Source organism: Nicotiana tabacum, chromosome 12 (genome assembly GCF_000715075.1).
Source record: "Nicotiana tabacum cultivar K326 chromosome 12, ASM71507v2, whole genome shotgun sequence".
NCBI lineage: Eukaryota > Viridiplantae > Streptophyta > Magnoliopsida > Solanales > Solanaceae > Nicotiana > Nicotiana tabacum.
In genome coordinates, this window is record NC_134091.1 from 27781238 (window position 1) to 27853326 (window position 72089).

Sequence of the window (72089 nt, forward strand, 5' to 3'; positions counted from 1 at the left end):
CAGCACCAGAAATTCATAATGATCGTATCTAGTCCGAAAAGCAGTCTTCGGAAAATCCGAATCCCGAATCTTCAACTGGCGATATCCCGACCTCAAGTCGATCTTAAAGAACACCCTAGTACCTTAAAACTGGTCAAATAGATCATCAATACGCAGTAACGGGTACTTGTTCTTAATAATGACTTCGTTCAATTGGCGGTAATGAATACACATTCGCATCGTTCCATCCTTCTTCTTCACAAATAACACCGGTGTACCCCAAGGCGATACACTCGGTCTGACAAACTGTTTGGCTAGTAACTCCTCAAGTTGTTCTTTTAATTCTTTCAATTATTTCGGAGCCATGCGATACGGTGGGATAGATATAGGTTGGGTATCTGGAGCCAAGTCAATATAGAAATCAATATCATGATCTGGTGGCATGCCTGGAAGATGTGAAGGAAATACATCGGAGAACTCTCGAACTACAGGCACTGAATCAATAGTCGGAGTCTCTGCAGTACTATCCCGAACATATGCTAGATAAGCCAAACAAACCTTCTCAACCATGTGTTGAGCCTTCATAAAAGAAATAACCCGATTAGATGCACTAACAGATGAACCCTTCCACTCCAGCCTAGGCAATGCTGGAATAGCCAAGATAACAGTCTTGGCATGGCAATCTAGGATGGCATGATATGGAGATAACCATTCCATGCCCATAATGATTTCAAAGTCGGTCATCTCAAGCAATAGAAGATCTGCTCTAGTTTTATAACCACAGAATGAAATAATGCAAGATCGGTAGATCCGATCCACAACAACAGAATCGCCCATATGAGTGAACACATAAACATGAGTACTCAAGGACTCACGAACACCCAGGAAATGAGCAAATAGAGATGACACATAGGAATATATAGACCCTGGATCAAATAATATGGAGGCATCTTTGCCGCAAATAGAAATAATACCTGCAATCACTGCATTTGAGGCCTCTGCATCTGGTCTGGCCGAAAAAGCATAGAATCGGACTGGAGCACCAACTGGCTGACCTCCACCTCTAGGACGGCCCCTACCCACCTGTCCTCCACCTCTTGGTAGTCGGATGCCTGGTAGAGAAACTGGTGCGGTAATCATAGGCTGCTGACCCTAGTACACTGGTCTACCCCGAAGCCTGGGGCAGAATCTCCACATGTGACTGGGATCCCCGCACTCATAACAACTTTTCGGTGCTATGGGCTGCTGACTAAAAGTTTGACCCTGGTAACCTGAATACCCACTGGAAGAACCCTTAATAGCTAGTGGACGATAAGAACTCTCTGGCATAGCACTGATATAAGGTCGTACTGGAGCACCCCGAGGAGGCGGTGGTGCTGGATATGGGGGCCTACTGGACTTCCCTCTCACGAACTGACCTCTACTCCCAGACGGAGCACCTCTGAACTCTCCAGAATATCTAAACCGCTTATCTCTCATAACTTGCTCTCGGCTCTGTTGACGCACACCCTTAATCATCCGGGCTATCTCCACGACCAACTCATAAGAAGTCCCCATCTCAACCTCTCGGTCCATAGTGGCCTGAATGCCAGTATGTAAACCCGCAACAAACCTCCTCACTCTCTCCGCCTCAGTAGGGTGTATCATAAGTGCATGGCGAGATAACTCAGAGAACATCGCCTCATAATCGGTCACTGACATCTGAACCTGTTGGAGCTGCTCAAACTAAAATCGAGCTCTTCTCTCTGGGAGGGTAGAATATACCTGTCCAGGAAAATACGGGTGAATCTGTCCCAAGTCATGGGAGGAGAATCTGCCGATTTGCCAAAAATATAAAACTTCCACCATTTACAGGCTCTGCCCTCTAGTTGAAAAGTAGCAAAGTCTACCCCATGAGACTCCAATATCCTCATGTTGTGCCGTCTATCCCTGCATTGATCAATGAAGTCCTGGGGATCCTCATGTCGCTCACCCCCAAAGACATGAGAATGTAGTCTAGTCCATCTGTCCAATAGTTTCTGCGGCTCGGCGATCGCAGCTGGTCTGGGCTCAGGTGTAGCCGTTGCCACTGGCTGGGCTCCACCCGTGGGTAGTGCACCCTCGGTCTGATATACAGCAGGGTCCTGGCCATGAACTTGTGCGGTAGGGGTCTGTGCTCCCCCGCCCGCTGGAGATGTGGCTGGGTCTGCCGGAAATAAATCTACCTGAGTCGTAGTGTCCATGAACCGCAGCATATGGCCCATGACCTCCTGGAATCCCTGTGCAAACGTGAAATCCACCGGAGTTGGCTCTGCCACTGGCACCTCACCATGTTCCTTAATAATGGGATCCTCTGCTGGACCCACTGGTGGCATAACTGGAACAATCCTGGGACGTCCTAGTCCCCTACCACGGGTTGGATCCCTCCCCCGGCCTCTGCCTCGGCCTCTAATAACAGGGGGAGTAGTTCTTCCCTGGTCTGGAACCTCATTAGAGCGCGTTCTCACCATTTATGAGAGAATAAGAGAAAGATATTTAGTTCTACATAAATTGCACGATGGAAGATGAAGAAAGGTAGTTTCCTAACACCCTATAGCCTCTCGAAGATAAGTACATATGTCTCCGTACCAATCCGCAAGACTCTATTAGGTCTACTCATAACTTGTGAGACCTACGTGAATCTAGTGCTCTGATACCATGTTTTCACGACCCAATTTCACCTATAGGTCATGATGATGCCCAATACTACATCTAGGCAAGCCAACTAGTGATTTAAACACATATTCAACTCTTTAAAAAAATTAACCGAGTAATTAAACTCTTACAACTTGCAAGAATTAAGACAATAAAAAAAGATCTGGTAAATTAGAAAAAAATACAGGAACGGAATTAAATCCAAAAATTCTACTAGTGTGTGCCAAGACCTGGTGTCACAAGTGTATGAGCATATAGTAGATTACACAAAAATTCCAAATAATGTCTGAAAGAAAAAAGACAGAATAAAATTTCAAGAAGAGGCACTAGTTGTTGCAGAACGACTCAGAGTGGCAGCTCACCACTAAGCCTCTGGATAACGTGAATGCGCGCCGATAGGTCCAACTATATCGCCTGTGTCAGGTCCTACACAAAAAGTACAGCAAGTGTAGCATGAGTACGTGAACAACGTGTACCCAGTAAGTATCAAGCCTAATCTCGAAGAGGTAGTGACGAGAGGTCGACTTTGACACTCACTAAGGGTTAAATATAATAAATAAAATAAGAATAGAAATATTTAAATCAATATGATTTATAGAATTTACAATAATTTTTCTTAACCAGCAGAAATAATTAAATACCTTCAAATATGATAATTCCCCATTTATTTAACTTCACAAGCTGCAATTAAAATATCAAGGTATCGTGTAATTATTATTGTTCTCACCATCTGTGAGAGAATAAGAGAAAGATATCCAGAGTGTCATGTACATTGCCGAGGGACATGCGGCGCGATCCATAGATGCATCTATACTGCTGAGGCGTTCGGCCCGCTCCACAAGAAATGAGTACATTTTCTTATGAACCTACAGAAAGAGGGTGTACAATTTCTTTTAACAATTAATTAATTTATACAAAAATTCAAGTATATGAGATTTCAATCTTTTACTATTTTCCCTAACAATTCATAGTATAGTTCAAATACTTTAATTAAATAAAGGATACAATCAACACACGTAATTCATGATTTGAGTCCTAAACTACAAGGACTTTAGCATAAATAGTAGCTACGCATGGACTCTCGTCACTTCGTGCGTACGTAGCCCCCACAATTAGCAACAATTATTAATTTAAATCACCCATGGGGTAATTTCCCCCTTACAAGGTTAGGCAAGAGGCTTACCTCGACTTGCTCCAATTTAATCTACTAATAGGCCCTTTCCTCGATTATCCAATTCTGAATGGATCGAATCTATCCAAAAATAATTCGATACAGTCACCAAAATTATAGGAATCAATTTCATAAGAAAATACTATATTTTTCAATAAAATTCGAAATTAACTCAAAAATTGTCAGTGGGGCCCACGACTCGGAATCCGGCAAAAAGTATGAAATATGAACGCACATTCAACCATGAGTCTACCCATACCAAAATTACTAAATTCCGATAACAATTCGGCCCTCAAATCCTCAAATTTAATCAAGAGGGTTTTTAAACTTTTCCAACTTAATTCACCAATCGAATGATAAAAATAGTGATGGATTCAAGTAATTTAACCAATATTGAGTTAAGAACACTTACTGCGTTATTTTCTCTGAAAATCTCCCAAGCATCGCCTCAATCCGAGCTCCAAATCGGTAAAAATAGAAAATGGGATAACTTAAACTCTCTGCCTAGTGATTTCTTCAACGCGATCGCGAACCTTCTCACGCGATCGCGTAGCATAAATTTTTATTGCCCATAAATAACCCTACGCGATCGCGGAAAATCCCACGTGATCATGAAGCACTGACTCAGCAAACCTACACGATCATGAACCTTCTCACGCGATCGCGAAGCATTAAGCGCGTGGACCAGCTCCTCCCTCCGTTCCTCTCGCGAACGCGGCCTTAACCACGCATTCGCATAGCACAGCTCGCCCAACCTACGCGATCGCGGACGTTCCTACGCAATCGCATAGAACAAATTTTCATCTGCCCAATTAAGCTTACGCGATCGCGTAGAAGGAAACAGACACCAGATTTCAGCAAACTCCAAATCCAAATATTGATCCGTTAGCCGTTCGAAACTCATCCGAGTCCCTCGGGACCTCAACCAAATACACCAATAAGTCCTAAAACATTATACGAACTTAGTCGAAACCTCAAATCGCATCAAACAACACTAAATCCACGAATCATACTCTAATTCAAGCTTAATGAAACTTAAAATTTCCAACTTCTACATTCGATGCCGAAATCTATCAAATCAAGTCCGATTGATCTCAAATTTTGTACACAAGTCAAAAATGATATAACAGAGCTATGAAAAATTTCGGAACTGGGTTCCGACTCCGATATCATAAAGTCAACTCCCCGGTTAAACTTTCAAACTTAAATTCCTATTTTAGCCATTTCAAGCCTAATTTAACTACGGACTTCTAAACAAAATTCCGAACATGCTCCTATGTTCAAAATCATCATACGGAGCTGTTGGAATCATCAAAATTCTATTCTGGTGTCAATTTCTAAAAATGTTGGCCGAAGTCAAACTTAGCATTTTAAGGCCAACTTAAGGAACCAAGTGTTCCGATTTTAACCCGAACACTTCCAAATCCCGAACCAACTATTCCCGCAAATCATAAATTAATAAAATCACATACAAGGAGTTTTATTTAGGGGAACAGGGTTTTAAAAGTCAAAATGATCAGTTCGGTCATTACATTCTCCACCTCTTAAACAAACGTTCGTCCTCGAACGGGTTTAAAATTGTACCTGGAGTGCTGAATAAGTGTGGATATCTGCTCCGCATGTCTTCCTCGGCCTCCCAAGTTGCTTCCTCGACCGATTGGCCCCTCCACTGGACTTGTACTGCAGAAATTTCTTGGACCTCAACTGGCAAACTTGTTTATCAACAATGGCAACTGGCTCCTCTTCATAACCCAAACTTTTATCTAACTGAACAGTACTGAAGTCTAACACATGTGACAGGTCGGCATGATACTTTCGGAGCATAGATACATGGAAAATCGGATGAACTCCCGATAGACTGGGAGGCAAAGCAAGCTCGTAAGTAACCTCCCCAACTCATCTCAACACCTCAAATGGGCCTATAAACCTTGGGCTCAACTTGCCTTTTTCCCCAGATCTCATGATTTCCTTCATCGGTGAAACCTTCAAGAGGACTTTTTCACCCACCATAAATGATAAATCATGCACTTTCTGATCCGCATAACTTTTCTGTCTGGACTGTTTTGTACGAAGTCGCTCCTTATCGCCTACTCCCTCTTTGCTTCAGATCTATTCTATCCGCTTCAGATCTATTCTCTCCGCTTCAGATCTATTCTTTACGCTTTAAAAAATCCACCATCGTCACCAAAACGGCTGCTACGATGGCTGCCTTGATGGAAAAGGGAGAGATCGAGATTTGAGGGAGAAGAGAGTGGATTGAGAATCTTGCTGATGGAGAGAGAGAAAGAAGAGAGAGAGAGAGAGAGAGAGAGAGATAAATAACATAACTGGCGTATTTCACGCCTCAATGGTAAGGTATAAAATAAATACCTATTTTACTATAATATAGAAAAGGTAGCTATAAGTAATAATATTTTGAAATTGTTTTGGTTTATAAAGAATATGGTGCAATAATTTAAAATAGGAAGTAATATTTCCAAATAAAAATATACAGATGTGATGACCCGATAGGTCACCTTATAATTTAGAATCTAACTCTCCGTTTTGAGGTCTCAAAAACCTCATCTTAGCCTTCATCGATTTGCGTGCACAGTCCGGGTATTGGCCCGGAAGGCTTATATGTTAAAAACTGATAAAAATAAGAATTTTTGCCTAAAAACTTTAGTTGAGTTGACTTCGGTCAATATTTTTGGTAAACGGACCTGGATTTGTATTTTGACGATCCCGATGGTTCTGTATCGAAATATGGGACTTGGGCGTATGCCCGGAATCGAATTCGGAGGTCCCTAGCTTGAGTTATGAATTTTTGATGAAAATTAAAAGTCTGAAAATTTAATTGTTTTAAGAATTGATTGATGTTTGGCATTGTTAGTACCGAGTCCGTATTTTGGTTTCGGAGCCCGATACAGGTTCATTATAATATTTAAGACTTGTCTATAAAATTTGGTGAGAAACGGAATTGGTTTGACGTGATTCGGGCGTCCAGTTTAGAAAATAGAAATTTTAATGCTTTCTTGAAAATTTCATTTGATTTGGTATTCAATTCATAGTTTTAAGTGTTATTTTGTGACTTGATCGTGCGAGCAAGTTCGTATGATGTTTTTAGACTTGTGTGCATGTTTGGTTTGGAGCCCCGAGGTCTCGGGTGAGTTTTGGATAGGCTACGAGATGTTTTAGACTTAGAAAATCTGGTGTGTCTATGCTGTATCTGGTATCTGATGTTGTGCCATGTTGTGAGTGTTAATGCACGAAGGGTGATGTCGCGCCATATTGTGAGTGTTAATGCACGAAGGGTGATGTCGTTCCATATTGTGAGAGTTAATGCACGAAGGGTGATGCCGTGCCGTTTCTATTGATGTTATGGTGAGGTTGAGAGTAAAAACATGAAGGGTGATACCGTGTATTTTTCCTTTACTGTATTCAATGTTCCTGTTGATTCATAGTATATTGGTTGTTCCAGTTATTATTTTGCTGTCGTTCTTTACCTCGTATTTCCCTCAACATGTTTCCCCCTCCTGATATTTCCTATTTAGCTCTTCATTACCGTTATTTATGTATACACTGTTAAATCGTACAGGTTAATTTGTAGGTGCCTTGCCTTAGCCTCGTCACTACTTCATCGAGGTTAGGCTCGACACTTACCAGCACATGGGGTCGGTTGTACTGATACTGCACTCTGCACTTTCTGTGCAGATTTTGGTACCAACTCGGGTTGATCGAGATTTTAGCTGTTGGACCGCTATCCAGAGACTCGAGGTAGATCTGTCTGCATTCAGAGACCTTGAAGTCCCCGTCTATCTTTTCTATTTTACTATTTCTTTCATTCAAACAGTTGTATTTCTTCCAGACTATTACTTGTAATAAATTTTAGAATGCTCCTGAATTGTGACTCCAGATCTGGGTGGTAGTAATTAATGCAGTTTTTTTATTTTCCGCACTCACTATATTTCACCTTAGCTAATTTGCTGTTATTTATTAAATTGAATAAGGTTTGGTTTAATGATTCTCTAACGTTGGCTTACCTAACAAGTGAAATGTTATGCGTTGTAACGATCCGACCAGTCGTTTCGAGAGTTATAGCACCGTTTTCCCCATTTGTACTTCTTTTTGTATTATTCAGCTATATTATGTTATATCGGGTTAGTTGGTTCGGGACCGGAGTAGTGTCAGAGTGAATTGAGACACTTAGTCTCTTAAGTAGAAACTTAAGTTGGAAAAGTCAACCGGATATTGACCTATGTGTAAACGATCTCAGATTTATATTCTGATGGTTCCGTTAGCTCCGTTAGGTGATTTAGGAGTGCGTCCAGAATGTGATTTGGAGGTCCGTGGTAGAATTAGGCTTGAATTGGTGAAATTGAAAATTTGGCGATTTCGGTCAGCAGTGGAAAATTTTTATATCGGGGTCGGAATGAAATTACGGAAGTTGGAGTAGGTTCGTAGTGTCATTTGTGATCTGTGTGCAAAATTTGAGGTCATTCAGATGTGGTCTGGTTGGTTTCGACATCGATTGACGAATTTGGAAATTTAGAAGTTCTCCGGCTTTAATTCGAGGATAATTTGGTGTTTGGATGTTGTTTTGAGTGATTCGAAGGTTCGACTAAGTTTGTATGTTGATATATGACTTGTTGGTATTTTTTCTTGAGGTCCTGAGGGCCTCGGGGTGATTCCAGGTGTTTAACGGATTAGTCGAAGTTGGAAAATGCAGCTGAAGCTGCTGCTACTGCTATTTTCGCACCTGCGGAAGAAAGAGTCGCAGGTGCGCCTGGGGAGTTTGCAGGTGCGGGCAATGCTGGGCTAGGCAGGTTGCGCAGGTGCGAGTTGGAGGTCACATCTGCGACCCCGCAGGTGCGAAACCTGGGGCGCAGATGCGGAAAGGGTAATGTTGGGCAGGCTTCGCAGAAGCGGAGGAAACGCGCAGGTGCGCCTTCGCAGGCACGGGGTTTTGGATCGCAGATGCAGAAGCTGGGCTCCTAAGTGAGTTCCGCACCTGCGATGGATTTTTCTGCAGGTGCGGTGGCGCAAAAGCATGAAATTTTCCGCAGGTGCGAAAAACCTTGGCAGAAACCATAAATAGAACCCTTCGCGAATTTGGTTCATTTCCACCATTTTCAAGTCGGTTTTTGGAGCTTTTGGAGTGATCTTTGAAGGGTGATTCAAGGGCTATCGGTGAGGTAAGTTGCTTGAGCCCTAGTACTCGTATATATGGTGATTTTTCCATTGTGTAATCATGTAATTAGTGAAAATGAGGGGTTAGGGCTTGGGATTTTTGGAGAAGTAATTTAAGGATTTGAAGGACCAAACGATGTCGGATTTTGATGAATTTGGTATGGTTAGACTCGTGAGTGAATGAGCTTTCTAGTTTTATAAATTTTGTTTGATTTCGAGACGTGGGCCCGGGGTTTGGGTTTGAGCCAATTTCGAATTTTGGTCTAATTTTGTAGCTTTTCTTGTGGAATTCATTCCATTAGCGTATATTGATGGTATTGTACTGATTGTGAATAAATTTGGAGCATTTGGAGGCCGAGTCCAGAGTCAAGAGCATTGCGGGGTAGAGATTTGACCGGTTCGAGGTAAGTAACGATTGTAAATCTAGTCCTGAGGGTATGAAACCCCGGATTTCGTATCATTCTACTATTTTGAGGTGACACACATGTTAGGTGACGGGCGTATGGGCGTGCACCATTGGGGATTTGTGACTTGGTCCATCCCGTAGCAACTGTAAAGTTGCATATTTTGTTGAAACTATATGATACTTATATGTTTTAGAAAGAGTTTTTGTAAATTGGGCTGAATGCCATGTTTGGGCCTTGTGCCAGTGCTGTTTGGACCCTTAGGGGCCTTTTCTTACTATCCTATCGTTATTTTCGATTGAAAATCTATACTCAGTCATGGTTATACTTGTTTACTGCATAACTCAGTTTTATGACTCTATTTTGATGCATATAAATGTTGTTTTGGGCCGAATGCCCTGTTTTTACTGAAATGCCCGAGTGTCTTTAGAGGTTTATGACTGAGTGAGGTCGAGGGCCTGATTTGTGAGGATATTTATGGGATCGGGCTGCACACCGCAGCATGTTGCATATTTATGAGATCGGGCTGCACGCAGCAGCATGTTGCATATTTATGGGATCGGGCTACATACCGCAGCATATTTGATATCGGCCGAGGGCCTGAGTGATTTATGCCATGATTTGGCTTGATATAGCGCTTGGGCTGAAGGAGCCCCTCCGGAGTCTGTACACACCCCCAGTGAGCGTAGGTACCTACTGAGTGCGAGCCGAGTGCTGGGTGACTGGGAGGCATGAGTGATTGTGAGGTATGCCCGAGTGGCAAGAGTGATTGTGAGGTATGCCCGAGTGGCAAGAGTGATTGTGAGGTATGCCCGAGTGGCAAGAGTGATTGTGAGGTTTGCCCGAGGGGTTGTTTATGATTTCTTCATTTTTGCTCACCTTTGCATTTTTCCTCTGTTTGAAAAACTGTTGAAAATATCTTTAAATGATTTTTACTGGAGCCAGGTTTAAACGAGATAATTTGATTCAAGCACTGATTTTTAAAGCATGTTGTACTTACTGAATTTTTGTGATATGAACTTGATATGCTTTATTGCTCGTCACTACTGCTTAGTCTTTATTTATTGTTGTTACTTACTGAGTTGGCGTACTCACGTTACTCCCTGCACCTTGTGTGCAGATTCAGGTGTAGCTGGGAACGGTAGCAGTTATTGATTATTCTGGTTGCAGATTTTTCTTGGAGATAGCAAGGTAGCTGTTTGGCGATCGCAGCCCCTGCTCTTCTCCCTCTTATCTTCCTCTAGTTGTATTTAGCTATTTTTCAGGCTGAGTTAGCCTTGATATTGTTAGACAGATTGTAGTAGATTCTCTTGACTAGTGACACCCCGATGTCGGGCCTTTCCTTCCACACTTTTATTTTGATTGGAACTCCTTTACGAAGGTTTTTATGTTAAATAACATTGAAATTATCTTTGAAATGAAAATATCGGTTTGTTTTGGAAATGAGTCGGCTTGCCTAGTTCCACGATAGGCGCCATCATGACAGGGGTTAGTTTTGGTCGTGATAGGCACCATCACGGTCCCGACGGTGGGAATTCCGGGTCGTGAGAAGTTGGTCTCAGTGCACTAGGTTGCCTAGGTCTCACGATTCACGAGCAAGCTTAGTAGAGTCTGGAGGATCGGTACGGAGACGTTTGTGCTTATCTTCCAAAAGCTATGAAGTTTAAGAACGAATTTCACTTTTATTCTCCTCTGTCGTGCGATTTTGTTTTCTCAATACTGATTGAACTCTTCTTCTCTTATTCTCTCACAGATGGCGAGAACACGTACTGCTTCCTCAGCTGAGTAGAAGCCAGAGCCTCCAGTGGCAGCTCCTACGCGGGGCAGAGGTCGAGGCCGAGGTAGGGGCAGGGCTCAGCCCAGAACTCGAGCAGCAGCCCCAGTAGTGGAGCCTCAGATTGAGCTTGACGAGGAGGTTCCAGCCCAGATTGTTCCTGCCAGATCAGCTCAGGTTCCGGAGGGGTTCATTGCCACCCCAGTACTTCAGGACGCTTTGGTCCGTTTGGTGGGCCTTATGGAGAGTGTTGCCCAGACTGGCACATTTCCCATGGCACCAGCCATCTCTCAGACTGGAGGAGGAGCCCAGACTCCCATTACTCCCACTCCGGAGCAGATGGCTCCCCATTATCAGGCTCCAGCAGCTCAGCCAGTCAGAGTAGTTCAGCCGGTTATTGCGGCATAGGCCGGAGATGGGCCAGCTATGTCTTCTAAGGCTTTATGAAGATTGGACAAGTTCACCAAGCTCTTTCCAGTTCACTTCAGCGGTGCTTTTTCAGAGGACTCCCGGGAGTATCTTGACAGTTGTCACGAGGTTCTACGGAACATGGGTATAGTGGAGACCAATAGGGTCGATTTTGCTGCATTTCAGATGACTGGTTCCGCCAAGAAATGGTGGAGAGATTATTTGTTGACCAGACCAGCTGGGTCACCTGCTCTTACTTGGGACCAGTTCTCTCAGCTCTTCCTAGAGAAGTTTCTGCCTATCACATTGAGAGAAGAGCGTCGCCGTCAGTTTGAGCATCTCCAGCAGGGCAGTATGACTGTTACTAGGATGAGACCCGTTTTATGGATTTGGCCCGTCATGCTATTCTTGCTTCCCATCGAGAGAGAGAGAGAGAGAGAGGGGGTGAGGAGGTTTATTGATGGACTTGCTCACCCTATCAGATTGCAGATGGCTAAGACTGGGAGTGACATTTCTTTTCAGGCGGCTGCCAATGTAGCCAGACGAGTCGAGATGGTTCTTGCTCAGGGAGGTCAGGGGTCTGACAAGAGACCTCGTCATTCCGGTGAGTTTAGCGGTGCCTCACCTAGAGGCAGGGGTACTTTTGGTAGAGGCCATCCTCCCAAGTCGTTTCATTCAGCACTCCAGGCATCCCACGGTGCCTCAGGTGGTTGTGGTCCCCATATGCCTTATTCCGACCAGCTAGCCTACAGTACACCACCAGCTCCTATTAGTGCACCTCCACTCCAGAGTTATCAGGGTGGTTACTCAGGTCGACAGGGTCAGTTTCAGGGTCAACAATCATAGCAGCCGAGGTTATGTTATACTTGTGGTGATCCGAGGCACATTGCTAGATTTTTCCCTCGGGCAACGGGCAGCTCACAGTATCATAGTTCTCGTGCCATGGTTCCGGCACCAGTTGCTGCACCACCTGCTCAGCCAGCCAGGCATCCAGAGGTAGAGGCTAGACTGTTAGAGGTGGAGGTCAGGCCGTTAGAGGTGGAGACCAGCCAGCTAGAGGCCATCCCAGGGACGTATTTCAGGGTGGTGGGGCTAAGCCCCGATGTTATGCTTTTCCAGCCAGGCCTGAGGCTGAGTCATTCGATGCAGTTATTACTGGTACTGTTTCGGTTTGCAATAGAGATGCTTCAGCTCTATTTGATCCGGGATCTACTTACTCCTACGTGTCATCATATTTTACTTCATATTTTGTTGTGCCTCGTGATTCTTTGAGTGCTCCTGTGTATGTGTCCACACCTGTGGGAGATGTTATTATTGTAGATCGTGTTTATCATTCATGTGTAGTCACCATTGGGAGTCTCGAGACTCGTGTAAATCTTTTACGTCTCGATATGGTTAATTTTGATGTCATTTTAGGTATGGATTGGCTGGCACCTTATTAGAGTGGAGAATGACTCCTGGCTATTCTACCAGCAGGGTTATCTCTTATGTGAAAGCTCGACATATGGTCGAGAAGGGGTGTCTAGCTTATTTGGCTTATGTCTGCGATTCTAGTGTGGAGGTTCCTTCCATGGATTCAGTGCCGGTTGTTCGTGAGTTTCCAGAGGTGTTTCCTGCAGACCTGTCGGGGATGCCACCCGACAGGGATATTGATTTCTGCATTGATTTGGCTCCGGGCACTCAGCCCATTTCCATTCTGCCATACCGCATGGCCCCGCCAGAGTTGAAAGAATTAAAGAAACAGTTGCAAGATTTGCTTGATAAGGGCTTCATTAGACCTAGTGTCTCGCCCTGGGGTGTACTTGTGTTGTTTGTGAAGAAGAAAGATGGATCGATGAGGATGTGTATAGATTATCGGCAGTTGAACAAAGTCATCATCAAGAACAAATACCCATTGCCGAGGATTGATGATTTATTTGATCAGCTTCAGGGTGCCAAGGTGCTTTCGAAGATCGATTTGCGATCTGGCTACCATCAGTTGAGGATTAGGCCATCCAATGTCCCTAAGACAGCTTTTCGGCTCGGTATGAGCATTATGAGTTTTTTAGTGATGTCATTTGGGTTGACAAATACCCCAACAGCATTCATGGATTTGATGAACCGGGTGTTCAAGCCCTACTTGGATTCCTTCGTGATTGTGTTTATTGATGATATCTTGATCTGCTCCCGCAGTCGAGAGGAGCATGAGCAGCATCTCAGGATTGTGCTTCAGACTCTGAGAGATAGCTAGTTGTATGCTAAGTTTTCAAAATGTGATTTTTGGTTGAGTTTAGTTGCTTTCTTGGGTCACGTTGTATCAGTAGAGGGTACTCAGGTGGATCCTAAGAAGATTGAGGCAGTTCAGAACTGGCCTAGACCTACTTCAGCCATGAAGATCTGTAGTTTCTTGGGTTTGGCGGGTTACTACCATCGGTTCGTAGAGGTTCTCGTCTATAGCATCCCCGTTGACCAGGTTGACCCAGAAGGGTGCCCCGTTCAGGTGGTCAGACGAGTGTGAGGCAAGCTTCCAGAAGCTCAAGACAGCTTTAACTACGAGATCGGTATTGGTGTTACCCTCAGGTTCAGGATCTTATACAGTATATTGTGATGCATCCCGTATTGGTCTGGGTGCGGTATTGATGTAGGGTGGCAAGGTTATTGCATATGCTTCACGGCAACTGAAGATTCACGAGAAGAATTACCATGTTCATGATCTAGAGCTGGTAGCCATTGTTCACGCGCTGAAAATTTGGAGGCACTATCTTTACGGCGTGTTATGTGAGGTATTCACTGATCATCGAAGCTTGCAGTATTTTTTCAAACAGAAGGAGCTAAATTTGAGGCAGAGGAGGTAGTTGGAGCTATTGAAAGATTATGATATCACCATCTTGTATCATCCCGAGAAGGCCAACGTGGTGGCTGATGCCTTAAGTCATAAGTTAGTAAGTATGGGCAGCCTTGCGTATATCCTAGTCGGTGAGAGACCGCTTGCACTAGATGTTCAGGCTTTGGCCAATCAGTTCGTGAGGTTGGATGTATTTGAGCCCAGCCGTGTTCTAGCTTGTACAGTTGCTCGGTCTTCTTTGTTAAAGCGCATTAGAGATCGGCAGTACGACGTCCCTCATTTGCTTATCCTTAGGGACACGGTGCGGCACAGTAATGCCAAGCAAGTTACTGTTGGAGATGAGGGAGTTTTGAGGATGCAGGGTCGTATTTATGTGCCTAATATGGATGGACTTCATGAGTTAATTCTTGAGGAGGCCCACAGTTCCCTATATTCTGTTCATCCTGGCGCCGCCAAGATGTATTAGGACTTGCATCAGCATTATTGGTAGAGGCGAATGAAGAAAGACATAGTTGCATATGTAGCTCAGTGTCTAAATTGCCAGCAGGTAAAGTGTGAACATCAGAGACCTGGTGGTTTACTTCAAAAGATAGAGATTCCTGAGTGAAAGTGGGAGCGTATCACTATGGATTTCGTTATTGGACTCCCACGAACTCAGAGGAAGTTTGATGCCGTTTGGGTCATTGTGAACAGGCTGACTAAGTTAGCGCATTTCATTCGTGTGGCAGTTACTTATTCTTCGGAGCGGTTGACAGAGATTTACATCCGTGAGATCGTCCGTCTTCACGGCGTGCCCGTGTCTATCATTTATGATCGAGGTACGTAGTTCACCTCGCACTTCTGGAGAGCAGTACAACGTGAGTTGGGCACGCAGGTTGAGTTGAGCATAGCGTTTCATCTTTAGACAGATGGACAGTCCGAGCGCACTATTCACATCTTGGAGGATATACTTCGTGCATGTGTTATAGACTTCGGAGGATCGTGGGATCAGTTCTTGCCCCTTGTAGAGCTCGCCTACAACAACAGCTACCAGTCGAGCATTCAGATGGCTCCTTATGAGGCACTATATGGTAGGCGGTGCCGGTCTCCAGTTGGGTGGTTCGAGCCAGGGGAGGCTCGATTGTTGGGCACAGACTTAGTACATGATGCCTTAGATAAAGTCAAGATTATTCAGGATCGACTTCGCACAGCTCAGTCCAGGCAGAAGAGTTATGCTGACCGCAGAGTTTGTGATGTTGCATTCATGGTCGGGGAGAGAGTGTTGCTTCAGGTATCACCCATGAAGGGTGTAATGTGGTTCGGAAAGAAAGGCAAGTTGAGCCCTAGGTATATCGGGTCTTTTGAGATTCTAGAGAGAGTGGGAGAGGTGGCTTACAGGCTTGCGTTGCCACCTAGTTTAGCAGTTGTTCATCCGGTATTCCATGTGTCCGTTCCTCGAAAGTATCACGGCGATCCGTCCCATGTGTTAGATTTCAGCTCTGTCCAGTTGGACAAGGATTTGACTTACGAAGAGGAGCCGATGGATATTCTAGCCCAGCAGGTTCGCCAGTTGAGATCAAAGAGTTATCCTTCAGTTTGAGTGAAAAGGTCAACCCGTCGAGGCAGCTACTTGGGAGTCCGAGTCAGACATGCGGAGTAGATATCCACATCTTTTCACCAGCCCAGGTACATCTCTATGTCCATTCGAGGACGAACGGTTGTTTTAGAGGTGAAGAATGTGATGACCCGATAGGTCATCTTATATTTTAAAATCTAACTTTGCGTTTTGAGGTCTCAAAAACCTCATCTTAGTCTTCCTCGATTTGCGTGCATAGTCCCGGTATTGGCTCGAAAGGCTTATATGTTAAAACCGATAAAAATAAGAATTTTTGCCTAAAAATTTTAGTTGAGTTGACTTCAGTTAATATTTTTAGTAAACGGACCCGGATCCGTATTTTGACAGTTCCGGTGGGTCCGTATCAAAATATGGGACCTTGGCGTATGCCCGGAATCGAATTCGGAGGTCCCTAGCTCGAGTTATGAATTTTTGATGAAATTTAAAAGTCTGAAATTTTAATTATTTTTAAGAATTGATTGATGTTTGGCATTGTTAGTACCGGGTCTGTATTTTGGTTTCGGAGCCCGGTACAGGTTTATTATAATATTTAAGACTTGTTTATGAAATTTGGTGAGAAACGGAGTTGGTTTGACGTGATTCGGACATCCAGTTGAGAAAATAGAAATTTTAAAGCTTTCTTGAAAATTTCATTCGATTTGGTGTTCAATCCGTAGTTCTAGGTGTTATTTTGGCGATTTGATCGCGTGAGTAAGTTCGTATGATGTTTTTAGACTTATGTGCATGTTTAGTTTGGAGCCCCGAGGGCTCAGGTGAGTTTTTGATAGGCTACGAGATGTTTTAGACTTAGAAAATCTAGTGTGTCTATGCTGTATCTGGTATCTGATATATTGTGCTTCGCAGTCGCGTAGTCACTCTCGCGATTGCGAAGGGGAACCTGGGATGGGGAGGATTTTACTCTACGCGAATGCGAGACTATGGTCACGAACGCGGAGCATTGGGGGGAGTTGCTCTACACGAACGCGACCCGTCGAACACGAATGCATAGCTTTAGCTAGGCTGGGTACGGGACCTGGGAAACTCTATGCAAACGTGAGCCCTGTCTCGCGAATGCGAAGGTAAGGCGGGCTAAACCTTCGCGAACGCGTAAAGCCTCCCGCGATCGCGTAAGTCCTTAGGAGGTTGTTCTTCGCGAACGCGACAGTGTTCACGCGATCGCGATAAATACTGTCGCCCAGCACTTTAAACAAAATCAAAAACGGTATTTAGCCATTATTTCACATTTTCAAGTACCAAACGGGCTAAAGGCGATTTTCAAGAGATATTTGCTTCCCCAAAGTATTGGTAAGTTATTCTAAACTATTTTCTTTCAATTACCCATTTTATTTCATAAATTTTCAACCTAAAATCTAGAGTTTTCATAGTAAAATTGGGGGTTTGGGTAGAAACTAGGGATTTCGAAAATTTGGGAATTTAGACCTCAAATAGAGGTCGGATTTCAAAACCAATTATATATCCGGGCTCGGGGGTGAATGGGTAAATGAATTTTGGTCTGAACCTCGGGTTTTTACCAAGCGGGCCGGGGTCAATTTTTGACTTTTGGAGAAAAATTTAAAAAATCTAAATTTATACAATGTAATTGATTCCTTTAGCAATATTTGATATTATTGAATCATTTTTGAATAGATACGAGTGGTTTGGAGATGGATTCTAGAGAAAAAGTTGTGATTGAGTATTGAGTAGCCTTCGAAGCGAGGTAAGTATTGTGGTTAGCCCTAACTTGAGGGAATTAGGAACCTCAGATTATTTGCTATGTGAAATTCATGTGAGTGGCGTATATGTGAGATGACGAGTACTTATACGCAACCAATTTACCTGTTTTTCCTATTTTCCATGTTTTCTCCCATATTTCTCATATTGTCTCTTTCTTATACCTAATTGCTACGTATTTAGACTAGTGTTATTGAAACAATCGTTCTTATCATGTTTACAGATTTTCTGGTGATAACTGAGTATTTATTTCAAAGTTGAGATTGATATTGTGGAACCAAATGTTGAAGTAAGGCTTGTACTTGTTATTCTATATTTCTGTTGTTAATCGTTAAATGCATTATGGTAAGGGAGAGTGTTAATGCACGAAGGGTGATGTCGTGTCATATTGTGAGTGTTAATGCACGAAGGGTGATATCGTGCCATGTTGTGAGTGTTAATGCACGAAGGGTGATGCCGTGCCATATTGTGAGTGTTAATACACGAAGGGTGATGCTGTGCCATATTGTAAGAGTTAATGCACGAAGGGTGATGCCGTGATGTTTCTATTGATGTTATGGTGAGGCTGGGAGTAAAAGCACGAAGGGTGATACCGTGCATTTTTCTTTTACTGTATTCGCTGTTCCTGTTGATTCATAGTATATTGGTTGTTCCAGTTATCATTCTGCTGTAGTTCTTTACCACGTATTTCCCTCAGCATGTTTTCCCCTTCCGATATTTTCTATTTAGCTCTTCATTATCGTTATTTATATATACACTGTTAAATCGTATAAGTTGATTTGTAGGTGCCTTGCCTTAGCCTCGTCACTACTTCGTCGAGGTTAGGCTCGACACTTACCAGTACATGGGGTCAGTTGTACTGATACTATACTCTGCACTTTCTGTGCAGATTTTGGTACCAGCTCGGGTTGATCGAGATTTTAGCTGTTGGACCGCTATCCGGAGACTCAAGGTAGATCTGTCTCAGTTCACAGACCTTAAAGTCCCCGTCTATCTTTTCTGTTTTACTATTTCTTTCATTCAAACAGTTGTATTTCTTCTACACTATTACTTGTAGTGAATTCTAGAATGCTCGTGAATTGTGACTCCAGATCCGGGTGGTAGTAATTAATGCAGTTTTTATATTATTTCGCACTCACTATATTTCACCTTAGCTAATTTGCTGTTATTTATTAAATGGAATAATGATTGGTTTAATGATTCTCTAACGTTGGCTTACCTAGCAAGTGAAATATTAGACGTCATCACGATCCCGACGGTAAAATTCCGGGGTCGTGACAATAGAGGTCAATCACGATATTCGTCAAAATTGCACGTCAAGTTGTTATCCTTGATAGCGGTACACATTTTCATCTTGAAATTCTGAATTCGCTTTGCACAGCACAAGAGATAAATTTACAAACGTGTTACAAATGTTTCTATGGAAATTGTCTTTTCATAGATGCTAAAAGTAGGAGGGAAGAAAAGCTACTAGCATGAAATAACGTTTTAATCAAGTGCACTCGAAAGTTATGTAGGTAAAACACAATGATCAAAAAGCAAAAAAGCAAAATTTATCTAAGACGTTAACGTCGTTTAATCTTTATTTTAGGGCACTAGATGTCACTTAGGTTAGATTTTTGTATGATTTACCTAATAATGTGCCTAACTTAATACTTTAAAAGAAAAAAAAACCACTTTCGTTCTATTCTCTTTTGGCATTTGGTTCTATCCGTTATACACTAGAATCTCCCTAAATTAATATTGCAGGACCATAAAATATTATTATTTTTGGAAGTATTATTTAATGAATAAATTAATATTTATTATTTTAAAAAGTATTTTCGAGATTCAATGAAGGTTAAGCTTGATTACATCAAAATCATTGTATCTTATTATATCAAAATCATTGTATCTTATTAATTTATGTATCATAATTATCGAATTAATATAAAAAATAAATTCATTATACATAAAGTACAGTGTATGATGTATGATTCATTGTAATATTTTCTTTTATTAAATAATTCATTGTAACGTTCATTGTTTATTCATTGTAATTAATGAAGCATTGTATTGTTCATTATTTCTTAATAATCAAATATTTCATTATATTTTTACTAAAAACATTCAATGTAAAAAAAATATTTAAGCAACATAGAAAATTTCTTCAAACCGTACCCAACAATGGCTTCTCATCTAAAAGGTGTCACAAAATCAACAATCACATATCAAATACGTAAAGCATTATGTGAGTACAAAAGAGGTCCTTCCACATGCACTCAAAAAGATTTGCAGTTGCGGCTTGATAAAAATTTTCATTTGAAAGTTAGTCAATGTACAATGTAACATACTTAAACGATCAGTTGAGTGTCTTTCGGCTAACTTAGGAAAAGGAAGGGATATCAAGCGGTACAAGCTAGTAAAATTTTCAGATAAGGAGAAGGTTGTTTATAAATGGTTTCTCCAATACCAGGACCGTAAGAATACAATAAAACTTTTATATCCTCAACAAGATTTTGAGCACAACTTTTCTCAAGGTTGGCTTGAGAAATTCAAGTTAAGATATGATATCAAGTCATTTCGTCGTTTCGGAGAGAGTGGTTCGGTTGATATACAAGACATGGAGACGAAATTAGAGTCAATAAGGGAAAAAATAGACCAGTTCCCTATGAAAAATATTTTTAATATGGATGAAACTTGTTTGTTTTACAGGTTACAAGCTGTTCTTTTTCTTGCTACAAATCAACCTGAAGGAAAAAAACAGGACAAAGAAAAGCTCACGGTTGTTATTTGATGCAATGAGGATGGATCTAAAAAAAATTTCTTTAGGGATTATTAGAAAATATGCAAAGCCACATTACTTCAAGAATGTCAACATGAACAACTTGAACAGTCGCTTTCGTGCAAACAAAAGAGCATGGATGACAAGTGTGCCTTTTGATGAATATATTCGTTGGTTTGATCACAAAATGCATATTGAAGGACTACAAAATGTTGAGTTGCTTTTCTTGCCACCCAACATGACATAAAAAATTCAACCTTGTGATGCTGGGATAATAAGAGCTTTCAAAATGCATTATCGCAGTAGATTTTACGGTAGGATATTATAAGACTATGAGTTGGGACAAACTGATACAGGAAAGATTAATGTTTTGGATGCTATCAATCTTGCGATCGCGACTTGGACGACAAATGTTCAGCAAGAGACAATAGCAAATTATTTTCGACACTGCAAAATTCGTTCGGTGGATGAAGCCTCAAAGAATTTAAATGAACCTACTTGTGAAAACGACATTCATGAACTTGAGGTCATGATTAATGATCTCGGTTAGTGCAATAAAATGGATGCCAATAGCCTGTCGGATTATCCGGGTGAAAATGATACATGTTCAGAGGTCCAGAGCTTAGAAGAAATTATGAATACCATCGGAGAAAACAATGTTGATGATGAAGTTGAAGACGATACAATACCTTTGGAACTAATTATGCGTAAAAAAGCACTTATAATGTCTAGAACTCTTCACAATTTTTGGGTGCAGTTCGAGAAGACAACACCAGAATTTTTGGATGCAATAAGAAAAGTTAGAGATGAACTTCAACCATATTTAACTTTTAAGAAAAAAACAAAAAAACACTAGAATCATATTTCACTAGATTGTATTAGATATTTTTGTAATTTTAAAAAATCATTAATTTATAATATTAATGGGACCATATATTTATATAGTGATCTTCCGAAAATATATTATCTTATTATCTTATCGAAATCAGTATTTTTTTCACAAGTCCAAGTAGGGACCGGAGAAAAATATTATCTTAGAGAGTTTATTAATTTACCAAGTATTAATTTAGAAAGGTTCTACTGTATTTAATTTAATGGTATTCATTCGACTTGTCATGCCTCTTAGAAAAATAGTTAAAATATGCATAGTATACTATTTGTTTGAATAATTTAATAATGTAAATTAATTTGGGTTTTAAATAAAGGAAATTATGATTTTTGTTACTGAAAATAGTAAAACTAGAACACGCAATTTTTTTTCATTACGAAAGGCGTGTCAAAATGTAGAAAGCGGACATTTTCTTTTGATTGATTAAAAGCAAGTAGGAAATGACAGCACCTAAACGTTGTAAAGCATATATACCAAGCTCCAATATTAACCCATATTATTATTATTATTATTAAACAATTAATTAGAAGTATAATTAGAACTCGACTATTCTCCCCCGCTCCTTTTGCATAATTACAACTTTGCCCCGAGAATAATCTATTTTCCAGCTCACTATTCGCAATATATCTCGTAATTTTATCTTTCTACAAGGGCATTTTCTTTCCATTTTCTACACTCCTACATTTTCAGCACCGCCCCGCTCTCCTCCCTCTCCCGCCACCTCGCCGCTCTCTGTCTCCCGATTCTCCAGTATCACACACATAAATATAAACTGAAACGCGTGTAACACACGTCAATACGTCGGCGTTTTGTTATTTGTACCATGCCGGAGATAGAAAGGCTGAGAACAAGGCATAACCGACCGGCGGCGATTCGAGAACCAGCAAAAGCCAGAGTACCACTGAGACTCCTGCTTCGAGTAGCTTCAGTAGCCGGTGGAATTCAATTCGGCTGGGCACTACAATTATCACTCCTCACACCTTACGTGCAAGAGCTCGGAATACCGCATGCTTGGGCAAGCATAATATGGTTATGTGGACCGCTTTCAGGTTTACTGGTTCAGCCATTAGTAGGTCATATGAGTGACAAGTGCACCAGTCGGTTTGGTCGCCGGCGTCCGTTTATTGTCGCCGGAGCAGTGTCGATCATGATTGCGGTGCTGATCATCGGTTTCTCCGCTGATATTGGCTGGTTTTTAGGTGATCGAGGTGAAATAAAAGTCCGAGCTATAGCGGCGTTTATTGTAGGGTTTTGGCTTCTCGATGTTGCTAATAATATGACTCAAGGTCCTTGCAGAGCTCTTCTAGCTGATCTTACCAGTAAGCTTTTCAGTTCAATTTTACAGATTAATATTTAAATATGTATATTTATTGCTTGTGAATTACTCTGTTTTTCTGCATATTTTTGATGCATTTGTTAAGTGCTTTCTAAGGAAGATGAAGCTTAAAACATCTCCTTTAATTTTACTTTTTTCTTTGAATAAAGTATTTTTTCTAAAGTAGCGTTTCCTGTTCATATGGAATAAATAGCTTTCTTCATGGTATGATTTTAAAAAATGGAAACGCGATAGATACTTTTTTTGAAGGTAAAGTTAAACGTATTAGGCACTCGTTTAACTCAAATGGACAATGATGCCCTTGGGCCGAATGATGCGGGTGGGACCCTCTGAATTCTGTTTCGTTCGGCTAAATGGCTGATGTACGCCTATTGAGTTGAGTAGTTAAGGCATCGGGAATATAATTGCACTTTACTCTTCTGCATACGTATCTCTATATATATATATATATATATATATATATATATATATATATATATATAACGTACGATTATGAGTCCGGAATTAAAATGTGGTTCTTTTGGACTCAAAGAACCAAAATGTGTGGAAACTGGTGACCATAATATATATAACGCCCTTTTATAAGGTGCTATACCTAAACGGCCGTTTGCCCAGTTAAGTATAACGTCCTTATTTAAGGCGTTATATATAACGCCCTAACTTACCGCGCTATGTATATATTATGTGGCTCACCAATAATTCTTCTGGGTTTAACTGACATAACAATAATTCAACTGGGTATAGCGCCCATATTTAAGGCGCTATACCTCAAATAATTGTACCCCGGGACTGGTTTTTGCCTTATTTAAAGAGGTTAAGGATTTTGTAAAAATTCATTCATAAACTACAACGACAACTTGCGGCAGTGCAGGAGAAACCACATTTTGGTTCTTTGAGTATAGTATTTTATCTTTATGCTTTCCGTATCATGTATTTTCATTAGTTTTACCGAATTTAAATTATGTTAAGTTGTTATGTTTGTTTTTGTGTTGTAGTATTAAAATAACAAAGAACCCGAGAAATAAAAACATAATGCGCATATAATGTAAACCATAAATAATGTTGCTATTATTTACTGAATGTCATATGTACATAAAATAAAAAAAAGTCAATGTGTCCCGCAACCTGTACGCTTTAAAGCTGCCACTGGCCTGAGGTGCATCCCATCCAGCCCGGCTACACTATTAGGATCATTCTCATCACGTCGCCTCTTTATCGGAGGATGCGCTGCAACATGATCATCAGTAAGGCTGGCAGGCTCGGTAGAAGGGGTCGTCGGTCCAGCAGTAACCTACAGAATAATAATATATTTTAGTATATGAAATATATATTAGTAATGTACGTGTTAGCTAAAAAAATTTAAATTGTCTTACCATGGTCTCGGCGGGCTCCTGAATATAATCATCCGTCTCAGGCATGTCAGTATCGCACAAAGTGGCCTCCTTGACGGGCGAGGATGATGCCTTCAAAAAAAACAACGCTTTAGATATTTATGACTAATCAATGAGATAAAAACAAATATAAATAATAGTAATACAAACTAACCAAATCATGTGAAAGATCCCTCGATGATGAGCCATAACTCAGTCGGCGCCCACTATCCACATCTCGTGTCGGACGATCATCAGGAACCGTCGATGGCTCTGGAAGGCAAGGAAAATACTGATCCCACTCCTGTCGCGTAATGGCCGTGCTCGCGATCAACAATGGAGCTGACGTGGTCATCTGCGAAGTCCCCGGAGTAAGCTGAAGGCTGAATGACAGCATATCTCTAGGAGCATGGTTTGGCTCATGGTGGTCACCCGGCTGATCAACTCCAACATCCTCAACAGGTGCCTCAACACCCCCTTGCTGGGGACCACGTCCTCGCCGACCCCCACGACCTCGTGGTACACCCCTACCTCTCTGGGCACGCCTGCCACGTCGACCACGTTCAGGCTCCACTGGTGACCCACGATGGTACTGCTTTGGCGGCACATACTCAGCCTCGTATCCTAAGCGCTCATCATCTCGGGCTCGCCTCAATGTCCGGGAAGCCAGATCTGTAACCTGCCGGCCATACTCGTGCAAAGCGGCCGCTCCCTCTCCGGTATGCTGTTGCATCTGCAGTCCCAACTGGTAGAACAGATGTAGGCCAATAGCCTGCACAACATGTAAAATATTAATTACGGAACGCTAGGTTAACGTTATAAGTAAGTATACCACATAACATACCGGTGCCTCGTGCCTCCCGGCGTATGGAACGTACTGACCGCCAGCGCGATGAACGGGATTCCCGAAGAAAAGTCGGGTAACACTGCGGTACCAGCCCATATACTCATGCTCACCATCCATACAGTCAGGTGGAGGGGGTGGCGGAATCAGGTCATGCCGCTAGTCCCAAATATCGATCTACACCTCTAGCCATGCCACATATGTCTGGTCAACCCTGGAACGATCATCCCGCTGGTAATGTGTCCTATGCCAAGCGGGCGGTGGAGGTACAAGCTGTGGTCGACCAAACTGGCAAAGGACTCGCTCGGTGGCATGATGCTCGATAATATCGAGACACATCAACGGGACGGAAGAGCTCCACATAATTCGGCCGGTCGAGCAATAATCAGGCAAACCAGCTATTAACTCATCGCTGTATGGCCTCCAAATGAACTATTAAGTAAAAACAGGAACCGTGAGTATACACAACACATATAAAGCCAGGCCAAGTAAACTTAAGTATACATTTACCTGCGCGCCCTCCAACAAATCCAACAAATTCCTGCAATAGGGGAGATTATGTCGAGCCTCGTACTCGCGTCCGTATCCCCGCCTATCAACCCACCTCCTAGCTAAAGGGAGAAACGGTGGAGGTGATGCATCCGGAGCGAAGGGTGGTAGAGGTGGGTGCAACTGCAGGAATCGCTCCCAGGCCCAAACCTAATATACAACGTGGACGTAAAATTTAAGGTATATTTTTACTATGTATGTTATAATCATGAAAATAATTGACTATGTTTTCACCTGCATCAGCGGCAAAAATCAGGCAACGTCCCGCTGCGTGCCCATGCTCGCCCGGCACATCTGCCTGTATAAGTAACCTAGAACAGTTGCACCCCAGCTGTAATCATGTAAATCATCTAGCCGTTCAAGATGATGAAAAAATCTCAAGCTGACTAGATTTCCCTAAGTGTTCGCGAACAATACCCCTCCAAAGATAAGCAGCATCAACAACCTCGTGTACCGGTTAATATGAAGATCCGGTGTATCATCCATAATGTTCGCATGCATCGCCTCCAGATGCAGCCGGACGGGCGTCAACTGCAGGCGACTAGCCCCAACCAATGCAACCTCATCCGCTGGTTGGAAACCGGTGAGCCGCTGCAGCATCTCCAGGTACTGCAATCCCGTATAATCTCTGGTAGCATGCGATAAAGCTACAGGATGTCCATCAACCGGCTGCCCATACAGAACCTCCACGTCCTGAAGCGTGATAGTAGCCTCGCCAATGGGTAAATGAAATATGTGCGTCTCCGGTCGCCACCGCTCTATCAAAGCCGTGATCAACGACCAATCCAGCTGCAGCCGGCCGATCTCAATAATCCTATAGAAACCCGTATCCTGAAGGCGTCTGACTATACGGGGATGGAGATGGTGGGCTCTAAGAAAGTCCCACATATCGTCTACTCTTCTAGCACGGAACGTCTGGGCTAATAACTCCCCCTCCCATATGTACGAAGACCTATGCTCGGCCTGTAGCAACAGTAACTCTAGCGAGGCAGGTCCGGGATGCACAGGCGTAACCTCCATGACGACTAGTGTAAATTAAACAATATTAATTAAAGTATTTTTTGTTTTTTATTGCTTAACATCTTTAAATATATTGTAATATCTTTAATATTAAAATTTATTCGATATTTTTACTATATTGTTAATTAGGTTGATACATTTTCTATATTATAATTATATATTTTATATGTTGTTTTATTATTTTATATGTTTGGAGAGATATTGTGCTTGAACTATTAGCTTTTTTGAGATATTTTTGGGTTTAACAGGTACTTAAATGATTAATTTAAATAACTACAAAGATACTACGCTAAAGGGTACTACATTTTACTGCGCTAAAAGGGCACTACATTACAAATATGAGTACTACATTAGAGCACAAAATACCACTACAAGGAACTAAAGTTATATATTCATATATGTACAACAATAACATATAAATAAAATTAATTATTCCTAAAATAATAATTTATCTATTTTACTAGTCTTTTAGCAAATAAATAATCTAAACCGGATAAAAATAACAAATTAATTTAATCACAAAAATCACGAAAAAACATATACCACAGTAAACAGTAACTAATTAACATCTTTTTTAACAAATAATAACAATTTCTCTATTTTACTAATTTTTTTAGCACACTATTAATATAATCCGGATAAAAAATAATAAATTAATTATATCGCAAAACAATCACAAAATAACATAGAACACAGAAAAAACAACTAATAGGCATTTTTTATACATGAGTTTTAACATAAAATAAGTCGGAATACCTAGATTTACAGTTTTTGAAAAGTTGAAGATTTGGTGATTTGGAGCCGAAACAAGCAACCCACTACGAGATAACGCCTTAGATACGATGTGGGACTAAGAATCTACACTTTTTGTGGGACCGATGGGCTCCACTCGGGGTTTAAATACCATGTTATGTGTATTGTCTTGTCGACCTGAAAAAGTTGAAGGGGAAGGGGCGATTATTTATGTAAGTATAGCGCCTTAGGTAAGGGCGTTATACTATACCGTCTTAACTTAGCACGCTATACAATCCCGCCAGTTTGCGTTCAAATATAACGCCTTAAATAAGGGCGCTATACTTAACTGGGCAAACGGCCGTTAAGGTATAGCGCCTTATAAAAGGGCGTTATATATATTATGGTCACCAGTTTTTTTTTCCACACATTTTGGTTCTTTGAGTCCAAAAGAACTACATTTTGGTTCCGGACTCTACTATAAAGTAGTATAATATTGTATCCTTCCCGATGAATTTCAGTGATTTGATATTTGATATTGCATTTTGATGATTTTTTACCAGCTATAGCCTATAGAAGGGTAATTTAACTAGGCTATGGAATTGAATGGAAAATTATATGGACTAGCTTTTCCTTTTGATAAGTAATTAATTATATGGACTAGCTATATCACCCGTCAAGAGCAGATCTAGAATTTATTTTCAGCGGGAGCAAGCATTTTTGAGAAGTACATCTCTTCCTTTTAATCCAAATGAGGACTATGCGTGCCACAAAAAAATTAAAATAGACTGGTCAATTAGTTTTTGTACTCCTAACAATGAAAAGACCTATGTTTTGTGACCATTTTGACAAATTTTCTCTGCTAAATTGGAATAGAGTACTTCATCCTTGAAAAAATAACATGAAATAAAAAGAAGTTGCAGTTTTCCACTTAAAAATATCTAGATAATAATTTAAATTTTCTTAGTAAAATATCTTTCATTCTTAAGATATGAAGCTTGTGTTTTGAATTAGTAATTGTTTTTGCCATACTTATGGTGCATGCTTAAAGGTAAATGTAAAACTTTGCATAACAACTTCCCAATTTCTTAAAACCCTATACTTCATGAATATGTTGTATATGTCAATAAGGTTTTAGACAACCTCTCTAAATTTAGAAGCTTCAACATTGCACAAAATGATGAAAAATTTGAAGCTACACATGAGAACTTTTGATAAATCATTGCATAGTTTAACAGGGGCAAAGGTATAAGATCAAGTAAATAAGGTTAAATACTGTTGTTTAGCTAACGCAAGGTAAGGCTAAATACGATAGATCCAATGTGGTCCAGCTCTTTCCCGTACCTCGCGCTTACAGGGAGCTCAGTGCACCAGATTGCCCTTTTACTGATGTTTAGCTTAGCATGCTTGGGAAGGTCAGTGCAACTACTCCCGCTCAACATCACATGACTTTGCTCCTATCACCAATCCAAATTTGCTTAATTAGCTTTATCAGGAGATGCAAAATTAGATACTATAATAGAAGCAAATGCCATGGCAGTACAAGTCACACATATGATACTAAAAGAATTGGAAGAAGTAGCAAATAATTCATATTCGAAAACTATTGGATAAGCTCGTAATTCTACCTCCTTGCGCACTTGCACTAGGCTTCATTTTTGTGGTGTAGTGCTTTGTCAAAAGTTAAATTTTTGGGTTTTTCTTCCTATGGACAAGTGAAAACTTTTCATTGATAAAATATTGATGTCCTTATTACTCTAAAGTAGTTTCCTTCAAAAAGGAAGGGTTTGGCAGCAGCTCCTCCATCTTCAGCGGCTAACCACATGCGAATTCTGCTCTTGGTTTTGTTTATCAAAAGTTAACGGCAAATTGAAGAGAGATCAGAAGTCTTTTTGATAAGTAGAAGAAACTAAACATCGTACTGTTTGGTAACTTCAGGTTTAGACATCTTTAGTCGATAAAGTTTGGAATTATGATACAATTAGTTGTAATATGAGGGACATACGCACCATTTTCTATATTGTGGTGACGTGCAAGAGGGTACTACATAAGCGTTCAGTTTCCTGGTTCATGTTGAAAAGCTTTTATAATTTGAAAAAAATATGGCATTGAGACTTTGTACTAAGAACTAATATAAGAAGAGAAAATTACTGACCAAGGATTCTTATATGCATTTTAAGGTTGATGGCATGATTGGATCATCACATCTTGAGTGTCTGCTGGAAATTAAATTAGAAAGTTTGAAAAGAAGCAAAAGAAATTATCCATATAAGAAAAATCAAATTACAAATTTACATATTTAGAACTTCTGAGGAAAGCAAAATTTTGGAACATTGTGATGAGCTCAATCTCCAATTGAAAGCAAATTATGGCTAAAAGTAGAGATTGTGTGCTTGCTGAACTAGCTTCTCTCTCATCCTCCACCTTTTCCTTCAAGAAAAGAATAACGAAAAAGGAGAAATAACGTCTGCTATCTTTCTTCGGGATTTTGTTGAAAGATGATTGCTCTCCAAAAATAAGAAGCTTTGAAGCTGCAGCTTTATTCTTAAATCCTGTGTTAGTTCCCACTTGTTCTGAGAACGACTTTATTGATCTTTGCTTCTGTAGTTGAAAATAAGATGGTGTCATAGGGTCCGAAATCAATTTGTTATTATCACTCAAGCAGTAGATATCCAATAGTCTACAGATACTGGCCTTTAGAGGTGCACCTATTCTTTTCCTTTTTCCATTGGGTTTTGTCTTGAAAAGCTCGGCTTGCTTTTGCATTTAAAATCCTTGCTTACATAAGCATAAAAGTGTGCTTAATTTAGTTAAAAGTATTTTATAGCCTTTCTAAGGAGCTAGTAAAACCTCCTACTTTGCATGATAGCATCATCATTGATGCTAACTAGCGTAACCAAAATTTTAAAATGAAATTACATTTTATTGAATTTGGCCCCTAGCTACAACCATTTGGGATAAAATAACACTAAAGTGTAAGAATGCCAAAATGGTGAAAATGGCGGCTTCGGTCTAAGTCTAACAATGCTTTGAAATAGAGGGCCTCCACGGATGAATGAATGGAGAGATAGTGCTATTGCAGAGTTGATACAGGAGACCAAAAGAAAATGCTTGGCAGAGCTTAATTTTTCAGGGCTGAGATGTATCAGTTTTACCATTTTGTACCATAGACTCCATTGTCATTGCTTTGTGATTATTTATATCAGGAAGTTGCCTTGAAGCTAGTGACATTTTCTATGCTTTCTAACATGCAGTGAAAGATCATAGAAGAACTCGGGTAGCAAATGCATACTTTTCGTTATTTATGGCCATTGGTAACATCCTTGGCTTTGCAACTGGATCTTACAGCGGCTGGTACAAGATCTTCCCTTTCACCCTCAACTCTGCGTGCACCATCAACTGTGCCAATCTAAAGGCCGCTTTTATTCTTGACATTATTTTTATTGCAACAACTACATATATCAGTATATCGGCAGCGAATGAGCAGCCTCTAGATCCCAATCATTGCTCCTCTCATACTGGAGAAGAGATTTCCGAAACAAGCCATGGCCAAGAAGAAGCTTTTCTCTGGGAATTGTTTGGAACTTTCAAGTATTTCCCAGGTATTGTTTGGGTGATCCTGCTTGTCACTGCCCTGACTTGGATTGGCTGGTTTCCATTTCTGTTGTTCGATACTGACTGGTTTGGTCGAGAAATTTATGGTGGTGAACCAAATGATGGAAAGAATTACAGTGCCGGAGTCCGAATGGGTTCATTGGGTCTAATGTTGAATTCCGTGCTTCTTGGAGTAACTTCATTGCTCATGGAGAAGCTCTGTCGAAAATGGGGGGCTGGATTCACATGGGGAGTTTCAAATGTTGTCATGTCTCTCTGCTTTATAGCAATGCTTATAATTACTGCAGTTAGGAGTAACATAGACATTGGCCAGGGTCTTCCTCCGGATGGCATAGTTATTGCTGCGCTAATAGTGTTTGCTCTTCTTGGGATCCCACTGGCTGTAAGTTGCTTGATTTTCAAGTTGCAACTATAAATTATTTTGCACGACCACACAGGTTTATGTGTAGAACTAGTGAAATTAGAACACCTTTAAACCACACATAATTTTTGTGTGTAGAATTACTGAAATTAGAACACCTCTTAACCACATCAAATTTTCTTTCTCCGATATTTTATTATGGACAGCCAGCCTTTATCTGTCTTTTTCATTTCTACTTGTGAGATTTCATCACCAAGTCTAAGACTAGCTCTTTGACTTTGTTTTTTCTTAAGAAAGATTAACAAAAAAGTTAGATGTACAAGTGAACTGTCCTTTTCAGATTTTGTTACTGTTGAAAAATGTACATAGGTATTCAATCTGGCTGAAATATTCTTTTCATGTAATATGCCTGTCAAATGTAACATGATATGGAAGGAAATTGGAGCAAGGTTATTGTTTCAAAAGGCTTCAGTTTAAGCACAAGGTTCATGTGGGCTTAGAAGAGAGCTTTATTTAGGTATATTATTGTATAATGCAAGCCATTTTCTGCAGATAACATACAGTGTTCCATATGCTCTGGTATCCTCAAGGATTGAAGCTCTTGGGCTAGGACAAGGTAGATTGAGTTGTGTCTATTTTGATCATTATTCTGTAGGTCAAATAGAAAGTAGTGCTTCAATTACTACTTCAACCTTGCAGGTTTGTCAATGGGCGTTCTGAACCTGGCTATTGTGTTCCCACAGGTATAAGTTTGCTTGTCTCTTTCTATGGGTTTTTTGGAACAAGAACAATCCCCAAAAGGTGGTCTGATTAAACATCAAAGCCTTTATGTCGATGGATGTGTATCCACAAGTGCATTGTGTTGCATCTTTTCAGTTTTATCTTGTAGCTGTTTTCTGTTTAGCCGTTTGTTTTGAGTTAGAAGAAAATGAGGGAAGGAGCAGAATGCCACAAGTGATGGAAATTTATAGTATCATTCAAGTGAATACTGAACATTAGTATTCTCATAGGTGTTTCCATGAGGAATGTCCGCTGTACCTTTTGCAGCATGTATCTTATCATTTTCCTAAAGTTATATAGGCCAGTGATTGAAAGATTTTGTTATTGGTCACAGATCGTGGTTTCACTTGGAAGTGGACCATGGGATGAGCTATTTGGTGGTGGCAACTCACCAGCCTTTGTTGTAGCTGCACTTTCAGCATTTGCTGGTGGACTTGTAGCCATCTTGGCAATTCCTCGAACACGGGTTGAGAGGCCCAAGATCCTTCCATGAGGTATCTGCTGCTATTGTCTCTGTTTGAACTCCTTTATTGTCTATTTGTTCACCGCATATAAATTAATCTATGTACGGTCCTCTGAATAGTAAGCTGTTTGAACCATCTTTTTCCACTTGAGGACATTTTAATAGGGCTCTATTTCATACTTGCTTCGCTCACTTCCTTTCCAATTTAGAACTAGAATAGAGGGTAAACAGAGCTTCTGCATTGTACTGCAAAATGAAGCCTCTACCTCTTCCTTGCTGTTAGTTTCTTCACTTTCTTGTAATTCTGTTTCTATAATCAGTCAAACATCCATGCAAAGGGTGACCCCCTCAATCTTTTGTACCATCTCTAGATTCATTATCTCGAACTCAGACTTCTTTTTTTCTTTCCTTCCAACATTTAACATATCTCTGAAAGCATGGGAAATGAACACGGGAGATTCTGAGCACCAGTTTCCAAACGTTTTCATCCTTGGGATATCTTTGTCAGCACTTCACTCCTAATTTATTGTTCATGTGCCGTTAACCGACACCCGTGGCTGAGCCAGGGTTTTCATTCAGGGGGTGTCATAATATAAAAAAGTAAATATACGGTAAAGTCAAATTCAACATGTATATATACATAAAAAATAAATTTAACCTATCTTTATGTTGTAATTTTCCGACGAAGGTGTGTCAATCTTTCTTCAAGGTGGCTCCGCCACTAACCGAAAGAGTGCACAAAGATTCATTGTCTATCCTTTTGGTTGAGCATAGTTTGTGCACAGTAATGCGCACTCTCAGCAGAAGTTGTGCCATGTCTTGTCTAATCACCTCTCCCCACCTCTTCTTTGGCCTACCTCTATTTCTCCATAGGCCCTCCAATGTCAACCTCTCACGCCTCCTCACCGGGGCGTCTGTGCTTCTCCTCCTCACATGACCAAACCACCTAAGCCGCGCTTCCCGCATCTTGTCCTCAATAAGGGCCATACCTACCTTATCGCGAATCTTATTTCTGATCCTATCTAACTTGGTATGCCCGCGCATCCATCTTAACATCCTCATCTTTGCTACCTTCACCTTCAGGACATGAGCGATCTTGACTGGCTAACACTCAACCCCATACAACATCGTTGATCTGACCACAACTCTGTAGAACTTACCTTTAAGATTCGGTGGCACCTCCTTGTCACACAAAACACCGGAAGCGAGTCTCCATTTCATCCATATCGCCCCAATACGATGTGTGACATCTTCATCAATTTCCCCATCCCCCTGAATAATAAACCCAAGGTACTTAAAACTTCCTCTCCTAGGGATGACCTGCGAGTCCAGCCTCACCTCCCCTTCCCCTCCTTGAGTCTCGCCACTGAACTTTTGGTCCTGCTCAACTTGAAACCTTTAGACTCCAGGGTCTACCTCGATACCTCTAATTGCGCGTTCACACCATCTCACATCTCGTCAATCAATACAATATCATCTGCAAATAGCATGCACTACGACACCTCCCTTGGATGTGGCGCGTCAGTACGTCCATCGCCAGAGCAAACAAAAAAGGGCGGAGTGCCGACTCCTTATGCAACCCCATCATAACTGGAAAATGGTCTGAGTCCCCACCCACCATCCTCACTTGGGTTTTTGCTTCATCATACATGTCCTTAATCAACCTAACGTAGGCAACAGGTACACCTCTAGCCTCCAAACAACTCCACAAAATCTCTCTCAGAATTTTATCGTACGCCTTTTCTAAGTCGATGAACACCATATGCAAGTCCTTCTTTCTCTCTCTATACTGCTCCATCAATCTCCTAACAAGGTGGATAGCTTCTGTAGTCGAATGCCCCGACATAAACCCGAACTTGTTCTCGGAAATAGACACACTCCTCCTCACCCGTAGCTCTACCACTCTCTTCCAGACTTTCATAGTATGGCTAAGCAGCTTGATATCCCGATAGTTATTGCAATTTTGGATATCACCCTTGTTCTTATATACAGGACCCATCGTACTCCACCTCCACTATTCGGGCATCTTCTTTGTTCTAAAAATGACATTAAATAACTTAGTGAGTCACTCCACGCCTGCCTTGCCCGCACTCTTCCAAAACTCCACCGGGATTTCATCCGGCCCGGTTGCTTTGCCCTTACTCATCTTACTCATAGCCCCCTCAACTTCATCAACTCTAATCCGCCTACAGTACCCAAAGTCACAGTGACTCCCGGAGAGTTCCAAATCACTCAGTACAATGCTTATGTCCCCCTCCCTGTTCAAGAGATTAGATTATGGAAGTAGGTATGCCATCTTCGACGGATAAGCTCCTCATCCAACAAAACTCTACCTTCTTCGTCCTTGATGCACTTCACTTGGTCCAAGTCACGCGCCTTCCTTTCTCGCTCCTTGGCCAACCTGAACAACCTCTTATCCCCACCTCGGCCCTCGAGTTCCTTATACAAACGACTAAAAGCTACAGTCTTTGGCCGCCGTAACTGCTAGCTTTGCCTCTTTCTTAGCCAACTTATAATGCTCCATATTCGCCCTCTTCTCCTCCTCGTCTACACTTTCCACTAGCTTCAGATACGTTGCTTTTTTGATTTCCACTTTTCCTTGCACCTCTCCATTCCACCACCAATCTCCCTTGTGACCACCAGAGTAACCCTTTGAGACCCCTAATGCCTCTCTCGCGGCTTCCTTAATGCACTGTGCAGTCGTGGTCCACATAGCACTTGCGTCCCCATTACTCCTCCAAGCCCCCATAGTCAACAACTTGACCCCGAACTCCTGCGCTTTAGCTTCTGTCAAGGCTCCCCACTTGATTCTATGTTGGCTATACATCACCCTCTTCCTCCTCTTCCTCGTTATCTCAAGGTCCATGACTAGGAGCTTATGAAGGGTTGAGAGGTTCTCACTCGGGATGACCTTGCAATCCGTGCAAACACCTCTATCGGACTTCCTACAGAGTAAATAATCAATTTGAGTCTCGGCCACCGAACTTCGAAAGGTGACCAAGTGCTCCCTCTTCTTCTAGAAACTCGAGTTTGCTATCACCAAATCAAATGCTCTAGCAAAGTCCAGCAGAGACGTTCCTCCTCCGTTTCTATCTCTAAAACCAAAGCCACTATGCACATCATCATATCCCCTAATATCGCTCCAATATGGTCGTTGAAATCTCCTCATATGAAAAGCTTCTCGGTATGCGGGATACAACGCACTATCTCATCCAAATCCTCCCAGAAACGCCTCTTGACTTCCTCATCCAAGCCTGCTTGGGGTGCGTACGCACTGATTATGTTCAAAGTAAAACCTCCCACAACTAGCTTAATAGTCATCAGCATGTCATTCACCCTCCTAACCTCCACCACTAGTTCACGAAGGTCCTTATCAACCAAGATACTTACCCCGTTCCTGCCCCCCACCCTCCCAGAATACCATAGTTTGAACCTGTCCACATCTCACGCCTTAGCTCTTACCCACCTAGTCTCTTGTACACAAGTTATATTAACCTTTCTTTTCTCGAGAATTTTCGCTAACTCTACAGATTTTCCAGTCAAAGTTCCTATGTTCCAAGACCTACTCTCCGCCTAGTAGTTCCCTTAGCCCTCTTACCCCCCTTACCAAGATAGGGAAACAAAAAATACTGCTAATACTACTGATATGGTAAAAAGCTATGCTCGGTTACTCATTATCCTTCTATCCTAATTCTCGATCTCCACATTCTGCTTTCCAAGGTCATGTACTCGGTAAGTAGAAGCTGCGATATGTCTTGCCTAATCACCTCTCCCCAGTACTTCTTTGGCCTACCTCTTCTTCTCTTCAGGCCCACCATGACCAACCTCTCACACTTTTTCACTAGGGCATTTGCGCCTCTCCTCTTCACGTGCCCATATCATCTCAACCTCGCTTTCCGCATCTTGTCCACCACGGATACCACTCCCATCTTGTCCCGAATATCTTCATTCTTAATCTTGTCTCTCCTGGTATGCCCACATCTATCTCAGCATCATCATTTCTGCTACTCGGCATCTTCTGGAAATGAGGAAGCTGAGATGGATGTGTGGGCATACTAGAAGAGACAAGATTAAGAATGAAGATAAATTAAAAGAAGCTTCAGCGAACATTTTTTATTTCCTCAGCTTATGGAGATTGAATAGTGTTAATACATTAAAAAAGATATAAAATCCTCTTAGGTCACAAGTTCGAGCCCTGCGCCAAGTGCACTATACTTTTAAAAACTTGGGATTCTTTAATACCAGACTCCTAACAACCCCTAACAAATGTTGAACCTAATATATCCATGAGAATTAGGCGGAAAGAGCAGTCATGTTTGTAGTGTGCTTTTAAAGAGGAGAAATATTTGTGCTAGGGAATTGTTATGTTGACCTATTTTTAGAAGCATTGAGGGGATCACAACAAATGTCAAGAACTACGTCCCACTTATATACAAATATCAAAATCAAGTTGTGTCATGAACATTTGAAAGAAAACAGGTCATTGCTGATGCATGATCCATAACTCGGCGGATAAAGGACCTCTCCTGCCTCTACCTTTCTCCACTTAAGTATCAGGCTTTTCTCTGCGGCAGGGTACATCACAAGTTGCTCTTACCAGTAGACCAATGCTTTGCAGGCAAGAACATAGTCTTACCTTAATTTCAAAAGTATGCTATTTCTTCTTACTTTCTAATAACTCTCAATATCTCCCTATAACACACACAAAAAAAAGAAAAGAAAAAAAGAACTCAATGGATATTAAGTAGCCAACACCAACTAGTTTCGTATTGAGGTATAATTAATTGACGAGTTATTACTAAGAAGTCAAGAACCACGCCAGCACAAATTTAGTCAAAGAGAAAGCAAGGAAAATAAGTAAGGAATGTCGGTTAAAAAACAATGACTTGCGACAGTTGACAAATGTTTTCTAAAAAAAAAAGAGAAAAGAGAAGAGGTCAGCATGAAAAGAAATTACAATTTCGAAGAGTGCTCTATACTTATTAATCTCTTTTTTAGAATCATTTTCTAACCAAGTCATTTTAGAAATACATTGGTGCATAATAATAATAATAATAATAATAATAATAATAATAATAATATTTTCCTCATTTACACACATGCTTACAAAGTTGTGATCATACAAGGCTTTTATCATTGAAAAGAATCTACAAAGTCATAGTAGACTGGATTGAGTAATATCTTTTTAAGAGTTCCATCTGCAGCCATGTTATTGAAGAAATACTTTGGAGCATCTTTGCATAAAAAAATGACAACTTTTCCTCATGTAGTCTCTATGCACATGCTTACAAGCTTGTGATCGGGAAAAAACTTTTATTGTGTGCTTATTAACACTTGTTTTCATTCTAGAGGGACGTCTGAGTTTATTTTTCCTGTTGGACCATCATTAACTTTTTCTTGAGCTGTTGGATCATAATATTTTGTACTTTGGGTAGGTTATTGATGTCATGTTGAGAGATGAGATTGATGGTGCTGGTAATTCTCCAACATTGGCCTAGGCAGGTACTTAATTTTTCTGTTGTGGCCATTTTGACTATTCGTCAATCCGAAGGTTGAAGAGTTCCTGGAGGTATATCCTTGTATCCTATTTTTTGCATTTTTCTGATCAACCCACAATTTGTATTACCATTTTGTAAATATAGATCTTTCGCTCACGTGGTATTGATTCTAGCATTCAAGATGCTGTATTCAAGATTGTTGTTCTTGTTCCATCATTTACTTAGTTGCTCAAATTGCTGCTGTGCAATTCCTTTTGGTGGTTCACTACTTTCTAGATAAAGCAAATTTCAAATATCAGTACAACTGTTCAATAAATGTTCAGTCTATAAAGTGCGTATTCTTTGTGCATTTCCATACATCTCCAAGTATAATTGTACTCTGCAAATAGGACAATCTTTTTTCAGCTGCAAATTTCCTCAAGGCTATAACAAAACTTGTCTCATCCATATTGCTGCCAGCCATTTATAAATTTTTAGCTTTGACATGCAACAAAAACCTATAATCAGCCAAGTGAAGAGGATGGCAGGTGCGCCAATAGTAATAAATGTATTCTGGAGTTACAATCTCGTGTACACATAATGGCACCAAACTTTTGATTCCACGGACTGATGTTTCTGCCCAAGCAACCTCTGGAAGGAAGAACCTATCCATGATGTCATAGTAAAATAACCTGGTTTTAGATGCATGATGTCTAAGAAGATGGAAGATAAATACATGGAAAACTGCTGTGGAACATTATCAGGACCATCTTTTTCGGTACCTCAAAACTACAAATGTATCCTCATGTCTCATTAAATAAACCATCTCTTGCACCAACTATTATTTCCTAAGTGCTTAGAAAGTGGCGTATAAGAACTCAAAATCTTTTGCTCATATGATAACAGTGAAAACTATTACTGCTACCTACTCCCATGCTGAAGATTGTCCGGATATTACACTGTTTCCTGCAAGCAATGACGAATAGGCAATTCGGTAGCATATAAAACCCTCAAGTCCAACATTTGTACAACTAGATCTTTACTGAAGCTTTTGAGCTACCGACAGCAGGTAGTGCCAAAGATTATTCACTAGCTGTGATGAGAACAAGTTTCGCGTCAGATTTTCCATCTTATTCTGCACAAACAGAGCAGAACACAAGTTTGTGTCTGTCTGATATTCTATTTGGTATCAAGTTTGTTCTTTTGTCAGCTAATCATGGTCATGAAACCTGTGTCCATAGCTAATAATCCTTAAAAGGAGGTGAAGTTGCAGCTAGGAACCCACGATCAGCCACGAGATAAGACTTTTACCAATAAGATATTTGTCTGTCATTAGGCTTTATTCTTTTACCAAAAATATCATATGTTTACCAAGCAAGCTTACTTGCTTTGGTGATTTATCTAGGTGCCTCGGAATCCCATGCAATTTGTGCATGATATTGGTTAATTCACTTAATATATTGTGTTTGGAGTCTATCACTTCCGGCAGATTGAGACCTCGATTAAGACATAATCTTTCACTACTAGTATGATTTTTTGTGTGTATGTGAAGCTTGGTTGATAAAGAAAGGTTCCCTTTTCTAATATTCTCTCTTTCTTTTAACTTTTTTTTTGGTGCCTGAGAATAAATTCCTATTGTTATTGCATTATCAGTATCTATAAAAGCTTGGCTGGCTTTCATTGCCTCTCCATGTAATGCTGCCTACCAGTGCAGATGGAAACATTTAATAAAGGTGTTCCTTGGTACGACTCATTTAAACACCATTGGAATTTTAACTGTTGCTTAGCTGAAATGACAAAATGCAATGCATTAGTAGACGTAAGATGGCTAGATCACATCATTGTCTACTTAATGTGAAAGATTTTGAAGTTTAATCACACGTTCATTGCAATTCCTTCTAAAAAAAATCCATTGCGATTCCTTTTCCACTGAAAGACCCCTGTAGATTGTGGTTGCAATCTGTGATGTGGGGGTTAGAGAAATAATAGGAGAAAAGATACTGGAAATGAGAAAAGATTAGCTACCATCCTTTTTTTGTTTTTGGAGAAGAAAAGTCGAGAATTAGAATCAGTGAATTTGTTCTGTAGTGTGCAGAACTATCATCCTTGGAAAAATGTTGAACATATTTTAAAGGTGTGACATCTCTGGTGGAACGAGATGACAATAGCTAAAAATTCTTTTTCTGTTTTAAAAGGTGATTTCGACGTACTAAACTTGGCATATTGTGATGCTTAAGAGTTTCGCTGCTGAATGTTGTAGAAGAATAATAAATTGGTACAGATGAATTTACAGACGATGAACGGGCAACCGTACTTGTGAATCAGATCCAATTTTAGATTCTAACACACTGTCAATTTTTTTATTACGGCCTTATGGCATTAGCCCATATGCATATTGCTGAAGTGTGGATCCCCACCTTCCATCTGCGGATATTAGCAGTATTATTAAAGTAGAACAGCGGCAGAAAACAGGATAAAAACAGGGTATTCAAAAGTATGTTAGCTGACTGATAAGTTTATTTTAGTAGTAAACTTGCATTTTCTTGTGAGAGTACTGATGAGTGAAAGAGCCATTTCTGAATACATCTTGCAGATTTTTAATACACTCAACTTTATGAAAAAAGAATTACTGAAGAACTTAACCGTAAAAACACACCTATATTTTTGGTACCTATTAATAAAAGGTCCATGTCATTTGGTGAGGTGGTGGGTTTGGGGGGGGGGGGGGGCGAGTGCGCTGACATGATGATAAGGGTTTTTTGACAGGAAATAATGTCCTTGCAAAATGAAATAAAGGGTTCAGTGAATTTTTTGAAGTTAGCTGAGACTTAGAATTGTGGAAAATTTTGTAAATTTTTTTGGTGGTGGTGTTATTTCAAGATGGGGTGAGTGGGGGACGAAGAAAGCTGCTGCTAACTCTGCCTGCTGCTAAAGGGCTTCTGTTCGTTTCTGTTTCTTTTCTGTTCTGTTTCTGTTTCTGTTTCTGTTTCTGTTGCTGTTGCTGTTGGTTTGCAGAATACAGAGACACGCACAAACAGGGCATTAAGGCCCCCCACTTGGAGACACATTGATCTCTGTTGTGAAAATTGGATACAAAAATTAAATGGCTGGAAATGCAGCACGTACTTGGTTTTATTTTATTTCAAGATTTTGTTTCAGTGTTCCCCTTCTTCCATCTGCTGCTTCTCCATATGGCCATCTACTGCTACTGTCACACTTTCCACCCAATTTACCTTAGTGGTCCCTTTTTTTCCTTTTCTTTTTTGCAATTTTGCATGATGCTTTGTAATACGACCACCACATTCCACCCAACGATCCCCATTTCTTTTTTCTACTTCCCACAAACTGTGAGCATTTAGGATAAGTTATTTAACTACAAGATCAAATATATGCAAGGGAAAAAGATCCCTCGGATTTGACACTTTTGGCCACTTTAAAGAAAAACCCCACCAGTTTATTACTTCTTGTGCTCCTATCCAAATTCCTAACCTTCCCCCGCCCCACCACCACCCCAACAATCACAAATCAAGTGAAGAGAAGTTGGGGGTGAAAATTGAAATAAGTTTCACTAAGAAATCTTGAGGTCCAGTCTTGTACTGTCTCAAACATACCAAACAAAGTTCCTAGACGCGTACATTCTCATTCTCACCGCTGGCAAAATTAACCATTTCCTCAGCTTTAAACACGTACAATCTCATCTTCAACAGAGACCATTAAACTGATCTCATCCACTTGAAAATTTGTGTAGAAGTTGCTGATTCTTGAAGATTGAAGGTGGTCTTTTGGAGAAGAAAATAACTTTGATGGTTGGCTGTAGTCATTTCACGTTACCCCATTGAATAAAAGAGAAATGAATAAGTTTGCTTTTAGGTCTTAAAAAGAAGAAATGCCCATCCCAAATGGCCCACCAAAAAACCGACCATAACATCAGTGATTAGACTACAAAAGGGAGATCTATATTAAATTAAAATCATATGAAAAATGTCATATAAGGAATCGTTCATTCTTTGCTCTTCCCACTACTTGAAGAGAAGGAAAATTCCGGCCACAAGTTTTCCGGTTTCTGCATAAGCCATTATTTTTTACAGTGGTTTAAATATTATATATTCTTGGCATATAGTATATAAATTATATGTAAAGGCCAAGAAAAGATGGGACCTTCAAAACAGAATTTAGAAAACAGATGTGCACTATCAAAAAGTTGCAAGTAGCCAAAGGCTAAAACGGTGTTTTGGGGTAATGAAATCAGTTGCAGACAACATAAGTCATGCTCGATGCTCTGGTGCATCACATGGGCTGCGAGGAGAATGTAACATGCATGTAATTCTTTTGCCTTGGAACATGCCAACATTTCCTTAGCCACACTTCCTTTGCAGGATTTAAAATTTATCGATTGAGATTCTAGTCCTTCTAAATTATTGGATTCTAAATTAATAATTTGTACATATTCAAAGAGTTTCTTAAAATAAATATATGTACACAAAAACTACTGTGTTTGACCCTGTAACCCGTATTCTAGCTAATTCCTTGCTTCCTCCTCTCTCTCCCTAAGTTCCCCTACCCCCTACCTCCAACATATATATGTATATGTATTTCCATTCCCTATATATACATCCGTAGGTATATCCATAGGCATCAAGAAGAAAGAAAAGTTATATGTGTTTTGTCATATCAAAACATCTAGAGCAAGAATTGAACAATATTGGTATTATGTATATATGTATATGTATTTCCATTCCCTATATATACATCCGTAGGTATATCCATAGGCATCAAGAAGAAAGAAAAGTTATATGTGTTTTGTCATATCAAAACATCTAGAGCAAGAATTGAACAATATTGGTATTGCTTGTCAATCCATTCCTACCACTTGGCAAATAACAGAGATAATATTTTTATTCCCTTTCTTTTTCTTTAATTTCTTTAGATGGGTGAGAAAGAAAAGAGGTTCTTTGGGGGAAGAAAAGGGTGGGGTTGGATAAGCGGGTAAGGACAGAAATCGAAACCTAATAAGAGGATGTAATAAAAACTTATCCAAGAATTAAATAAAAAATGTGGTGATTTAACTAGGGTATAATCCCCAACAAGATTAATTGCCAATAGGGCATTGACACTTGAATAAACCGTGCAGGTTTCTCAAGTGCAACCGTTTGGACGGTGAAAAACTAATATATTCCCATTACCAAATTCTTTAATACTTTCTAATGCATTTTTTTCTCATGGACTAAACTCTCCCTCATACTTACTTTTTACTTCTACTATACTAAGACAAGATGGAAAAAGCTCGCGTTCATGGCTTTTTGAAATGGACAAGGCCCTACCTTTTCATAAGGTAGAATCCACACGTCCATTCCATCTCATTTAAGTAAGAAAAAGAATCAAATATAGAATTTTTTTTGTACATATAAGAGAAAAAAGAAGTAGAATGACAAGAATAAGATAGATAGATAGGCCCCCACCCCCTTTCATTCTCTTCTCAATAAAACTCACTCACCAAATAGCCGCTTTTTATTGGGAAATTTTCGCACCCTAATATATTGACACGTCTTTTTGAAGCCATTGTAGAGTCCAATTCTTGCATGTATATATACTCTCATCTTGGTTTGCACCCTTGCATTCAAAGCTCTAAAACAACAAAAACACACCTCACTAAATTAAAGCTCCAACAAAAGGTTTCTCTTTATATTTGCTTATTTCTCTTTCTTTTTTCGCCCACAAAACCTTAATATTATTATCTCTACTATTACATCTTCAAGCTTACCATCTCTTCACAGAAAGGCAGAAAGAAAACTAGCCAGATAGATATATAGATAAGAAAACTATGTGCAACCCAAAGACAAATTCCCCATCCTCCTTTGTCTCCACAGAAAAAGCTCATTTCGTCAACTCTCATAAACCAATGGATTTTCAAGCTGATGATGAAGAACTACTTCATAGATGGCCAACCCCAACTGAGGTAAAAAGAACCAACACCTTTTCCCCTACTCCAATTACCAAGTGTGGAGCTACATTAGCTCAGTTGAATCTCCTTTATCGAAAAATTACATATGTAAAAAAAAATTATATATGAAGAAACTTTTAGTACAGTAATAAAGTGGGTTTTAAAAATTTATCTTGGGTTGTAGGTTAACTCCGGTCACAATACTTAAAAGCATTTTTTGAATTCCCTCAGTAAAATTCTTGCCTCCGTCCTTCCAACCACTATACTTATATATACACGTGAAGTTTCTTTTTCGCTATAAAACTAACTCTCTCCTTATTTTTGCTTTGGTTAAAAATCAGGCTTTTGAAGAAATCAAAGAAATAGGGAAAATTTCAGGACCAACAGCACTCACAGGGTTGGTACTATATTCAAGATCCATGATCTCAATGCTTTTTCTTGGATATCTAGGGGAACTTGAACTTGCTGGAGGCTCTCTTTCCATTGGCTTTGCTAATATCACTGGCTACTCTGTAATCTCTGGCTTGGCTATGGGAATGGAACCAATTTGTGGACAAGCTTATGGAGCAAAACAAATGAAACTTTTAGGCATAACTCTTCAAAGAACAGTACTTCTCCTTCTTTCAACCTCAATTCCTATCTCTTTCATGTGGTTAAACATGAAAAGAATCCTTTTATGGTGTGGCCAAGATGAAGATATTTCATCTATGGCCCACACTTTCATTGTCTTTGCAATTCCTGACCTTTTCTTTCTTTCTTTGCTTCATCCTCTGAGAATTTACCTAAGAACACAAAATATTACATTACCTTTAACTTATTGTTCTGCTATCTCAGTTCTTCTTCATGTCCCACTCAACTTCCTTCTCGTGCGATATTTTAATTTGGGCATTGCTGGAGTTGCTTTAGCAATGGTTTGGACAAATTTGAACCTTTTCCTTTTGCTCTGCTCATTTATTTACTTTTCGGGTGTATATAAAGATTCTTGGGTGGTTCCTAGCATGGATTGTGTACGTGGGTGGTCATCTTTATTAGGTTTAGCAATTCCCACGTGTGTATCCGTTTGTCTTGAATGGTGGTGGTATGAATTCATGATAATGCTTTGTGGACTTTTGGCAAATCCTAAAGCTACCATTGCTTCTATGGGAATTCTCATTCAAACAACTTCTTTAGTATACGTCTTCCCATCTGCCTTAAGCCTTGGTGTTTCGACTAGGGTTGGAAACGAGCTCGGCGCCAACCGGCCCGCTAGAGCCCGAATTTCTATGATAGTGTCACTTTTTTGTGCTATAGGATTGGGTTTGGGAGCAATGTTGTTTACAACTTTGATGAAACATAAATGGGGTCTTTTTTTCACAAAAGATGTAGAGATTCTTAAGTTAACATCCATTGCATTGCCTATAGTAGGGCTTTGTGAGTTAGGAAATTGTCCACAAACTACAGGTTGTGGGGTGTTAAGAGGAAGTGCAAGGCCAACAATTGGAGCTAATATTAATTTGGGTTCATTTTATTTAGTTGGAATGCCAGTAGCTTTTATTCTTGGATTTATACTAAAAATGGGATTTGCTGGACTATGGCTTGGCTTGCTAGCAGCACAGGCCTCATGTGCAACTCTTATGCTTTGTGTACTATGCAAAACTGATTGGAAAGTTCAAGTAGAAAGATCAAAACAGCTAACACAATCTTCTTCAACTGCTGCTTCATTACCAGTGACAATGCCTTTGGATTTGGACAAGAAGAAGAAGAAGAAGAAGGCTAATAATAATCTTGAAGAGATTTTGTGCACTAAAGAGGAAGATGATTTGCTGAAATCTACAGACACAGACCCTCTCATACCTTCCACCACTACTACTACTACTACTACTTAATTTATCCAGCTTATTGTGCATTGATTGGATTAACTCCATTTTTTTTACTTTTCCTTTTCTTTTTTGGTCCCTCCATACCCTTTGATGGGTTGATGTGAAAAATTGTTCGTTGGGATTTCATATACTAATTGTTAACATTTGAAAAGAGTGTATTGATCAGGATAAACCTACTAGTTATATATTCTCTTGCTGTTTTTTTCCTTCTTTTTTCCATCATGCCCCTTGTAATAATAATATGGAATATAGAGATATACATGTATCATCTTAGAAGTTTATTCCCAATTTCTTTGTTTTTTCCAACTACTCAAAATTCCCAATTGTAGTCTCAACTGAGAAAATTCTCTCTATTTATAGTTTTATACATATACATCAACATGGTAAAGATTTTTTTACAGTACTATAATTAAGTGAGTTTTAACATGTGATAATAGGTTACTTATCATCTTTATCAAATTACTTATTAATGTTTATAAAGATATTTACCTAATAAATGACCTCTGTAAATAAAATTTAAAGTACTCTTGTACATGTTGGCATTGATCAAAAGGGGAGAGAGAACAAAGGAAAAAGTGCTGTCGGTTGTTTGAAGGTGTGGGAGCAAGGATATATATACCTAACAAGCTTTCTAATTGTTCCATACCATTTAAGGGCACACATTGACTACCTAAAATGGAAAAGTTTAAGCATATCACCATATACTATACTATACTACATTACTTAAACATCAAACTTCAACTCAACGCAAACAAACTACTATTATTTCCTCACTTACTTTTTCTTTCCTTTTTGACAGGTTTTTCGCACTTCTTTTTCTTTATATATTAATTAACTATATAGTTTGCTTTTTGTTTTTCGTTTGAGGGTGGAGGGTTTCTTCATTTTCTTATAGGTTGCTTTACAACGCATCCTTACTTCAAAAGTCACTCTTGCATTCGTGAGTACTACACCTTTCTTGTGTTCTCTCTCTCTTGTTTAATTTCTAGAATGTTAAGTAGGGTAAAGTAGAACAACACAAACAATAATACTTTCCAAAATTGTGATTATCATGAGAAACTTTTTTTGACTTTTCTGATTCCATCATTCGATAATATTGCATGCTCCATCTCAATCCTTTTGACTTTTCTGCCTATTGTTTTAAAATCATCACTATCTTTTACAACATTTCATAATTATTCTGAGCTTTTTCAAAAAGTATACCATCAACTCTAACAACAATAACACTACTATACAACAACAAGGGTTGTGGTGGAGTGGTAAGTTCTCCTTCAACCTTAACCAGAGATCTCGGGTTCGAGTCCCTGGGTATGGAGTGGCCTTTGTTAGGAAGCGTTTTACCCCCCAATGTGGCACTTCCCGACGCGAAACCGGATTTAGTCGGACCGCAATATGGGTACCGGACACCGGGCGGGAAACCAAAAAAAATAATAGTACTAATACATTGAGATGATCCAGCTGAAGGGGAGTCTTGGCGTAACTGGTAAAGTTGTTGTCATGTGATCAGGAGGTTACGGGTTTGAGCAGTGGAAACAACTTCTTGCAAAAATAAAGGGTAAGACTGCGTACGATATTGTCCGATTTTTTCCGGATCCCACGAATCGCAGGAGGGCTGCCTTTTTTTTCTAATGATCCTGCTAGTTAAATGTGCCTAATAATAAGGTTTTTGTTGCATGAGATATACTACAAAAAAGTGAGTAACATGAGGAGAGAAAGAGAGAATGGTGCATGTATGTATCCAAACAAGTTAAGAAGGGAGTGATAATTTTTGGTAGTAGAGTGGAGAAGTGTAAGAGGGAGGGGGCCCTGTTTCTAACTGAAGAAACAAAATCCAGCTATTATTGCCTCTGTCTACTTCTCATATGACAAAACTTTGTGCAGTGCCTCTGCATATCAGTTTCCAGCCTCTTCCCCACCATCTTAGTGTCCATTTCTTCTTACAAAAATTTGCACCTACCACTAACCAACACAAACCCACTAGCTCCGATCCACCAAAGGAGTACTACTTGATATATAGGATTTTTATTGAACAAAGGAGGCTTTCTACAATATCAATGCTGATTTAAGTGTCCGTTTCACAGTCGCTTCATGGTCATGCACGTAAGCGGATTTAGGGCAGGTTCTGTGAATTCAGCAGAATCTATTATTTTCTGGCCTTTAGTCTTTTGATTAGAGTAGGGTTTGCGAGTAACGCCTTGTTACAGTCACAAGTTTGTTTATAGTCGTGACTGTTGTCATAGTTAGCAATATTGAGACTTCCAGCAAAAAACTTCGAATTGGGAGGGCGATCCTCCCGGTCAACTTACTGTACCCGGACCAAACCAACATAGAACAAGTAAGGTATGCTAGAGCTCTTGAAATAACCATATCAAAGGAACTCGGCAAGATAAACCCGTAACTTGGAGAAGGGGTGCTCTCCAATCTTTTGACTCAAAAAGCCGTTGAACTATGTATAAATTACACTTATTTTCAATTCAGTGACTCTACAACAACAACAATCCAGTATAATTTCACTAGTGGGATCTGGGGAGGGTAGTGTGTACACAGACCTTACCCCTACCCTGGGGTAGAGAGGCTGTTTCCAATAGACCCTCGGCATTCTTCTTTCCAAGAACGCCCCACCTTGCTCTTGGGATGACTCGAACTCACAACCTCTTGGTTGGAAGTGGAGGGTGTTTACGCAACCCACCTTGTCACTCTAGATTATATTAATTCGCCAAGCAATGGCATAATCAGTTTAAATCTTCATCTTTCTTTTTTTGGGTGAATCTAAGACCTGTCAAGCTCCTAATCACTCAAAGTACCAAATTATCTAGATATTTTTAAAATCACATTTGCTTCATATTTTTGCTAAAAAGAAAGATAAAAGCTTATAATGTAATGTACAGTGGTGTTTGGAGCCATACCTATCATATGACTGTTCCCTTATCCCCTTTATGTGGAAAATGATTAATGACAATATCATAGTATTAGTCCCACAAGTTTAAGTAGAGCAAAGAATTATATTGCTGGAATATGTGGTACAACAAGGACTTTGCATCAGCTTGCTCATCTATATCAGACTCACTCCTAAATTAGGTCATTTTTTTAGATAACTTCAGCAGTTCAATTCTTGTCCTCTTTGCATCATCTATTATCTTTTATTTCTAAATGCGTCACCCTTCTCTGCTTCAAATAGTTTTTACTCTTTTAAGGACTATAGGTAGCTCTATTTTATTCAATAATAATTCTTCTATTTAGGAATTAATTTTGGTTAGTTCTATATTTTAGGTTTAGTTGTCCAGATATTGTTTACGGTTCTAGTTTAAAATTGGTGGAATATTTTTCCATCATTGAAGGGTATCCTAGCTAGTGCATGAACATAAATAACTAAAAGGGAACCACAACAGAAGTCTCAGAGATTTGACACTGTTGCTTGAAAGATTTGCTGTTGTTGTTTGACATTTCCTTTTTAGAAAAAAAGCTTGAAAATAAATTATATATATATTATTGGTAGATATTAAAACTTGAATATATAATTAAATACTCTCCCATTTCATTTAATATGATCGATGCCACATATTTCATTGGTAGAGTTTAAATTATTAGTTTGATTGGCGTATATATTAGTACTGATGGATGAAAATATTAAAGTAATAGTTAAAAGTTGTTTAATAGAGAAGAGTTCACATCAAAGTCTAAGAGTATAAATAATATGTGAATATATTTTATTCGTGAAAACTGTAATAGAATTAGTCACTACTAAAAACTGTCAAAAACTGTCCACAACAAACATACCAAAATCGATCGGAAGAAAAACCGATCGAAATCGGTCGGAAAATAGGTAAATTGGTCGCAAAAGTCAAAAAATAAATTTCACACAAAGATACCGACCACCATCGGTCGGAAACAGTGATCTCAGAACAAAGAAACACTGCTACGTCTGTCACATATAAAAATTCCGACCGACGTCGGTCGAAAATTGGTCAATCTTTGGCCAATACCTGGTCATACTTGCATATTATCTACCAAAATAAGTTTTAATTAAAATATTTCAAGTATACCGACCGAAAATCGGTCGGAAATTTTAATTTATTTTTTTCCGCCCAGACTCAATTGATTTTTTCCATAACAAAAATAACTTTTTATAATTATTATTAATTTAACGACCGATTTCATTCGATATTATCTTTTCCCACACAGGGTCAATTGGTTTTTTCCATAACAAAAATAATTTTTTATAATTATTATTAATTTACCGATCGATTTCAGTTGGTATTATTGCTAGATTTTTTGTTATTTACAATATCTACATATATTTAACAATACACACACATACACTGTAACGATCCGACCGGTCGTTTCGAGCATTTGCACTTCGCTCGATAGTTTGAGGGCATGAGTAGTTCCGTCTGATTTATTATGACTTGTGTGAATCGAGGTTTTGGTTCTATTATCATATTTTTGAGATTTGAGGCTTGGATGGAGGCAATTTTTGGAGTGTTATTCATCATGTGACTTGGGGTAAGATTTCTTGGCTTACTTGTGATTATATTTCGTGATTCTATCTTAGTTTTTGGTAATTGGATTATGAATTTTAAAGAGAAATTGGGGGTTTTAGCCTAAAGTTTCATAGAGTGAGTTTTTGAGTTTTGAACATCGATTCGGAGTCGGATTTGAGTGAAACTAGTATGGTTGAACTCGTAATTGAATGAGTTATCGGATTTTATAAGCTTCGTCGAGTTCCGAGGCACGGGCCCAAGTTGGACTTTTGGGTTGATTTTGGGCTTTTGATTAAAGATTCGACTTTTATCGATTGGGTTTGTTTCCTTTGGCATTTTTTGGTATATTTGAGTTTCCTTTGGCTAGTTTCGAGCCGTTCGGAGGTCTGTATGCACGGGATGGCATTTTTGGAGCATCGCTTGGCTTACGCGGTATTGGATTTGACTTGTTCGAGGTAAGTAACACTTCTAAACTTGGTATTAAGGGTATAAAACCCCGAATTACATATTATGTGATTGATGTTGAGGTAACGCGCATGCTAGGTGACGGTCGTGTGAGTGTGCACCGTGTGAATTGTGACTTAGTCGATTCTATGGAATTGTGTAGCTACCTTATCTGAATATTTTTACTGTACTCTATATATGTGTTAGAGCACTTGAGCTGTAATTTATGCTAGGAACCATGTTTAGGCTATATGCTGGCACTATTAGGACCCACAATGGTCGTTCCTTGCTGTTGAGTTATTTGTTTAATTGCAGTTATGTACTCAATCATATTCATCATTACATATCACGTCACAGTCTCTATTATTGTATATTGTCACATCTCATATCACTGATTTAGGCTGCTTAGCATGAATGTTGTGAGCCCGAGAGATTAGAGAGATTTATGACTGAGTGAGGCCGAGGGCCTGATTGTGAGGTTATTGATACTATAGCATGTGAGTTGTCCGTGCAATACGAGAGTTGTCCGTGCGGATCCAGATGTTGATACTATAGCACGTGAATTGTCCATGCGGATCCAGATATTGATACTATGGTACGCGAGTTATCCGTACATCACGTGAGTTGTCCGTGCGGATTCATGCCATTATTGGATCATTATAGCGCTTGGGCTGAAGGAGCCCCTCCGGAATCTGCACACCCACAGTGAGCGCAGGTATCTAGTGAGTGCGAGTGCGAGTGAGAGTGCCGAGCGCGAGTGCAGAGTGATTGGGAGGACTCAGTGGATTGATATTCTGAGAGTATGCATATTGTTATTCACTATGTTGTACTGCATTCGACATGCATACTTGACATACAAGCATAAAGATGCATTTTTTCTCATGCTATACGGTATCACGTCATTTATGACTTCTCATATACATTGACATGTATGCATAGAGATGTACTTTTCCTCATGCCATTTGATAATGAAACATTTACCTGTTGAAAAGTTTTGGAATAAAAATCACGATCTTACAAACTTACTCATATTTTGGTGCTTTCGGTAAAAGATTTGGGTTTTTACTGTTATACTTGAAAAGCATGCCTATTTTCCGAAACTGTGAACGAGCTGAACATTATATCTCTGAGTTATTTCCTTTACCCTTTTTATATTGTTATGAGTTGTTGTTGGCTATTGGTGTTGGACTTTGACTTCTGTCCCAGCTCATCACTACTTTCAACCTAAGGTTAGGTTTGTTACTTATTGAGTACATGGGGTCAGTTGTACTCATACTGCACTTCTGCACCTTTCGTACAAATATTGGATGTTGATGTTGTTGTGCACGACGGGAGCTGGATTTGAAGATATACATATGTTCCGATCATAGATGCCTCTTGATCTTGGTAGATTTAAAAATTTAATCTGTTCATGTATAGTTCAAACAGATGATGTACTTTAGTTCATATTAGCTTTGTAAATTCTAAATCTTAGAAGCTCATGATTTGTACTACCAGTCCTTGGGGAATTATATAAAAATTCAGTTTTTTCATCTTTGACTTATATCAGTATTATTATATTGTATTTTATTATTAATTGGCTTACCTAGCGGGTTGGGTTATGTGTCATCATTAACAAGTTGGTATCAGAGCTCTAGGTTCATAGGTTCTACAAGTCATGAGCAAGTTCCTAGTAGAGTCTTGCGGATCGGAATGATGACGTCCATACCTATCTTTGATAGGCTACAAGGCATTTAGGATAAACTTCCCATCTTTATTTCCTTATCATGCGACATTGATTTAACTTGAAGCGTAATACTTTGAATTTCTTCCACGTATTCGTATGTGCATGTGATCGCTCGGTATCAGTCGTGCATCGCCGACTTGTGATTCCATGGATGAGATGCGATATGTGATTTCTGTGTGTTGATGATGGACCAGTCTGGAGGACTTGAGGCTGGGTTATGACTGTAGCTTGAGCACATGGATTTCGATTGTGTGAGCACGTGCTTTTGGACTTATATGTCCGGTAGCGTCCCTATGAGTAGAATTGGTGACTTGATGAGTGGCTGGATGGCTAAATGATGAGTATGATGTGACCACGGAATGTGTTCAGATGGTTTGATTGTGACGAGAATAGTTTGTTTGAGATGTAAAAAAAAAGGGGACTATTGGGTGCTAGATTGCTATCTTGATGTGACGTATAGTCTCGAGTTATGAGTGTGTTGAAAGATTTTTCATGTTGTTTAATTGTGGAACGAAGTAGATTTTCATGTCTTGTTGTGAGTTCAGACTCAGGAAGATTAAGTGATGGCGTAGTAATCGCGACTGCGAAAGGGTATAACAAGATGCCAATTTGAGGCTAAGCATGTGGGTTATCTCCTGCGGAGTAATCTACAGAGGTGTGATCCTTATAAGGTTGTGTAGAGAGTTTCTTTTCTACCAACGGGGTATATGTGTTGAGATTTAAATTTGAATTTGGTTGAGAAAGTCGACCTGATCGTCATGTGGATGTATGCGAGCTTAGTAGATGATTTGAGGTACTATATGGTTTGTGTTATGTGAGCTTATGGAGGATTTAGTTGAATCTCCCTGCGGTATTATGGCAGTAATAGAGTATGGATATGGTGAGTTATCATGCGTTCTATTCTATAGCATTGAGCTAAGTAGGGTAGTCTGCTATCGACGATTTGATTGCATAGTTACGTATTGTAATGGTTCTAGTCTGAGACATACTTGTGGATCGATTATGACTTGCAGAGGTTGAGATTGAGGATGACTCGAGTAAAGAAATTTCTGGATACGGTATATGTTACACTTTATGGGTATATGGGAATCATTGGATGATTGAGTTGTTATTCATGAAGGATGTAGTGCGCGCGGAGTAGGAAATTGGTCGGTTGCTTAAAGGTATAGATTACTTCTTTGGGTGTTGTTGTGCTAATGGGGCACAGGTCGTTTGGCCCGTTTGGGCGGCGCAATTGAGATTTGAGCAGAATGGATGACTCTCAAGAAGGATCTAATAGATTCAAGAATTATATATAGCAATTGAGAGTTTATTCGAATTTATATATGGCTAGACTCCGAGATTTGCGTCGGATAGTGTCGGGACTCACGGTATTTCTGTATCACTATGAATTCTACATTTCAGTATCATGAAGGTAAAGGAAACGACTTTAGATTCAAAGAAGGTCTCTTCAGAGTATGGATATCTCGGTTGCGGTACGTTTGGGGTGCTTAAGGGGGAATACAACGGATTATGGGCCTTAGGGCAGAGTGATTTTATGCTAGGATCTCTTGTGGTGAGCGTTGGGTGAGGATCATGGTATTATGGTGAGGAGGAGTGTCAACATGAGGATAATTCGGACGGAACTCAGAGAAATAGTACAACTTGGTAGTAGGTTGGATCAGCAAGGTAATAGATATGATCGGTTCTTTGTGTAACGACCCGATCGGTCGTTTTGAGATCTAGCGCTTCATTCGGTGGTTTGAGGCCTTGAGTAGCTTCACTTCATGTATTACGACTTGTACGTGTGGTCGGAATTAAATTTCGGGAAATTCGAAGTTGATTTGGAAAGGAAAATCTAAATTCGGAAGCTTTAAGTTGGAAGAGTTGACCAAAGTTTGACTTTTAAGTAAACAATCTCGGAATCGGTATTTGAAGGTTCCAATAGGTTCGTATGATGATTTCGGACTTAGGCATATGTTCGGGTTGAGTATCGGGTGATCCGGGGGCATTTCGGAGCTTAATATAGAAAGTTGGCATTTTGAAGGTTTTAGAATTTCTTAAGTTTGATTTGAAGTGGAATTTGGTGTTATCGATATCCGTTTGAGGTTCCAAACATTGGAATAGGTTCGTATCGTGATTTGTGACTTTTGCGTAAAGTTTGGCGTCATTCCCGATTGTTTACGCATAAATCGAACGCGTTCGTCGAAATTTGAATGTTTGGATGTTTAAAGAAAGGTTTCGATCGTCGATTCATAGTTTTGATGTTGTTTGGTATGATTTGATGCCTCGAGCAGGCTCGTGTTATGTTTTGGAACTAGTTTGTGTAATTGGACGGGGTCCTGAAGGCCTCGGGTGTGTTTCAGAGGTGTTTGGGTTGTGTCACGCTCTTATTTGATGTTTTGGCATAGTTTCTTTGGGCATAAGGGGCACTATATTGGAAAAACGACATTTTATTTGTTATTGGATTGAACCATTAGATCTGTATTGTAATTATGGAGCCATAGCAAAAAGAATCGTCGAATTCCGATGTCGTATGAGAGAGTTATTCCTATTTCCGTGTCGGACAAAATTGTTGGTTTCTGGTGCGAAGCTTTGTTCTTCGCGAACGCGAGAGAGGTTCCACGAATGCGAAGAAGAATGTCTGGGTTGACCGGTCAACGCAAAAAAAATTTCTTCGCGAATGCGAAGGTCTCCCCGCGAAGACGATGAAGAAAAATCATCTAGATAGTGTTTTAAACCGAGAAATTTATTATTTTAGGCATATCTTGAGTTCTAGAGGTCCGTTTTAGGTGATTTTTGCGGCGTTGTTCTCGTATCAATAAGGGGTTTTGGAAATATGCCCATCGGTTTGAGGTGTTAGAGTGACGTTGGAGCCGGTTATGGAACTTCGGAGTCAGGTAAGTCTCATGTCTAACCCTGCGAGTGGAAATTTACCCCGTAGGTGTTATATTCTTATGTGCTACATGTTGTGGGAGCTACGCATGTATGAGGTGATGGGTGTCCGTACGTATGCTAGAATTTCTAATTTTTTCTGGGTAGACTTAGGTTCACGCCCTGCTATAACTGTACTATTTGAGTTATCTTTACTCGTTTAATTCCTTTATTTCGCGTATGACTTGAGACTAGACTTGCATAGTTTGATAGACTCGCTATTTTAGAGATGTCACGAGCTACTTGATAATATACGGAATAATTATGCTCCTCTCATGAATTTCTCCCGAGCTATGCGTTTTCATTCAAATGTTTTCCTTAAAATGTATAACTCACACGTTTATTCTTGAGTGGGGTCAAGGACCCATTAAAGCATCTTATTCTAATGGGATCAGGTTGTTCGCCTCGGCAGTATCATACTCTCATGGGATCGTTCTATTCGCCTCGGCAGTATAATAGATGCATTAATGATTCGTGTCGTTCGATCGTCGGTAGTGCACATATTTTGATGGGATCGGGCCATACGCCTCGGCATTTCTATAAAAATACTCTTATGGAATCGTATGTAATATTTTACAAGAAGCCAGTGTATCTATGAGTTTTTCTGATTTGAATTGTGACGACCTATATGGCGAGGTTCATTATATATATGCTCCGGTTGAGGAGGTAACTGCTAATTGAGAGCTTGAGTTTATTGTGAGATTAGGATTGTACAACGTATTAAAAAAATTTTATTTCATTTATTTACTCTGCCTCACATCTGTTTACTTCTACTGTATCTGTCTTATTGGACCACTAGTAAGTATCGATGTCGACCCCTCGTCACTACTTCTTTGGGGTTAGACTAGATACTTACTCGGCACGCGTTGATTTACGTACTCATGCTATACTTGATGCACTTATTGTGCAGGCATATATATGTTTCCGTCTGTCCTCTGGGTGCAGAGGCGCGACTTTTGCGGGGACTTTACGATGAGCTGCATTTCCTTGTTATGATCTACAGCATACAGAGTCTCCATCAGAGTTATTTATTTTCCCGTCTAACTTATATTCCAAACGGTTGTTGTATTATTATTGTACTCCTTAGTAGATGCTCATGCACTTGTGACACCTGGTTTGGGAGATTCCTACTCATTGTTCATTATTATATTTCATGTAATTATTAACATTTCACCTTGAAATTATATTTTTATACATGAATTGGAAAATAAAATCATGGGTTTTGTACGAGCACCAGCTTTTATACTATTTGATTAATGGGAATTATGATTTTAAAGTAATCGAAATGAATAATTAAATCGATCAATCACCATTGGCTTGCCTGATGGCGGCGTTAGGTGCCATCACGACCTATAGTGGATTTTGGGTCGTGACACTTTGGGTACTTAAGTTATAGCAACAACAACATATGTATACATATTAATGCTATATTAATATAAGTATACATATATCGTTGTTGGTACAACTTAAGTATTAATATAGCACTACATCTTATAGAACTATAAAATTTATTTTTGAATGTGTTATAGTAAGTTTTAATCGAATATAATTGAATTTCTAATTGACCCACTGAGAAATATCCGAGCAAAGTACTAATAAGGTGAGCAAAAATAAAACATTCAAGACTATGTCGATAGTACACATCTTGGAGCATCTAGTCACTTATTATACCGGAGCATCTAGTCACTTAAAATGTTTAAAATATTCACTTAACCTTCAAGATTTGTTTTCTTATTTATTCACCGATAAAGAATTCAAGCGGTGTAATGAACAGTTGATGTTCAAGCTTTGATTAATGGAATTCGCATTTGATATGGTGTCGTCGTCCTTGTTTGAATGCATTAAGGTTTGCCATTGTTATGGTCTTATTTGATTTGCCTTCGGGACAGGGGGTTGTGAAATGGTGCCTAAGAAGCGGTTGTTGGAGATGGCGATTTGTAGCGATTTCAGAATCGAATCGGTGTTTCTAATGCTGATGGATCGAGAAAGATGATCTTTGAGGAGGCTTAGAGTTGGTAGCAAATTATTAGTTCAGGTGCTACTAAGATGGATTTTGATTTGAGGCAACATTTGGGTAGTGAAAGATGAGGAGGGACATGGTGGGAGGTGTCTCGCGGTTGTTGAATTACTAGCAGGTCAGGTGTGAACAACAGAGGTCGAGAAGTTGCCTAAGGAGATGGTTTAATCGAAGTGGGAGTGGAAGAGTGGCGTATGGATTCTGTGGCAGGATAGCCACGTACCTTGAGGAAGTTTAGAGTGATTTGGGAGTCATGGTGGAAAGTGACTAGGTCTACGGACTTTATTTGGAATGGTGGTTACTGTACGGAGGAAAATTGAATATAGCATAAAGGAGTTTGCTTGAAATGAAGAGGGGTGTGAAAACTTGATTATCATTTCAGATGCAACATGACTTTGAGTTTGGAATGTATTGTCGGACTTTCAGTTGATGTCAATGGAGAATGAACAGACTCTTACAACTGGTGGACGAGCACGGTCTCATGAGGGTTTACTGATTTCGTGGTGGTTATACCAATGCAGCGTCGTTGGAAGATGTCGGTATGGAATTCCACAAGTGGGTTATCCCCTGTGAGCAGGTTAGCGATTGCGCGATTTTGATGAGTTTCCTACGAAGAGTTCTACTTACTACCCGGCAAGAGGTCGAGTACGCGATTGTGGCTGATAATTCGGGATGTTTTATAAATAGTCTAGCGAGAGATTTTGAGAGGTTTGGCGAGTTAGTGGTGCGAGATCATGGTAATAAAGAAGGAGGAATCTTTGTGGTTTCTACATTACGTGATGGTAGCTTAAAGCTAAGTGGGGGAGCCCACCGTCTACGATTGGATCGCGTGGTTGTCTGCTTGCGTGGTTTCTGATTATCGGTGCTTTGATGGATCAATTATGACTAAGAAAAAAAAACATCGGGGGTAATTCGAGCAAAGAACTTGTCGAATATATGCTATATTTTGCCTTATCGGTTCATGTTCAGGTTTTGGGAAGACTCGGAGTTTATATTTCTTGTGGATGTGATGTACAAGAAAAATAATTCGTCCGGTTGCTACTTTGAGAGGGTGTTCATGTGCTAGTAAAGTGTTGGAGTTTGATTATATTCGGGACCAGGTCAGAGTGGGTGACTCTCAACAATGGTTCTAGTGGGTTCAAAAATTAAAGTACAGTGCCTAAGGATTTCAGGTCCGTTATGTGGTTAAGGATCGAGTTTTTGCCGTGGGTTATGAAAGGGACTTGGAGTTTTTTATATTATCATCGGGTCTGTAGTGCAGTATTGGAGAAATGGGAGGAAACAACTTCGGATTCATAGAGGATCTTTTAGAATGAGTGTACCAGTTGGAGGTGCTATTGTGTGCATAAGGAGGGTATAAGATGGTTCATGGGTATTGAGACGATGTGATCTCGTGAATTGGGTCACTCGGGATGAGTGTTGTTGGGTTATGTTATGTTTTGAATAGAGCTATTATTATTTCTAAGGCAAGTCAAGAGTAAATTGGAAGAAGTTGAATCAGTTAGTAATGGTTGAATCAGCATGATTGTGGCAATGATCAATTCCTTCGGCGTGTTAAGTTATATATGTGGTTTGTGGTTGTACGTGCGGGCTTGGCAGCTACCATAATTTGATTGATTTGGGAGGTATTTGATTCAAATGACCTTTTTGTGTAAATGGATTCCGGAAGAGTTATGGTGGTTTAGACCACGACTTGAGGTTTGTATTTTTTGCAGTTATGGAAATTCGGTTGCGTGTTGCAATTGTTCTTCTGAAATGAGTGGATTGAAAGGGGTTCTATCCAATAAAGTATTTATTCTACTGGTGGTTCAGGGGTTATGATGAAATTCTTGGACTCTCACATAGCGGCATGATAAGTGTAGTGAGCGGCATGGGAATTGGAAGTTGAGGACCAGGGTTGCGACTCAGTGTTGATAAGAATGTCACGAGCTCGGATGAGCAGGGAAGAATTCAGATGTTCTGAGTAAGCTGGCATTTTTTTTAGTGTTACTTGAGAACGATTTCCTATGTAAGAGGCTTTATGTACTGATTCGCAGATTCTTGATTTGCTTTACATAATTAGTACGGTTGGTGGTATGGAGGTGCAGTCTTTGCTACTGGTGCGGAAGGTTGTGAGAGCGTATCCCACGGTGGAATTTGTATAAGTGTGACATGCTAGTCACTTGATTTTTAAGGATTGAAATCAAGCATGGAGATTATGGTACTATCATTAATGTGAGAGTTTATGCCTAGAAAGCACTCTATTCCTTTAGATGTGAACTATGGGAGTTTATTTCGGATTAGGACGGCTGCTCGTGTGTGTCATGAATAAGGCCATCGTGGATCCTTGAAAGGTTATTGGCCTAGTATGGGATGATCGGAATCGGCTTGGGGTCCGTTGATAGGTCTAATGTGAATGTGTGCTCTACATCAGGTCGGATGTGTTCATTCACCACAACATTACTTCTGGAGGAGTCTTCGAGCGTTGGATGTTATTTTCGTTGTCATCTATTCCATGTAATAGTCTATTGTGCCATGTGGGTTGTGAGATGACTTGATTGTTTGCACATGTGTTGTGGTCCCGTGTAGCTTGTGGTGTTATATGTACATGATGGCTCTCGAGATGCATCTCATTTATCGCACCTTAGTTGTGCCTGGGTTTTGTAGCGTATGGTGCTATCCGTCTCCTAGGGCTGTATTTTTGCACTTGGCGTGCTTGTGGTCGATATTCGGGCATTTCGTAGGTATAAGCATTGTCATGATGGGTACTTCCTTATTTATTGTTATGTGTGGATCGGGTGGCACGCTGCCACTGGTATGTTATTTGGATCGAGTTGCATGCCGCAAAGGTATTATGTTTGGATCGGGTTGCACGCTGTAACGGTATCATGTTTGGATCGTGTTGCATGCCGCAACAGTGAGATGTTGAGTATGGTTCCCTATATTTATCTTTGTGTATTTTGTTTCTCATTTTCTAAGAAGGGTTCATATCATCTCTTTGACCCGTTTTATTCATTACGCGTGCCGGGTAGTTCTTTTCTAGAGTTCGTTTCTCCTTATGTATCACATTCGAGTTTGTAGCTTGTTGGCACATTGATGGTGCATATGAGATTTTTGGCGGTGTTGAGATGGCTTATTGCCCGAGCAGCTTGTACTGGGTGAAACGAGATTATTGGACCTGAAATCAATGCAATTATATTTATATAAGGTATATTAAAGAGCAAATATCGTTATTCAATTCAGAATGAGATAATGGTTCTTGTTAGGAGGAGAGACTCCATGATTTGTTGATTCGGCAAGTGGTTATGAGTTTCTACACATCTCTTCCGTCGTGGCAGTATTACGAGAGTTGGTACATGACTTATATGTGTTATGAGCTGTATTACGGGCACCTGGTTCGTAAAATTGCAGCTATTATGGTCGAAGGATATTATTATGGTGAAGCGACTTATGCGGTGCATGGTGTGATTTCAGCGGAGGAGGATGGTCATGTTGGGTACAGTGTCTGGTGATTGATGCGGTGTTCGTATGTTGGAATCAGGCCTCGTGGTGGATTTCAGATGTTGGAATTTGGCCCTAAGGTTGGTTGGCTAAGGTAAAAGAGAGGATCTTCAGTCTGGCTTAAGCTAATGTGCTCACGTGGGTTGTGGTGGCACGGGTAGGTGCACGAGGGGTTAAACAATGATTTTGGGAAACTCCGGGGCAGTTCTTAGCACGTTTGGAGACGAACGTATGTTTAAGTAGGGGAGAATGTAACGACTCGACCGGTCATTTTGAGCTCTACCACGTTGTTCGGCAGTTTGAGGCCTTGAGTAGCTTCACTTCATGTATTACGACTTGTACGTGTGGTCGGAATTGAATTTCGGGAAATTCGAAGTTGATTTGGAAAGAAAATTCCAAATTCGGAAGCTTTAAGTTGGAAGAGACCAAGGTTTAACTTTTGAGTAAACATCCTCGTAATAGGGATTTGAAGGTTCCAATAGGTTCGTATGATGATTTTGGACTTGGGCGTATGTTCGGGTTGAGTATCGGGTGATCCGGGGGCATTTCAGCGCTTAATATGGAAAGTTGGCATTTTGAAGGTTTTAGAATTTCTTAAGTTTGATTTGAAGTGGACTTTGGTGTTATCGATGTCCGTTTGAGATTCTGAACCTTAGAATAGGTTTGTATCGTGATTTGTGACTTTTGCGTAAAGTTTGGCGTCATTCCGGTTTGTTTAAGTATGAATCAGACGCGTTCGTCGAAGTTTGATTGTTTGGAAGTTTAAAGAAAGGTTTCGATCATCAATTCATAGTTTTTATATTGTTTTGTGTGATTTGATGCCTCTATCAGGTTCGTGTTATGTTTTGGGACCGATTTGTGTAATTGGACGGTGTCGCGAGGGCCTCGGGTGTGTTTCAGAGGTGTTTGGGTTGTGTCGCGCTCTTATTTGATGTTTTGGCGTCGTTTCTTTAGGCATAAAGGGCACTGTATTGAAAAAACGACCTTTGATTTGTTATTGGATTGAACCATTAGATTCGTATCGTAATTATGGAGCCATAGCAAAAAGAATCGTCGAATTCCGATGTCGTATGAGAGAGTTATGCCCATTTTTGTGTCGGACAAAATTGCTGGTTTCTGGTGCGAAGCTTTGTTCTTCACGAACGCGAGAGAGGTTCCGCGAACGCGAAGAAGGATTTTTGGGTTGACCAGTCAACACAAAAAATTTCTCTTCGCGAAGGCAAAGAAGAAAAATCATCTAGATAGTGTTTAAACCGAGAAATTTAGTATTTTAGGCATATCTTGAGTTCTAGAGGTCCGTTGAGGTGCTTTTTACGGCGTTGTTCTCGTATCAATAAGGGATTTTGGAGATATGGGCATCTGTTTGAGGTGTTAGAGTGGCGTTGGAGCCAGTTATGAAACTTCGGAGTCAGGTAAATCTCATATCTAACCCTGCGAGTGGGAATTTACCCCGTAGGTGTTATATTCTTATATGCTACATGTTGTGGGAGCTACACACATATGAGGTGATGGGTGTCCGTGCGTATGCTAGGATTCCTTATTTTTTCCGGGTAGACTTAGGTTCACGCCCTGCTATAACTGTACTATTTGAGTTATCTTTGCTCGTTTAATTCCTTTATTTCGCGTACGACTTGAGACTACACTTGCATAGTTTGATAGACTCGCTATTTTAGAGATGTCACGAGCTACTTGATAATCCACAGAATAATTTTGCTCCTCTCATGAATTTTTCCCTCGTTATGCGTTTTCATTCAAATATTTTCCTTCAAATGTACAACTCACACGTTTATTCGTGAGTGGGGTCAAGGACCCGTTAAAGCTTCTTATTCTAATGGGATCGGGCTGTTCGCCTCGGCAATATCATACTCTCATGGGAGCGGGCCGTTCGCCTCGGCAGTATAATAGATGCATCTGTGGTTCATGTCGTTCGACCCTCGGTAGTACACATATTATGATGGGATCGGGCCGTACGCCTCGATATTTCTATAAAAATACTCTTATGGAATCGTGCATAATATCTGACAAGAAGCTAGTGTATGTGTGAGTTTTCCTGATTTGAATTGTGATGACCTATCTAGCGAGATCCATTATATATATACTCCGGTTGAGGAGGTAATTGCTAATTGAGAGCTTGAGTTTATTGTGAGAGGAGGATTGTACCACGTATTTATACTTGTTTATTTCGTTTATTTACTCTGTCTCATATCTGTTTACTTCTACTATATCTGTCTTATTGGATCACTAGTAAGTGTCGATGTCGACCCCTCGCCACTACTTCTATGAGGTTAGGCTAGATACTTACTGGATACGCGTTGATTTATGTACTCATGCTACCCTTGATGCACTTATTGTGCAAGCATATATATGTTTCCGGCTGTCTTTTGGGTGCAGAGGCGCGGCTTTTGCGGGGACTTTACTATGAGCTGCATTTTCTTGTTACGATCCGCAGCATACAGAGTCTCCGTCAGAGTTATTTATTTTTTCGTCTAACTTGTATTCCAGACGGTTGTTGTATTATTATTGTACTCCTTAGTATATGCTCAAGTACTTGTGACACCAGATTTTGGGGGTTTAACCTGGTTGTTCATTATTGTAGTTCATGTAATTATTAACATTTCACCTTGAAATTATATTTTTATACATGAATTGGAAAATAAAATCATGGGTTTTGTACGAGTACCAGCTTTTATACTATTTGATTAATGGGAATTATGATTTTAAAGTAATCAAACTGAGTAATTAAATCGACCGATCACTGTTGGCTTGCCTGACAGCGGCGTTATGCACCATCACGGCCTATAATAGATTTTGGATCGTGACACTTTGGGTACTTAAGTTGTAGAAACAATAACATGTGTATACATATTAATGCTATATTAATATAAGTATACATATATTGTTGTTGCTACAACTTAAGTATTAATATAGCACTACATCTTATATAACTATATACTTTATTTATAGTTGTGTTATAGTAAGTTTTAATTGAATATAACTGAATTTTCAATTGATCCACTGATGAAGTATCCGAGCAAAGTACTAATAAGGTGATCGAAAATAAAACATTTAAGATTATGTCGATTGTACACATCTTGGAACATCTAGTCACTCGTTATACCGGAGCATCTAGTCACTTAAAATGTTACTCTTCAAGATTTGTTTTTTATTTATTCACCGATCAAGCATTCGAGCGGTGTAATGAACAATTGAGAATAAATTAGCATCAACGCTTGTCATATTTATGTAAGTGTAAATTATTATAAATGAATAAAATCATACACTCTATTATAATCTATTACATGTATACGAATATGAAGTGTAATTTATATGAAAGCACACAGATGATAAATAATATATATATAATTGATCGAGTGTAATTGATATAGTCGTTGTATCCAATATGCTATGACACACTTAGTGTCTTAGTGAATAGATTATAAAGTGTATCATTAATGTAATGTTATGGTAAAACTTAAGATGTAGTGCTATACATAAATCTAATTATATATTATTTTATTACAATCTTTAAACACAAAATCGACCGGTATGTGGTGCAAGTTAATTAAAGATTTTTGATTAATGTATAAATTAAGAAAGAAAGCATATATTAAGTGTGTAGAATGCTAAGAACAACAAAATTTGATAAGTATTTAATAAAAAAATATTATTAAATTTTTTAAAAGTTAGTTTCCGACCGATCTCGGTCGGTATTTGTGAGGTCAAATGGTCAAACACTATTTTAACATTTCCAACCGAAATGTTCGACCGAAATCGGTCGAAAATATGTTAATTAGACCAATACAGACGGGTTTCTTCACCATTTTCATCTTTTCACTCTCTCTCTATTCCATCTCCCTTTCCCACATATTTTTGGACTAATCCCACCTAAAATCAAGTCACCCACCCCCAAAATCGAAGCCCCACCGCTTCTCTCTCATGCTTGCGCCCCCAGCCGCCGCCGCCTCTATTCCGCGCGCCACCACCACCACTGCGTAGCTTATTCCGCGCCGCCACCACCACCACTATTGCCATTCTCCTCCTCAACGGCACCACTACTATCATTGTTGTTCAAGGTTAGTAATAATCTACCTTATTAGCTTTTTAATTTTTAATTTTCGAAATATAATTTTATGCAATTTTTTAGGGTTTTTATCTATTTAGGATTTATGTGACTAAATAGGGTTTTTGAACTATATTAGATTTAGATTTAGATTTGAACTACGTAAAATTACATTTTTTAGGGTTTTTGATTTGAACTACATTAGATTTAGAATTAAGGAATAGAACTCAAATTAATGCATTTAAATAATTTAATATATAAATTAATTTAAGATATAAATTATGAACTAATGATTCTTAATAGAACTCGAATTCAGAACTTCACTAAAGTTACCGAGGCCCCACGTTCTAGATTTTTTGAATACGGTGTTACTCATAACTGGATAAAACTGAGCATATTTTGGGAGGTTCTATATTGGAAGAATAATCTTCTCCGACACAATCTTGATATCATGCATATTGAGAAGAACTATTTTGACAATTTGTTCAACACAGTGATGGATGATAAGAATAAGACAAAAGATAAACCGAAGGCTAGACTGAATATACAAGAATATTGCAGGCGACGTGAATTACATTTGCAGTATGCGAACAATGGTAAGGTGTTCAAGCCCAATGCCAGCTACACATTCACTTTGGAACAAAGACGACATATTTGTGAGTGGGTTACAAACCTTAAGATGCTTGAGGTCTATGCTTCGAACCTGGGAAAATGTGCTGATATGGTTGAAGGAAAGCTGACTCATATGAAAAGTCATGATTGCCATATCTTCATGAAAACCTTAATCCCTATTGCATTTTGTGGTTTGCCTGAAAATATCTGAAAACCCATCGCAGAGATAAGTTTGTTTTTAAAAGACTTATGTTCTACCACATTAAGGAAAGACAACCTATTTCAAATGAATCGGAATATTCCTGTAATCAGCAATAAGCTGGGCAAGTGTATTATGCTCCATATCCATTGCGGAGGGATAAGGGTGATTGGTTGGTTGTAATCAAAACTAAGCCTGTTAGTAGGGTGAAAATTGAGAATGTGCTAGATGTTGCTTACCAAAATGATACCTCAAGTGTTAACCAAATGGTGGATGATCAGTTAGAAAATGACTTGGAGCATCCTCAACGCATATTAGAAGAAGTTGATATGGAGGAAATAACAATCATAGAAAATGAGGACGAAGAATCAGCTGATGAAAATGAAATAAGTGAAGAGGAAGAATTTTCGGAAGAGGAAGGATACTTCGAAGACGACTAGCATGTTAGTCTTTTCAAGCGTTCTCAACTTATATAGATTTATATTCTCATTTCTAACATTTTCTTTAATTTATGCAAATGACCGATAGGGGTCGAGGTAGGTCTAGGAAGGATAAGAGGCCTATTGATCACGAGGATAGTGCCACACCCTCGCTTCCTTCCACTTCACACTTGCATCCCTCTACTGTTGATGGCCGGCAGCAATCTTCTAGGTACACATCTTTTCTACCATATCCATCTACTCATTAGACTACCTACCTATCGCCCTCCCATTAGTATTCTTACCATTCTCCACCACAGGGCTATACCCCGCTTCCTCCACATGATCCTGCATATAGTTACATGGGTCCATCGGGTCAGCAGTCACAAGGCCAAGTGGTGATATGTCCGTCATCTGCTCCATTTGCTTCACCACCAGCTGGATCGCATCCATCTAAATTTCAGCCACCTGGATCGCAGCAGGGGTCTAGATCGCATCCATCTTCATCAGCAACCCCGTCTCTCTCTCTCTCTCTCCACAGACTTCGCTGAGCCAGATGCCTCCCCTTCTACGCACGTTTTAGATTCATCGGAGGATGATGATTCAGAGAAAGTGCGGTATGATCGTTATCATAGGCTGATCATCAGGCCTGAGGGTAATGGGTAAGATTTATTTATTTATTACTTCTTTGTTTTTTATTGAATTATAATAGCTAGTCTTGTTTATTTAATGTAATTTCTATGTTGCAGGTTCATATCTAGTCATCAGACTACAAAGATAATCACTGAAGCTCTTGAACGGTTGTATGATGCACCCTATGCGACTTGGAGTGAATTTCTACCGGAGCTCGTGGAGCAAATTTTCAACCAATTTAAGGTTTTAATACAATTATTATCTATTTAAGCATTATATTAACAATATTTCATCTAAAATTACACAATTTATTTGCAGACTAAGTGTGCTTGGGAGGACCGGCATAACAGTGTCATTCTTGCAAATTTTGAGTTCAAATGTCGTAAGAGACTATCTGATTCCTTCTGTTCTGCTCGGAAGAAGAACAAGAAGCCTTCATGGGTTCTACCGCATTTATGGAAGGATCTTCTGAGGTAGTGGATCACTGAGAAATTTGAGAAGAGGAGTGAACATGGAAAGAAGGCCCGAGCATCTGAGAAGGGTGGCTCCTTGCACTGTATAGGTGTAAGGAGCATGGGGACTGCGAGGGGACTACTCATAATTCCTTAAAAAAATTTAAATCTATTTTTATCAAACTATATTTATATATTTTAATTTAGTTAACATGTTTTATTATATTTTTAGGAAAAAAGAATATGGGAGGAAGATGACTCATAATGAGTTCTTCTGGAGACTCACATCCAGAAGAAGAAGGCACCGACAGATCCAACTAGATGGGTCGAGGACCGGGCGGAGACTACATATGTAAGTTTCATAACTACTATAACTTCAAATTAATGTTTATAATATTATATAGTTAATAATTTTCTATCTTATAAATAAAGGGTCGCTATAAGTCTACTGTGGAGGAGTACACTCAGAGCTTACCACAGAAAGAGCAACACGAGCGACCTTCCATTTCAGACGAAGAAGTGCATAAGATATGCTTGGATATTGTCGTGGTCCTAAAAAGGGGATAGCATATGGCCTTCTAGAGAGATCATTTCGGCACTACAGGGCTGGATTGCAAGGTATAGGGACTTCCCCCCAGGGCGAGGTACTTGTTAGGTCGACTCTCTCGGCTATGGAGAAGAAGATCGCAAAGTTGTCAGCAGAGCTTGAAGAGGCAAAGGCTAGAGAAGAAAAGAGAGATAAACAATTTGATACCCTTCAAGGTCAGCTAGAAAAGAGGGACGAACAATTTAATGTCCTTCAAGTTCAGCTGGCCAATCTTCTTGCTAGTGGTGCTTTCTCGATTCTCCGGTCTCGTGAGTCTTCCCCAGATGCTAATACTTCTCGTCGTGATCCTTCGAACCATGCCGATGATGAAACTTCTAGTAGTGGAGATGGAGATGATGTAGTACAAAACACTCATTGAATGATGTTTGAACTTAAACTTGTGAAACGTTTTGTTGTTCGATATTTTGAAACTCTATAAATATTGTTAATATAGTTTTGATAGTTGTTATTCTTGTTATTATTGTTATTGTTATTATTATTGAATGAATGGCAGCAATGTAATGCTTTCATTATAGGTGATTGGTTGTTGGCAGGTGGTGCAGCCGTAAAACAACTGTATTATGCTAAAGACTTCCCGGAAAACCAACCGCTGCCGACCAAAGTCAGTCGGAAAAGTTCAATTGAATTTCTCAGAAATTTAAAATTACCGACCGACTTCCGTCGGAATTTTTGATTTTAAATTTTAATTATGCTGACCGAATTCGGTCGGAATTTTTTACTTTAAATTTTAAATATTTTAATAATACCAATCGATATCGGTCGAAATGAACAATTTTAAAAAATATAAATAATTAAGATTCTGACCGATATCGGTCGCTAATTTAAAAATAATTAAAAATTATTTTCAAGAATACCGAGCAAATTCAATCGGTAAATTATTTTGTGTCAGATTATTTAGTCAAAGTGCGTTGAAAATTACCGACCGACATCGGCCGGAAATATCGATCGTCTGCGGTCACCTCGCATTAGCAGCCATTATTTTTTTGATGAATTGAAATCGATTGGTTTTTGTTCGATTTCGACCGATTTTGATCGATTTTTCTAGACGCTTTTTGACAGTTTTCTATTAGTGAGTATAATATTTTAGATAGAGGTTTCCTAGGCATAATTTTGGATCACTTGTTTAGTTTCTTCCTGTTACCGCAAAGTGAACCATCCGCGGATTAATTAATCCTCATATCATATCATATCATATCATATCATATCATACTACGTGAGAAAGTTGAATGGCTAAATTACCCATTAAAAGTTAAGTGGCCAATTTGCCCAACACTACTGCAATTTTTTTGTACTGAAAGGTAAATCTATCTTTCAATAAAGTACAATGTAATTAAAATAAAATAAGATAAATGAATTAATACTTGGCCGGCTACAACACTCACTCACTACAGCTTATTCAAGGCATTGAAATTTCTTTCATATTCCAACACTTATTGCAACCTTTAAAATACCAATTTAATGTTTTGGAGTTCTTTTCAACTTTCTACGAAATTATAAAATTGAACTAATATTACTTGGAAAGCTGAAGTAACTATGCATATACAATGCATATCAACCGTTCTCATGCCTTATTAATTTGTTAAATCATATTCACACATAAACAGTGGAGAACTAAGTTAGTCAAGTAATTGTTTCTTCCGTCAAGCTATTATCAATTTTTTTTTAAAAATTATTTTGCAAAATTTAGCATATCTACTCATCATCTGCAACACACAAAACCATACTATAAGTGCCAAATCAGGTAAATTGATTTTTTTCAATTACTTACTCTGAGTGTTTTGCTAATTTTACAGCTATTTGACGATCATTATTCCTTGTTATGCTTCAATGTAATCGTTCTTGGATAATTTAATTATAAAAGAAAGTTTTGAAAAAAAAATATGAAAGATGCTCCATCAAAAATTTTAACCGGTTTGTGGTGCATGCTATTTCTTTTCTTCTATTTTTCCATTGGTTCTTTAAACCTTACTGAATAATTTAATTACTATAGTATCATTCAAATTTTGTTTTTTTGTCTTTCCTTTTTTTTTTTGTCTTTTCTTTTTCATTATATGATTTGATAGCAATAGCTTTGTTTTGTTACTCTGTGAGATTATGGATACATCACTTAAGGTAATATTTGCATGAATTTGCTTTTCATTAATTTTCCGTGAAGTTGTACATATGATATATTTCATCGAAATATGTATGTCATTATGCTCTTAGGGAAAAAGTTAGTGATTGGCTTGACATTTTAGTCGATAATAACCTTTAGCAAGTTCTTTTTTTAAGTAATGTTCTAATAATGTGTCAATTAATTGTATGTTTATTATGCATTATAGATTAATAATATGAAACTTTATTTTAATACTTCATCTTATTCTTTATTTTACATGCATCTCTATGAATTTATCTTAGACAAAAGGAAGAATAGTAAGTCATTTACCAAGCATAATTTCAATAATCAATTACCAAGTACTCATAATATTTATGGGGCTGAACAATCACTCTTTCTTTTCTTTTTTCCTCTCTTAAACCTTTTCTTTGTAGCATTACATGAAAGTGAAAAATCCATGAAAATTTTCCTGGGGACTAATCAAAAATATTCATTGGTAATTAGTTTCCTGCGAATTTTTCTATCAAAAGAAAAAATTCATTGAAAAAATCTTCATAATTAATTATTACCTATGGATTTTCAAATGTTTTAACCTTTATATGTAATCATATGATTATTAACTTATTTCATTTTATAGTCATCTTTATAAATTCACTTTAGACAAAAGAAGAAAAATAAATCAATTTTAAGTGAATTTTAACAAACAATAAACCAAGTATTCATAATGTTTTGAGGTTAACAGTTCTCATTCTCATAATTGTACTGAAACCTTATTCCTTTTTTTGATAGATCATATCCGTCAAATTGGTTCGTCATTGATCAATTTGAGCTTATATTCTTCCTTTTTAAAATGTCATGTTACTAATTTGAGCTTATTTCGTTTTTTTATGTCGATTAAAATAGTCGAATAAGTTCACCATTAATCAATTTGAGCTTATATTTTTTCTTTTAAAATTCATATCACTCACATATTTTAATTTAATCTATTTTACTTTAATAAAAATTACACTAATTGATATGAATACACATACAATGCACGTGTTCAAAAACTTGTCACTAAAAATCTATTTTAGGTACGTATTTGCAGTTAAAATTGCGGACTAAATTAGAATTGTTTGGTAGAATTATTTTTTTTAATCCAGTTCTAGTGTCCTACAAAAGTTTCCGTGCTAACTTTTTACATATTCAAACACCAAAAATATACTATGGAAAGATCAAATGTCGCCATTTCACATTTGTCTCCTCTAATAAATGAATTTTTCCTGCTTTCCTTTGCCCTCTCCTTGGACTCATCACCACTTTATTCTTGCTTTCACTTTACAAATTAAAATTATGGAATTTCTGCCTTTTTGTTTTTTAAAAGCCTTCACAACTGATTTTATAAATAATTAAGTTATTATGTATTTGAATAAAATTGTCGAAACTGATACTCAAAGAACATTAATGTCCTTTTTGCTATTAAAGTGACTGAAATGCCCTTGAAGCTATTTACATAAAATATACTAAATTAACAATTATTATTTCATGGAAGAGGACGAATGATGTAAATGAAATGGAAATGGAGCAAGGATTTTTTTTTTGCGGAAGATATTTCGAGGATTACAAAAATATTAGAATAAATTAGTAAAATCTTGGTAAAATTTTACAAACTTATGGTTTTATTTGTTGGTTTTGGCTTATAAACACTTAACATTCAAGTACTTTGATCTTTTACCAAGTGCATAAATAAACAAAAAATTATTCATATTATAAACTATTCAAACACTCGATTTCCTATTATATGCACCGTGAACCACTTATTAGCTCTGCTTACTGTGCTTAGCCGATCATTTTATGGTCATATATACTATGCCATCGAATAAAAATTAAATAGAATAAAACAGCATAGTATATGAAAATAAATACTCCACTGGGCTAGCTCGATGCATTACGTTAGGAAATACTTCTAATTTGATGATTGTACAATGATATCTTGAAGGTAACAAATTACTATTAAAAGAACCGGAGTTAATTACCAATTGTGTCACTAATCTATCATTATATCGTTCGTAAGTTACGAATTTTTTTTGATAATTTATTATTATTCCATTGCTAAGTAGGATTAATGATCATTTTTAGTATCATTTAGTTAAAGAATTTGTCTATCGCTAATTTTTATTTTTTAGCCGTGAATAGAAAAAGAAAAAAAAAACTAAAAAGAAGATATAGTAGAACAGTGATGTCA

General features: G+C 39.1%; 2 protein-coding genes across 5 annotated transcripts; both read left to right on the plus strand.

Annotated features, from left to right (window-relative positions):
• The first annotated feature begins 22010 nt into the window (after positions 1 to 22010).
• Positions 22011 to 38177, plus strand: LOC107787595 (sucrose transport protein SUC4-like). Of its 4 annotated transcripts, XR_012697140.1 has the most exons (7): positions 22011 to 22699; positions 30486 to 31228; positions 31760 to 31823; positions 31907 to 31950; positions 32322 to 32481; positions 36930 to 37068; positions 37886 to 38177. XR_012697140.1 is itself a non-coding variant. In XM_075225993.1 (6 exons), the coding sequence occupies exons 1-5, from the start codon at positions 22204 to 22206 to the stop codon at positions 32478 to 32480; spliced, it is 1506 nt and encodes a 501-aa protein (XP_075082094.1). In that variant the 5' UTR covers positions 22011 to 22203; the 3' UTR covers position 32481; positions 37886 to 38177.
• Positions 38178 to 43539: 5362 nt separating this feature from the next.
• LOC107787594 (protein DETOXIFICATION 48-like) lies at positions 43540 to 46015 on the plus strand. The gene is made up of 2 exons (XM_016609187.2): positions 43540 to 43883; positions 44210 to 46015. The coding sequence occupies exons 1-2, from the start codon at positions 43749 to 43751 to the stop codon at positions 45731 to 45733; spliced, it is 1659 nt and encodes a 552-aa protein (XP_016464673.1). The 5' UTR covers positions 43540 to 43748; the 3' UTR covers positions 45734 to 46015.
• Positions 46016 to 72089: the final 26074 nt, after the last annotated feature.

Bases quoted from the DNA above. Each gene is read 5' to 3' on its own strand.
- LOC107787595 (XM_075225993.1), top strand. From the start codon at position 22,204: ATGCCGGAGATAGAAAGGCTGAGAACAAGGCATAACCGACCGGCGGCG. The intron at 22,700-30,485 runs GTAAGCTTTTCA...TCTAACATGCAG, and splicing joins TCTTCTAGCTGATCTTACCA to TGAAAGATCATAGAAGAACT. The intron at 31,824-31,906 runs GTAGATTGAGTT...TCAACCTTGCAG, and splicing joins AGCTCTTGGGCTAGGACAAG to GTTTGTCAATGGGCGTTCTG.
- LOC107787594 (XM_016609187.2), top strand. From the start codon at position 43,749: ATGTGCAACCCAAAGACAAATTCCCCATCCTCCTTTGTCTCCACAGAA. The intron at 43,884-44,209 runs GTAAAAAGAACC...GTTAAAAATCAG, and splicing joins GATGGCCAACCCCAACTGAG to GCTTTTGAAGAAATCAAAGA.